We start from the raw sequence: 66,458 nt of genomic DNA, 5'->3' as shown, positions 1-66,458 counted from the left end.
TGAAAAAAAACAATATTTTCTAATTTCAGCTATAAAAAATATATCATAAACTCAAAGTTAGTCATAAATTTAAGCCAAAATGTATTCTGCTACATGTTTTTGGTAAAAAAAATCCCGTGCATTAGCGGGCAAACTGGCGCTATCTAGGAGGGGCGCTAACACTATCAGAAGTCACCAGTGACACTAATACAGTGATCAGTAAAAATCTGTTCACTGTAATCAATGACACTGGTGACAGGGCAGTGAAGGGGTTAACTGGGGGGGAGGGGGCGATCAAGGGGTTAAATGGGATTTCTGGTGCACTAGCGGGCAAACTGGCGCTATCTCGGAGGGGTGCTAACACTATCGGAAGTCTCCAGCGACACTGATACAGTGATCAGTAAAAATCTGTTCACTGATCAATGACACTGGTGACAGGGCAGTGAAGGGGTCAACTCAGGGGGGGGGGGCGATCAAGGGGTTAGATGGGATTATTGGTGTATTAGCGGGCAATCTGGTGCTATCTGGGAGGGGCGCTAACACTATCGGAAGTCGCCAGCGACACTGATACAGTGATCAGTAAAAATTGGTTCACTGATCAGTGACACTGGTGACAGGGCAGTGAAGGGGTTAACTGGGGGGGGGGGCGATCAAGGGGTTACACGGGATTAGTGGTGGGCAATCTGGCGCTATCTGGGAGGGGCGCTAACACTATCGGAAGTCGCCAGCGACACTGATACAGTGATCAGTAAAAATTGCTTCACTGATCAGTGACACTGGTGACAGGGCAGTGAAGGGGTTAACTGGGGGGGGGAGATTAAGGGGTTAAATAGGATTACTGGTGTACTAGCGGGCAATCTGGCGCTATCTGGGAGGGGCGCTAACACTATCGGAAGTCACTGATACAGTGGAAGACACTGATACAGTGATCAGTAAAAATTGGTTCACTGATCAGTGACACTGGTGACAGGGCAGTGAAGGGGTTAACTGGGGGGGGCAATCAAGGGGTTAAATGGGATTACTGGTGTACTAGCGGGCAATCTGGCGCTGTCTGGGAGGGGCGCTAACACTATTGGAAGTCGCCAGCGACACTGATACAGTGATCAGTAAAAATTGGTTCACTGATCAGTGACACTGGTGACAGGGCAGTGAAGGGGTTAACTGGGGGGGGGGCGATCAAGGGGTTAGACGGGACTACTGGTGTATTAGCGGGCAAACTGGCGCTATCTGGGAGGGGCGCTAACTCTATCGGAAGTCACCAGCGACACTGATACAGTGATCAGTAAAAATCGCTTCACTGATCAGTGACACTGGTGACAGGGCAGTGAAGGGGTTAACTGGGGGGGCGATCAAGGGGTTAAATGTGACCTAGAGTGTTCTAACTGTAAATGTGTGCTGTTTTACTCACGTTTACTGTGTCTTCTTCTCTGTCTGGAACGGAATGTGTCCAGGCAGAGAAGAATGACATCATATCCTGCCCTGTGTAGATGTCAACACAGGACAGGATAGGACAGAAATCACTGGCTGAAATCTAATGATTGATCCCTCCTGGATCGAATCGTATCACCCGCGGGTCAGCAGGAGCGCGCGCGCCCCCTACCCGCGAATGTGTCGGGAGCGCGGAGCTTGTTTTAAAACGTGCTTTTGCGCTCCACTGCCGCCCTGCACACGTATATATACAGTGGCAGGGCGGCAAGCGGTTAAAACCCCTGCCATAGCCACCTTTTATTTACCCCATTTTCTTCAGATATCCCTACTGCCCTGACTCCTACTAGATAAAATTGCAGTGTTTTATTTGTCCCTTTGTTCTACCATCAATTCCCATCCCCTGTTTACGCTATTTCTTCTACCACCACCACCAGCTTCTGTATCCTCCCTTGCCCTTAGCCCCCTTGGACTGCTTCAGTACTACTCCACCATGAGCTCCTCTCACCCTCATCTTTTCACCACCAGCTACGATCCTTTGGTTCCACAATCAGCCCCCCCTGCTTGAAGGGATTATATAAACTATAAGAATAAAGCCACTCTGCTCCATCATAACCTTTAGCCCCCCCAACAGCTCCTATTCCAGAGCATTACATCAATTTCCATTCCTCCACAAATCCTCCCCAATCATCTAATTCTCTCAACTATCATCTTTTGTTTTTTTTCCCTGAAGGGACTGTAGAAAATAAAATATTAGGGGGATGATGAAAAGCCATATGAGAATAAAAAAATCTAATTGCATGTGTGAAAAATTAAACCATGTAAAAGTGTAGCACACCCTTGGGTGAAGCTTGGCTAGATATATAGGTTCAGCTCCCACCTGAATCTGGTGACACCTCCGATTATACCCATAACACTTCGACACTCTGAGAATATTTTTTATGGGTTTTATTGAAGAAGACAAACCCTGAAAAAAGAACTAGCTGATTTAACACAGGTAATGTACATAAAACACAGATACCACTTTGCATAATACAGTTAGTAAGAAGTCACAATTCACTTGCCAAAGACTCCAAAAACTGACTAGTATCACACTGACTAGAGAGTGACATTGACACATAAAACAATAACTGTTCATGAGGTTTAGCAGCTTATTGACATTTTCTATAGCAGTACTATCTAGAGCAGAAATGTCCTACCTAATCACTGGCCAGTGGGATAAAACTTAAAGTCTCTCAACGTTGGGGCCCTTTAATCAATGGAAGAGTGCTCACTCTCTGCATGGGAGAGTATTTGTAATCCAGGGGTAGCAGGATAGCACAGTCCCTTTAAGCAGAATCTTCCAGTGAATATTGCAATGGAAGAAAAACAACACTTCAACAAAATCTTTGCCATACAGGTGAAATCCTGATATACTGACACTTGCTCAGTATATTCAGAGCAGCAAGCTTCTGTGGGGACTTGGAACTAAACACACTCTTCAGCCACAGCACAAGTCTTGAGGAGACAAACCAGTAATATACAGTGACAGAGTTCTCTCATCAATCAGCAGCAGGAATAGCTAATTCTGAGCAGCTTGGGCTTTCCACAATCTGTGTCACTCTGAGAATTAGAGAGCAGGCTTTCTCATGACCATTCTCCACAGATGAACAGGAAATGCAGCAATATCAAAATCCCCTTTCATCACAGAGTACTCACTGTTTCTGGATTGTCCTCTAGATAGCATTAGACAGTAGTAGAAATCCTCTCTCTTTCAGCAGCTCCAGACTTTGAGAGACACATGCACTTGAGTGGCTGAAATCCTGAGTGTCAGGCAGGGCAATCCTTAGTTTGCCCACTGTCCTCCTGCAACAATTTCTCTGCTACACACTCCCAGCCCAGTCCATGGGCTCTAACAGCACAGAGAGTGAGACTCTGTGACTTTACACCAGGAGCCCTTGCTCCATGCGGTCCCCTGAAAATGTCTGCCTCCCCACACGTGCTTCTTCCTTTTTCCTATCTCCTTTCCTCCACAGCCAATCATAAGTTCAGCTGCAACAGTGCTGCTATGGGTGGCTGCTTTTCAGCTGTAGCAACCACCAATCAGAGCACGGTCCTGCTTTTCCTGTCTGTCACTCACAACGAGGGAAAAGAAAAAAAAATGCTTTGCAACTGCTGTTTAAGATTTAAAGCAACCAGCACATCTCTACAAAAGCATTCTTAACAAATTACACCACAAAGCTACCAATTCACTCCCATGTTACCTTTCTCATTAGCCCACCTTTACACAGGCTACTCAGCCTAAAAAAAAATTCTGCTGCCAGCCTTATTACCAAATGCTCAGTGTCTACCATCCCCCTTGCCAATCCTTCCACTCTCAACAAATAAAATTAAAATGCTAATGCAACATACAAAGCCACCTGCAACTCTGCCCAAAGCTACATCACCATCTCCTCTCAAAATATCACCCAAACCATACCAACCTCCTGCTCTCTAGTCCTCTCCTTACCTCCTCCCCTGCTTGCGTCTAGGACTTCCCCAGAGCTTCCACCATGTTCTGGAACTCTCTACCCCAATCTCTCTCCTACTCTGTCTGCCTTTGGGTAATCCCTGAAATCGAATCTCTTTAGGGAATTCTACCCCATCTCCTAACAAAAACTGTACTTTTACTTTATCAGTTAATCGCTAACAGTTGTTACCTTTTATATCACTTGCTTGTATGCATGCCTGACATCGTCAGGGCATGCTCCTAATGAGATGATGGATGGTGTTCTGGGGTATTTCCTCCCAGATCTGGACCAGGGCACCACTGAGCTCTGCAACCTGGCGGTGTTGAATGGACCAAAACATGATATCCCAGAGGTGTTTCATTGGATTTAGGTCAGGCGAGCATGGGGCCCATTCAATGGTATCAATTCCTTTATCCTCCAGGAACTGCCTGCATACTCTCGCCACATGAGGCTGGATATTGCAGTGCACCAGGAGAAACCCAGGACCCACTGCACCAGCAAAGGGTCTGACAATGGGCCCAAGGATTTCATCCCAATACCTAATGGCAATAACAGTGCCATTGTCTAGCCTGTAGAGGTCTGTATGTCCCTCCATGGATATGCCTCCCCATACCATCACTGACCCACCACCAATGTGGTCATGCTGAATGATGTTACAGGCAGCATAACATTCTCCACAGCTTCTCCAAACCCTTTCATGTCTGTCACATGTGCTCAGAGTGAACCTGCTCTCTTCTGTGAAAAGCACAGGGCGCCAGTGGTGGACCTGGCAATTCTAGTGTTCAATAGCAAATGCCAACTGAGCTCCATGGTGCTGGGCAGTGAGCACAGGGCCCACTAGAGGACGTAGGGCCCTCAGACCACCCTCATGAAGTTTTTTTCTGATTGTTTGGTTAGAGACATTCACACCAGTGGCCTGCTGGAGGTCATTTTGTAGGGCTCTGGTACTGCTCATCGTGTTCCTCCTTGCACAAAGGAGCAGAGATGGGTCCTGCTGATGGGTTAAGGACTTTCTACGGCCCTGTCCAGCTCTCCTAGAGTAACTGCCTGTCTCCTAGAATCTCCTCCATGCTCTTGAGACTGTGCTGGGAGATACAGAAAACCTTCTGGCAATGACACATATTGATGTGCCATCCTGGAGGAGTTGGACTGCCTGTGCAACCTCTGTAGGGTCCAGGTATCGCCTCATGCTATCAGTAATAACACTGATCCTAGCCAAATGCAACAGTAAGAAAAGATGAGCAGGGGAAAAAATTTCAGTGGCCTCCACCTGTAAAACCATTTCTGTTTTGGGGGTTGTCTCATTGTTAACACCAAAGCAACTGAAACTGATTAACATCCCCCTCTGCTACGTAGCTGACCAGATCAATATCTCAGGAGTTTTCATTTTGCTCTAGGATGATGCAGAACCCCGTCCTCTGTCTGGACAGTGCTGTTTGACCATGTGCTGATCACATGCACTCTTCCAAGAAAAAAAAAAAACTCTCTAGAAATACACACCAAACTGAGCATGTGCAAAGTGACTCCACACGATATGTCTTATCAGGAGATAAGAGGGGGACACTGGAAGAAGGGGAGGATCAGAGAAGTGCTTCCAGTAGTGACACTGACCCTATCCAAATGGAAAACTAGTGAAAAACAGTCAGAAAAGATGAGTAGGGGAAAAAATGTCAGTGGCCTCCACCTGCAAAACCATTCCTGTTTTGGGGGTCATCTCATTGTTGCCCATCTAGTGCACCTGTTGTTAATTTTATTAACACCAAAGCAGCTGAAACTGATTAACAATTCCCTCTGTTACTTAACTGACCAGATCAATATCCCAGGAGTTTAATTGACTTGATGCTATACTCTGATTAAAGAGTGCTCCTTTATTTTTTTGAGCAGTATATATATATATATATATATATATGGCAAGGTGCTACACAATGTGCTGGTGTTATATAAATCCTGGATAATGATAATAATATTACTAATAAATTGATTACTTTTGATCCGTCTTGAAAAGATTTAGGACATGCTGGAAAATTTGTAGGATGATCACGGTAACGACATCCCCAAATGACTTTGCATGTTTAGAAGTTAACACACAGAAATGTAATAATACAATCTTTATTGTGTTAAAAAGATTCTAAGTATAAAAAGTCAATGACTCTTAGATTTATAAAATAAATCAAAGAATGAGCTGCAAAGGTCTGTTTGCCATTATACCTAACCTCACAAAATTCTAATAATATTCTGATGGAATCTGATATATCATTGGTTAGCACTAATTACAGCAAATTGGATTTATCACTGTTCTTTTCTCAACCATGTTAAAAAGGTCTAGCACTGTTCAATGCAATTTCAATCACTTTTAAATCTCAATTCATCAACCCTTTGTCTGAAGTGGGACAGGTTTCCTCCTGAGAAACGGTACAGCTGAAAGGAAATGCAAGAAGAAAGTTAGTAACACGAAACAACTCCTACAAGTAGGCTGCAGTGTAAGAAAATGACAACCACTCACCAACACCAAATAACTTCTAAATGTGGGGAACAAAATTAAATCTGCAGAAAACAACAGAGACCTAAAGCTGAACTTCACTCTCTCAATCAACATTAACTATTTTTAATCCTTATGCTGCTAGTGATCCTTATTAGTAAATAAATAAGAAGGTATATTAAATTTACTTGTTTAAACATTTTTTTTTACATTTCTTCAGTTACTTCCTTGTTTCTGGCCTAGGCCAAAATTATGTCATACATCCCAGGCGTCTTCATGGGCATTTTTTTTTCTCAGGAGAAGATTTCTCAGCTAACCACACCCTTCAGTCTGCATGCCTGAGCTAAGGGTAGATAGGTTCCAGGAAGTAAATGGTCCATGAATCATATGCCTCTACTCAAAATGGCTGAAACTAGAAATGCTGGGGGTGAAGGACCCCCTTCTGACACCTGAAAAAGCGCCACTAGAATCACTTTTAAATTTTATAACAAAGAACAAAAACAAAAGCGCACCAAACTTGCGCATTACCTCAGTAAGCAAAGGATGAATTTATTGAATTGAGATATATACTCACAAAAGTAGCAATAATTAAGGCATATAAAATACAACATCAAAGCACTGGAATAGGAGACACATGCGGATCCCATCGAGAGGGGAGACTCCCAGGATAAAGGGGGATCCCTTATTCCTCAGAGCTAATCAAACTGAGAATACCCTCCTCTATATATAGCATGTGTGAGCTTTCCCATACGGGTGGAACATTCACAACATGGGGGGTGGGGCTACAGTGTCAAAAAAAAAAAAAAAAAACACAGATGCAAATAAAAACATGCTAAGAAGACAATACTAATGTGTACGTATAAGTAAGCAATATATAAAAATATATAGAAAACGTATAGAATGTCTAAAATATACAATATATACTACATGATTGCCATTCTGGTATAACCCCTTCAAACTGATGATGTACAGGTACGTTGCAGGAGCTGAAGTGGTTTAAACCCTGTGCCCTATTATTTGTAACCAATTTTTATTTGGAAACATCTTAAAATGCTTTTTTCCTAAAAAACATGCTCCTTCCCACTCATAATTTAGTGGTTGCAGAGCTAAGTATTAGCCACATCCCTCCTCACACAGACTTATATTGTAGAAGAGGATGTGCCTGATCCGTTCCATTACTAAGTGCTGATTACTGAGAGCACTAGTGCCTTTTAGATTACAGTCTTATCTGGATGTCAGGCACAACAGCTGTAACAGGAAAGTGAGGATAGAAATAGGAAAATTAAGGTTGTTGGCACAAGGGATGCTTGATGGCCAGTCAGTTTCTGGGGTTTTTTTGTGGCTTTAACCCCCATGTCATAAGTAATTTTCTGAACATTAAAAGTTTTTTTTATACATATAAATAAATGGTCATAGTAAATAAATAGATAATAAATTCAGTTTCTGGACCTACTTCAATTCCATTCTTCAAGTAATAGAATGTTGGCACTCCTGGGATTTGGAAATGCTGTGTAAATTCCTGTAGAAAAATCAGAGAAACGTCATTTTCTCAGCTACAGAAAGCTATCAGAGTTTATGTGTTGCTACTTACATCATCTTTATCAACTTCAACTTTAATGAACACTATATCAGGCATTTCTTCACTTATTGCCTGAAAAATCAAGGAAAAAAAAATCAGACTACAGGAACATATCACATCGTATCATATTGTAATGTTTACTAAGTGCTGATTTATGCCAGGTTTCCTTACTGTAATGGCCAGTCAAGACCTGCTAGCCTTATGATGGGCTTATATTTATGTATTATAGCTCATTGTAATATCATTCATTTTCAATGGTGTCTCAATGCATTGTTATAGCATGGAGTGGAGCATCTGCATTGCAGTGCACTAAAGCATACCTCTATAGTGCAATGCACTGACTTTAGAAAATGAATAGGGTACAATATTTGCTGGATGAGCAAATATTGCCCCACCTCTCCACCTTGTCCAATCAGAGAATGATTTGCATTCATTGAGAAAAAGGGGCCAGCCTCCTGTGATCACAATGCAGCAGGCTTGCTGCTCAATGTGGGACACAGAAGCAAGCAGAGATCACTAGAGTAGCTGTGTCTACTTCTGTGATTTCCGCTTCCAGGGACATCGGCCAGGTATGGTATGCTGTTACACAGTTAATTTTTATGTTAATGTACATGAGAATTCATATAGTTTATTTTTTTGTACCATTTCCTATGGACATTTCTATAGTTAGTAATGCTGCCATCCAGTGGCCTTATTTGGTAATGCATTTGTTTTATATTACCTCCCTGAGATCTATGACACAATTCCTTTGTATATGAAGCTCCTCCCTTCTTCTTGAGTTCAGCACTTCCTGTGTCATGGAGGCAGCTAACAGACCACATGTAACAGGGACACATGTATTCTGCATAGTACGCCACAGAAAGTATCATCTTTTGACCGCATAATGCTGGAAACCATTCATTCTGCTGTATCCTGTTGTCACATGTACAGAATAAAGCAACTTCTGGATGAACACAGTATTGGTGAGTTCAAGCTATCTGATAAGGATTGTCCACAGTGATTATATCCGCTTATACAGGCTAGGCAGAGAGGTCTCACAAGGGATACATCGCTATCACAACAATCTGAGTCAGAATAGTCAAAAGATGCATAGAATCCCTACAGCCTGCTGTGTATATGTGTGTGCCTAATCTGTAATCAAGCTCAGTGCCATCCGCCATCTTGCAAAGCACATGGTCGCACAAGCTTACTGCACTTCATGTGAATGTTAAAAACTGTTTCTCTGCATTGAACTGTGTTACCCCACCCGTCTAAGCTGCTGTTTGTCTTCTTAAAGAGACAGTACCAATTTTTGCAGAACAGTAAAAAATGTCTAGACAAGGCTCTGAACACTCCTTTATGGCCGAACCAACGCAGATACATCATTCCCCTGAACCAACAGATGTATAGGGAGCAGATTCTGCAGACATTCCTGAACAGAGCGTAAAACCCAAAACGTACAATAAAACCAACACAGAAACTCAGGGAAAACTATGAAGCCACTACAGATGAGTTCTCCAGTAATCTGTCAGACCTCTGGGACCGAACTTCACAATTCATGTCAGTTTTGTCACACTTTAATGATCAACCAGCTGAATTAAGAGACTCTATAAATCGCCTATCTGCTGCGTATGTACGCTACCAGCGGCTGTCTGTAAAATACTCAGCTTTCTTTCAGGACTCTAATATAGAGGATTCTTCAGCAGAACTCACCAGGACTGATGCACTAAACCAACAAAGGGATCTTGCAGTGCAAAATGCTAAGTTTAAAGCAGAACTCCGCATTACTCAATTGCAGGAGACCAGATCTCACAGATCCACCTCAACCAAGCGCACTGCACTTTCTTCTAGATCCTCTCGCTGCAGAAGTTCGACGTTAAGCGATAAGCTAATAGAGGCCCGCGCTGATGCTGAATTGAAAAAGGCGCAAAGCTCTTTTACCAGAAAGGAAGCAGAGGTAGAAGCACGCAAGACAGCTCAGCAAGCAGAGATAGAAGCACGCAAGGTAGCTCAGCAAGCAGAGATGGAAGCTCAGAGCAAAGCTCTCCAAACACAAATGGCTTCTCAGCAAGCAGAGATAGACGCACGCAAGGTAGCTCAACAAGCAGAGATGGAAGCTCGCAAGGTAGCTCAGCAAGCAGAGGCAGATTCCCAAATAAAGATTCTGCAGATGGAAGGGGAGGAAGCAGCTTCCCTAGCAAGGCTGAAAGTCCTTGAACAAGCAATGGGACAAAGTACTAATTCAGACTGCCTTATCCCAGCAGAACTGGAAGATCCAGTTGAACGCACCAGTGAATACGTATTAAAGCATAACATTTGCGAAGATACAGAGTCATCTCCTGTACCTCCTACTAACAACACTGTTCTGACTCTCAACACAGAGACCTCTCAGCTCCATATGCCTAAGCCTCTTCAAATCTACAACACAAGTACATCTATGCAGCAAACCACATCAACTCCTGCCAACAACAAGGTGACTTCCAGTGACAAGTCGCAGCTCAAGCCACAGCCAGCACAAGCCTTAGAGACTACACCACAGTTAAACGCTCATGCAACATCATTTTACCCTGGTAAACCTCACCCTACATCACCAGAGAACTTTCACACCCAAGGGGTTCCACAAGTTACTTTGGCACCAAAGAGTGAGAGATCAGACTTGAATGACTTTGCCAGATATATGATTCGCCGTGAGCTCATTAACACCAGCCTCTCAAGGTTTGATGACTGTCCAGAGAGCTACAGGGCTTGGAGATCAACCTTCAAGGCTGCTATTGCTGATCTCAACCTTACTACTAAGGAAGAACTTGATTTGCTCATAAAGTGGCTGGGACCAGAATCTGCAGATCGTGTTAAAAGACTGAGAACAGTACATGTTGACCACCCAGAAGCAGGTCTTGTTGCTGCATGGGCAAGACTTGAGCTAGCCTATGGTAGCTCTGAAGCCATAGAGAGCGCTCTATTCAAGAGACTGCAAAACTTCCCAAAAATAGGAAACAGAGACTATCGCAGGCTCCAAGATCTAAGTGACCTCCTCATGGAGCTAGAGTTGGCAAAGATAGACCCACGTCTATCTGGACTAAGCTTCCTGGACACCGCTCATGGTGTCAACCCAGTGGTGTCTAAACTGCCATACGGCCTGCAAGAGAAATGGGCACAACAGGGCTCAAGGTACAAAAGAGACTATAACGTATCCTTTCCTCCATTCTCATACTTTTGCAGGTTCATTAGTGATCAAGCCTGGATGAGAAATGATCCCAGCTTCAGCTTCAGTGAACCAAACTTGCCTGCTTCATCCTCATCATCATCAAGGTATGATAACACAGCAGCTAAACGTAGAGACTGTACTAGAGCAATTTCTGTTAAAAGGACAGACATCTCACCCTCCACAACCTCACCTACTGACCAAGGCATTGTGGATGCCAGAGATAAAGACCCTAATCGTCAGTGTCCTATTCACAAGAAGCCTCACCCTCTTAAGAAATGTCGTGGGCTTAGGGCAAAGACTTTACAAGAGCGCAGGGAGATTCTCCAGAAACTTGGAATATGCTACAAGTGCTGTGCTTCTTATAACCACTTTGCTAAAGACTGTAAAGTTGTTATCAAGTGCACAGAATGCTGTAGCGACAGACATGTTACAGCCATGCATTCTACTCCACTTACAGACAACCCGCAGCAGCTACCTATCTTAACCCCTGTCTCAAATTATGGCGGGGAGCAACAAAGTCATGCTCTAGCCAAAAGTAATGTTTCTTCTTCATGCACAGAAGTCTGTGGAGAGGGACTGGATCACAAATGCTGTGCCAAGATATGCCTAGTCAAGAAATACGCAAAGGATCATCCTGAGGAAGCTGCTAGGATGTATGCCATAATAGATGAACAGAGCAACAGATCCCTGGTTAAGCCTAAATTCTTTGAGATCTTTGGCTTAGAAGGTCACGCCACACCGTATACTCTCAGAACCTGTTCTGGTCGTGTAGAGACCTTTGGCAGAAGGGTCGATGGATTCATGGTCTCTCATATCAAGGATGGAGAAGGCATACCCCTCCCAACATTAGTTGAATGTGATCAGATACCAGACGAAAGAGGAGAGATTCCTACTCCAGAAGCTGCATATCATCATCCTCACTTAAGGCACCTTGCTGATGAGATTCCTGCGATGGACAAGAGTGCTGAAATCTTGGTCCTGCTAGGAAGAGACGTTCTCAGAGTACATAAAGTACGCGACCAATGCGATGGACCTCACGATGCCCCACAAAGACTTGACCTAGGCTGGGTAATAGTGGGCGATGTATGCCTGGACAGAACGTCATCTGAGATCCACTCCTTCAAAACTTACATGTTGGGAAATGGACGTGCATCCCACTTCAAACAGTGCCCTCACCATTATGAAGTAAAGGAGAAGCCTCTTGCCATCATCAAGTACCTGATGTTACTCCTGTTCTTTGTGATGACAACCTAGGTACCACAGTGTTTTGTACTACAAGTGATGACAACAAAATAGCCTTGTCAGTGGAAGATAGAGAGTTCATCAAAATAATGGACGAAGAATTCTTCCAGGATGAGTCTAACAGCTGGATCGCACCATTACCTCTTTGTGCTGCAAGGGCCACACTCCCAACCAATCGTGAACAGGCTCTATCCAGATTCAACTCACTTCAACGAACACTAAAGAACAGGCCTGAAATGAAGGAACATTTCATCGCTTTTATGAAAAGGATCTTTGACAATGATCACGCCGAACCAGCGCCACCACTTCAAAGACACGATGAGTGCTGGTACCTGCCTTTCTTTGGAGTATATCATCCACGTAAGCCAAAACAAATCAGGGTAGTATTCGACTCCAGTGCCAAGCATCAAGGCGTATCCCTGAACGATGTTCTTCTCACTGGCCCGAATCTAACCAACAACCTTGTAGGTATACTTATGAGATTTAGAAGAGAACCAGTTGCCATAACTGCTGATATTGAGCAAATGTTTCATTGCTTCATTGTACGTGAAGACCATAGGAACCTCCTAAGGTTTCTGTGGCACCGTAACAACAACATGAACAATGAGATCATTGAATACCGCATGAAGGTACATGTTTTTGGAAATTGTCCCTCACCCGCTGTTGCAACATATGGTTTACGAAGGACTGCCCTTGATGGAGAAAAGGAGTATGGTGCGGATGCTCGACACTTCGTTGAGAGAGACTTTTATGTTGACAATGGACTTAAGTCTTTACCTACAGACGAAGAAGCCATAGACCTGCTCAAAAGGACACAAGGTATGCTTTCCGAGGCTAACCTCAGACTACACAAGATTGCCTCGAATAGTGTCACTGTTATGAAAGCCTTTCAACCTGGCGATCATGCCACTGGGTTTAAAGATTTAAATCTTGGGATGGACATGCCACCTGTACAGAGATGTCTGGGCCTACGGTGGGACTTATTAAAAGATACCTTCGGCTTTCAAGTCGGCTCTGCAGACAAACCATTTACCAAGCGTGGTGTTCTGTCAGTGGTGAACAGCTTATATGATCCATTGGGATTTGTGGCTCCCATCACCATACAAGGTAAAGCCTTACTTAGACAGTTCTCAGAGTCTATTAAAGATTGGGATGCTCTGCTGCCTACAGACAAGCTTCCAAAGTGGGAGTCCTGGAAACAATCTCTACATGCCTTAGATGGAATCAGTATACCACGCTGTTACACCTCAGATTCCCTTGCTACAAGTCAGAGGAAAGAGCTTCACATCTTCTCAGATGCATCTACTGAGGCCATAGCAGCTGTTGCCTACCTCAAGGTAATAGACTCTAATCAAACCCATATAGGGTTTCTGTTTGGGAAAGCTAAGTTAGCACCAAAGTCTGAGCACACAATTCCTAGGCTTGAATTCTGTGGAACTAATTTAGTTGGAGCCTGTCGAGAGTTACAGCTCAACTCTAGGCCAATCCAAGACCTTTTAGCTGAAAAGGGCTGTACATGGATTTTCAATCCTCCTCATTCTTCCCACATGGGTGGCTCTTGGGAGAGAATGATAGGTATCACACGAAAAATACTGGACTCTATGCTTATGGACTTGAACTCAACAAGACTTACCCATGAGATTCTAACCACCTTCCTGGCAGAAGCATCTGCCATAATCAATTCAAGACCACTTGTTCCAGTTTCTACAGATCCAGAGACCCCAACTATCCTTACCCCAGCTACTCTACATACCCAGAAGCTTGGGTCCGTTCATGTTCCACCTGGAAACTTTAAAACAGGAAATCTGTGCTATGACCAGTGGAAGCGAGTACAACACCTCTCCAACTGCTTCTGGAATCGTTGGAGAATGGAGTATATTTCTACTCTGCAAGGACGCAGAAAATGGCAACACCTGAATCCTAACATTAAAGTTGGAGATCTCGTTCTGCTGAGGGACCAGCAAGCTGAAAGAATCGAGTGGCCTATGGGACTCATTGTAAAGAGCATTCCTAGTGATGACGGCAAGGTACGCAAGGTGGAGGTGAAAGTTGCAAGACAAGGACTGTAAAGACTTTCAGCAGACCTATCACGGAACTTGTTCTGCTCTTGCCCTTTGGAGAATGAACTTGCTTGCGTATGCTGCTGGATCCAACCTGTGACTTCAAGAAGGAAGTGTCTTGAACTTTAATTGATACAACTTGAAGCCTTACATTATAATTGTTGCACTATATGCATGTTCCATTTTTTATGTCTTTCAGGTCTTTAAGACATCAAGCAAATTGCACTGTTGTTTATTTGCAATTGTATAACTACCGTTATGGTTTAAATAGTGACATTTACAATGCCAGACGGGGAGTATGCTGTTACACAGTTAATATTTATGTTAATGTACATGAGAATTCATATAGTTTATTTTTTTGTACCATTTCCTATGGACATTTCTATAGTTAGTAATGCTGCCATCCAGTGGCCTTATTTGGTAATGCATTTGTTTTATATTACCTCCCTGAGATCTATGACACAATTCCTTTGTATATGAAGCTCCTCCCTTCTTCTTGAGTTCAGCACTTCCTGTGTCATGGAGGCAGCTAACAGACCACATGTAACAGGGACACATGTATTCTGCATAGTACGCTACAGAAAGTATCATCTTTTGACCGCATAATACTGGAAACCATTCATTCTGCTGTATCCTGTTGTCACATGTACAGAATAAAGCAACTTCTGGATGAACACAGTATTGGTGAGTTCAGCTATCTGATAAGGATTGTCCACAGTGATTATATTCGCTTATACAGGCTAGGCAGAGAGGTCTCACAAGGGATAAATTGCTATCACAACAATCTGAGTCAGAATATATGGTGTACACATAGTTCCACTGGTCCAAGCTAGATTAATGACATGTATTAAATATTTGTATCTGGAATCCTTCTTTAAAATTGAATTGACTGCAATACTGCAACAAATCTTAATACTTGCCACAACACACTGTTGTAACACACCAAAATGCTAAAGTGTGCAGGAGGCCTTAGTTTAGGTTCACCACCATGTAGGTTGCGTTTGAGGCATTTCTGCATTGCATTTTGCGTTGCATTTTGCACTTGTGTCTGTTACGCATTTGTGATACGTTTTCTTTTTTTTAATTTTTTCTTTTTCTTGTTGCTAAGCAGATTTTAAACGCATCAAAAACGCAGCAAAAATGCAGCAAAAATGCAATACATGCTTTTCTGCAGCATTCCCATTGCAGTCTATAGAACCAAAAACACAACATTTTGCGTTAAAAAAAGTCCCTGACGCTTTCCAAAAAACGCATCGGGTGAAAACGCGGAGATGTGAACCTGTCCCATAGGAAATCATGTTAAATGGACTGTACTGCATTTGCAAAATGAAAAACACTGCAGAAAACACTTAGGTGTGACCCTAGGGTTAGGGTTTCTATGGAATGGGTTTCATACTCCAAAGAAATGTGACTTCATTACACTCCTGTAAGTTTCTCATAGTTGCATTAGCATGCGTACAGAGTGTGACAGATGTGCTTGAGCACACCCTAATCACCCCGTGTGGCAGAGATTCCCCCTGCTGCTGCCCAATCACTCACTGTGTTCATTCATAACTGAAGCATAGTAGACTATGTTTACTATGCTTCATTTTGTGAATGAATAGGAAGCCGCTTAGCAGAGAGCACTTCCCATTCTTTCATGGTCCAGTGTAGCTGAGGCTGCAGAGAAAGGGACTGGGGAATCTCTGCCCTCAGTCTATTTCTCTGTCTCAAATGGGAGACATCAGGGGACTGTTTAGCGCCCAATGGGGCTCCTAAAAAAACTATTAAGAAAAAAATTTAAAATTATATTGTAAAAAATATTATTAGAAAATAAAATAATAAAAAGTATGCCCTATTGACACCATCCATTTATACATTTTAAAATGCTTGTTTATATTTAATTATAATTGTGTGTGTGTGTGTGTGTCTGTGCATGTGTGTTTGATCTTGGGGTGAACATCCTAATGCAATAGGTTCTGCACACATACTGTATGTATGGATTTGTGCTTGAGTTGCTTTGCCTTTCATCTGCTCAAGAATTTCAATCTGGCTTCTGGGGCACAGCATTGCATTGACTACCATTGCGGACTATTCATACTGCTTTTATTATCCTTTGGTTTGTGAGTATATATCTATTTGATTATACAATAAACACGTGGTTTACCACGGTAATGCACGATGAGAGTGCGCCCTTTTTTCGTTTTTTGTTCATCAGTACCCGGATTTCCCGATCTTTGAAGGGCTGCACCTCTTCATTTGCCATTGTGAATTCCTCTTGGTCTGCATGGAGATTTGAGCACTGGTTTTATTTTTTTGTGTTTGGATTCCATGAGAACTATCTAATCAAGTGGTATCCAATCAAGCAGACCCTTGCAATGCAAAGGCAGATCTGAAGTAAATTGTTCAATCATATTGTAATATGTGTCTAATGAGCCTAAAGTGTGCATCCAGCCAAATCTTTTACTACATTTAGTTTATATTTCGATTAGCTTGGCTCATATTTCCATTGTTGGTAAGCAGCTAAAAAGTTATATTGGACAACATTTTGTTTTCTGCTTTTGAAGGCTTCAGAATTCTTTAAGGTTCACTTACCTCCAAGTAAGCAGGCACATGTCTGCAGGGACCACAACCTTTAGATGAGAAAGTAACAACTACAAGTTTGTTTCCAGAATCTGATATTTTTTTTCCCAGATCTTTCTATAGAATGGAAAACAGAAATGTAAAATTACTTAAAAAAAGCCCATTGTGTGAGTGTGCAACTGCTCCGATGTCATTAGTGACTTCACATAAAGAGATTATTTATGTCAAATTCCCATGATATAAGCAGCTATACATCATTACCATAATCATGTATTTTTTTTGTAGTAAGGTGCAGCTTACTGTTAAGTAATTAGCCAGTTCAAGTCAGGAGGAGGCTGAAGAGTACATAAAGTATGCAATGCAGGGAGAAGGCCCACTGACCCTAAAATGAAGATTAACATTAAACATTCATTAATAAATGGAGAATGGGATTTGGCTTGCTTGCCTTGCTGCTGTGGTTCCGCTGGTACCTGTGGTTCTACAACCATGCGATCTGTTGGTGGGTCCTTGCAGCACAGAGCTAGCAGCTATGGGCATTGTCCGCCTCTTCTGCTGAATAACATACCTTTCTCCTTGGTCATTCCCTGTCCAGCTTCCCAAAGTCCATCAGTGAGTTAGATTCTGCTTGGATCAGTTCCCATTTCCTGAGAAACTTTCTTGTTTGTCTCTGAGCTCCCTATTGCTACTCCTTGTCCTGCCTGTTATTTACTGTACATGGATTGTTCTTCTGTGTACTAACCCTAGCATTGCCTTTCGGATTTTGCACATTTACCGCCTGCCCTACCTTTGGCCTGTTTTCTGGATCTTCTCTTTGTCTTTACCTACATGTACTCCTGCTTGCATGTCCTCTTGCATAGCTTGTCTCTGCACCTACAGCAGGGTGAACCTAGAGATCATGACTAGAGATGAGCGAAGAATTCAAAAATTCGATTCGACTGATTCGGCGAATTCGTGGACAATATTCGATTCGAGTCGAATATATTCGCTGTGAATTTAACTTAAAAAAGGGTGTTTCTAGGCTTCAGAGAGACTTAATATTAGTGCAGAACACTGTACCTTTAATTTAAATGCCCTTGGAGTCTGCTGGGGAAGAGAAATAATACTGTCAGTCAGTATGACATGCAGATGAGTGCCGTCGATCTTAGAATCACCGCACATTTCACTCATTTGGCCAGTCACGGGGCCAAAACCAGTGTTTGGAGCCACAGTGTGGCGGTGGAGGCAGCAGCAATGGGAGGCCATACAGCAACCTATGACAAAATGGAAACCAGCAGGAGTGTGAGGAGACCTGAAAGTGGCACATGGCAGAGTGGGAGCAATGGGAGGCCGTACAGGGACCCAGGTCACACTGTGGGCTCAGCAGCAGCGTGACCAGGCGGTACGGGGGCGCATGGCCGATTTGGGGCCTGGCGGCACCTATGGGAGGCCTGTAATCTGCCAGCAACCTATGTCAAAATGGAAAACCGCAGGAGTGTGAGGAGACCTCAAAGTGGCACATGGCAGAGTGGAAGCAATGGGAGGCCGTACAGGGACCCAGGTCACACTGTGGGCTCAGCAGCAGCGTGACCAGGCGGTACGGGGGCCCATGGCCGATTTGGGGCCTGGCGGCACCTATGGGAGGCCTGTAATCTGCCAGCAACCTATGTCAAAATGGAAAAGCACAGGAGTGTGAGGAGACCTCAAAGTGACACATGGCAGAGTGGAAGCAGTGGGAGGCCGTACAGGGACCCAGGTCACACTGTGGGCTCAGCAGCAGCGTGACCAAGCGGTACGGGGGCCCATGGCCGATTTGGGGCCTGGCGGCACCTATGGGAGGCCTGTAATCTGCCAGCAACCTATGTCAAAATGGAAAAGCACAGGAGTGTGAGGAGACCTCAAAGTGGCACATGGCAGAGTGGAAGCAATGGGAGGCCGTACAGGGACCCAGGTCACACTGTGGGACCAGCAGCAGCGTGACCAGGCGGTACGGGGGCCCATGGCCGATTTGGGGCCTGGCGGCACCTATGGGAGGCCTGTAATCTGCCAGCAACCTATGTCAAAATGTAAAACCGCAGGAGTGTGAGGAGACCTCAAAGTGGCACATGGCAGAGTGGAAGCAATGGGAGGCCGTACAGGGACCCAGGTCACACTGTGGGCTCAGCAGCAGCGTGACCAGGCGGTACGGGGGCCCATGGCCGATTTGGGGCCTGGCGGCACCTATGGGAGGCCTGTAATCTGCCAGCAACCTATGTCAAAATGGAAAAGCACAGGAGTGTGAGGAGACCTCAAAGTGACACATGGCAGAGTGGAAGCAATGGGAGGCCGTACAGGGACCCAGGTCACACTGTGGGCTCAGCAGCAGCGTGACCAGGCGGTACGGGGGCCCATGGCCGATTTGGGGCCTGGCGGCACCTATGGGAGGCCTGTAATCTGCCAGCAACCTATGTCAAAATGGAAAACCACAGGAGTGTGAGGAGACCTCAAAGTGGCACATGGCAGAGTGGAAGCAATGGGAGGCCGTACAGGGACCCAGGTCACACTGTGGGCCCAGCAGCAGCGTGACCAGGCGGTACGGGGGCCCATGGCCGATTTGGGGCCTTGCGGCACCTATGGAAGGCCTGTAATCTGCCAGCAACCTATGTCAAAATGGAAAAGCACAGGAGTGTGAGGAGACCTCAAAGTGACACATGGCAGAGTGGAAGCAATGGGAGGCCGTACAGGGACCCAGGTCACACTGTGGGACCAGCAGCAGCGTGACCAGGCGGTACGGGGGCCCATGGCCTATTTGGGGCCTGGCGGCACCTATGGGAGGCCTGTAATCTGCCAGCAACCTATGTCAAAATGGAAAAGCACAGGAGTGTGAGGAGACCTCAAAGTGACACATGGCAGAGTGGAAGCAATGGGAGGCCGTACAGGGACCCAGGTCACACTGTGGGCCCAGCAGCAGCGTGACCAGGCGGTACGGGGGCCCATGGCCGATTTGGGGCCTGGCGGCACCTATGGGAGGCCTGTAATCTGCCAGCAACCTATGTCAAAATGGAAAAGCACAGGAGTGTGAGGAGACCTCAAAGTGACACATGGCAGAGTGGAAGCAATGGGAGGCCGTACAGGGACCCAGGTCACACTGTGGGACCAGCAGCAGCGTGACCAGGTGGTACGGGGGCCCATGGCCGATTTGGGGCCTGGCGGCACCTATGGGAGGCCTGTAATCTGCCAGCAACCTATGTCAAAATGGAAAAGCACAGGAGTGTGAGGAGACCTCAAAGTGGCACATGGCAGAGTGGAAGCAATGGGAGGCCGTACAGGGACCCAGGTCACACTGTGGGACCAGCAGCAGCGTTACCAGGCGGTATGGGGGCCCATGGCCGATTTGGGGCCTGGCGGCACCTATGGAAGGCCTGTAATCTGCCAGCAACCTATGTCAAAATGGAAAACCACAGGAGTGTGAGGAGACCTCAAAGTGGCACATGGCAGAGTGGAAGCAATGGGAGGCCGTACAGGGAGCCAGGTCACACTGTGGGCTCAGCAGCAGCGTGACCAGGCGGTACGGGGGCCCATGGCCGATTTGGGGCCTGGCGGCACCTATGGGAGGCCCGTAATCTGCCAGCACCCTATGACAAAATGGAACCCTGGGCTGGGGCAGGCAGAACCGCCGTATCTTTATCACGGTTTTCCCAGGCCAGCGAATGGCGACGCTGCATATGCTGACGCAATGCTGTAGTCCCAACATGGGCCCCCTGGCCACGCTTGACTTTCTGGCCACATAGTCGACATACGGCTATGTTTACTTCCTCGGGCGGCTTGACGAAAAATTGCCACACCGCCGAGTAGGAAACTTTGCCCCCGCTACTCCTCACTGGCTGACTGCTACTTCCTCCGTGCACAGCGGCACCACTACTGGCCGTGGTGGTAGGCTGCAGTGGAGCTGGTGCTCTACTCCGTGGCCGTTTGCGTCCACAGACACTGCTGCGACCCTGCTGCCTCCTGGCAGCAGCAATGGGAGGCCGTACAGGGACCCATGAGAGACTCTGGACTTGGCAGCAGCATGAGGAGGTGGTATATAGGGGCCCATGGCAGATTAGGGGCCTGGCAGCAGCTATGGGAGGCCCGTAATCTGCCAGCACCCTATGTCAAAAAATTCAACACAACAGCAGTGTGTGAGGAGACCTGAAAGTGGCACATGGCAGAGTGGAAGCAATGGGAGGCCGTACAGGGACCTAGGTCACACTGTGGGACCAGCAGCAGCGTGACCAGGCGGTACGGGGGCCCATGGCCGATTTGGGGCCTGGCGGCACCTATGGGAGGCCTGTAATCTGCCAGCAACCTATGTCAAAATGTAAAACCGCAGGAGTGTGAGGAGACCTCAAAGTGGCACATGGCAGAGTGGAAGCAATGGGAGGCCGTACAGGGACCCAGGTCACACTGTGGGACCAGCAGCAGCGTGACCAGGCGGTACGGGGGCCCATGGCCGATTTGGGGCCTGGCGGCACCTATGGGAGGCCTGTAATCTGCCAGCAACCTATGTCAAAATGGAAAAGCACAGGAGTGTGAGGAGACCTCAAAGTGGCACATGGCAGAGTGGAAGCAATGGGAGGCCGTACAGGGACCCAGGTCACACTGTGGGCTCAGCAGCAGCGTGACCAGGCGGTACGGGGGCCCATGGCCGATTTGGGGCCTGGCAGCACCTATGGGAGGCCTGTAATCTGCCAGCAACCTATGTCAAAATGGAAAAGCACAGGAGTGTGAGGAGACCTCAAAGTGACACATGGCAGAGTGGAAGCAATGGGAGGCCGTACAGGGACCCAGGTCACACTGTGGGACCAGCAGCAGCGTGACCAGGCGGTACGGGGGCCCATGGCAGATTTGACCTCGTTCATCCCATAGTCCTGCCGACTCACGAATAGCGTGGCCTCCTCAAAGGGCCTGAGCAAGCGCAGGTGTCACGCATGAGCTGCCAATGGCTGACATCTAAGTTACACAGGGAGTACCTTTATCCGCTTTTAACATCAGGAAATCTGTGATGGCCTTTCGCTGTTCGTAAAGGCGGTCTAACATATGTAGGGTTGAATTACACCTTGTTGCAACGTCACAGCATGAGGAGTCGGTACGGGGGCCCATGGCAGATTACGTGCCTGGCAGCAGCAATGGGAGGCCCGTAATCTGCCAGCACCCTATGTCAAAAAATTCAACACACCAGCAGTGTGAAGAGACCTGAATGTGGCACATGGCAGAGTGTGGCGATGGAGACAGCAGCAATGGGAGGCCGTACAGGGACCCATGAGAGACTCTGGACTTGGCAGCAGCATGAGGAGGCAGTATATAGGGGCCCATGGCAGATTAGGGGCCTGGCAGCAGCTATGGGAGGCCCGTAATCTGCCAGCACCCTATGTCAAAAAATTCAACACAACAGCAGTGTGAAGAGACCTGAATGTGGCACATGGCAGAGTGTGGCGATGGAGACAGCAGCAATGGGAGGCCCGTAATCTGCCAGCACCCTATGACAAAAAATGGAACACACCAGCAGTGTGTGAGGAGACCTGAAAGTGGCACATGTTTGGGGCATGATTCATGGCGGATTTAGTCAGTTGTGTCAGGAACTGGTGGTTTGAAATCCAGACTAATCCACGCCTGATTCATTTTCACAAACGTGAGTCTCTCCACACTTTGGGTGGACAGTCGTGTCCTCCGCGGAGTTACAATACCTCCTGCCGCACTAAACACGCGCTCCGATGCCACGCTACTGGCCGGGCATGACAGCCTTTCAAGGGCAAATTCAGCTAGTTGGGGCCAAAGGTCAAGTTTCGTTGCCCAGTATTCAAGGGGATTGTCTACCTCGGTTGGCAGGGTGCTGTCCAAGTAGGCCCAAGCCTGTTGTTTGAGCTCCTGCTCCAGGTCCACCTGATGCTGCTGCTGCGGCTGGTTAGTAGTTTCCTCACTGGTGAAGAAAGCTACTCATCATCGACTGCAGACTGAGGCAGCCGCTGCTGGTGGAGCTGCCACTGCTCCTACCACCCCACCCCTCCCCTGCTGCCATGGCAGCAGAACGCGAGCGCACAGGGCCCACAGTGTCTGAGGATGGACGTTGGCGCACAAAGGCAGAGACCAACTGACTACATAGGTGGTTTTTATAGTACGTAATTTTGGCCTCCCTCTCAGCAGGTGTGAAAAAGGCCACCATTTTGGAACGATAGCGAGGGTCCAACAAGGTGGACAGCCAAAAGTCATCCCTCTGTCTGATGGTTATTATGCGGCTGTCGCTACGCAAGCAACCGAGCATGCTATGGGCCATTTGTGCCAAGGAATGCGAGGGACTCCCTGCCTCCATCTCCACAGCATACTGCCACGGTGCGTCTGGGACCTCTGTCTCCTCCTCCTCCTCCTCTACCAGATGCTCCTGCTCCTCCACTCCTGTCCGCTGAGTGGAAAAACCACCCATTTTACTCAATAATTCCTGAGCACAAATGTCCTCCTCTACCTCCTCCTCTTCTTCCTGTCCTGGCCCCACAGGGGTCATGTGGCGTTGAGATCTGTGCGCCACGTCTACCGCACCCTGACCAGCCATTGTTAACAGCATTTGTTCCAGGACGTGCAACAGAGGAATGACGTCGTTCATCCCATAGTCCTGCTGACTCACGAATAGCGTGGCCTCCTCAAAGGGCCTGAGCAAGCGGCAGGTGTCACGCATGACCTGCCAATGGCTGACATCGAAGTTACACAGGGGAGTACCTTTATCCGCTTGTAACATCAGGAAATCGGTGATGGCCTTTCGCTGCTCGTAAAGGCGGTCTAACATGTGTAGGGTTGAATTCCACCTTGTTGCAACGTCGCAGATCAGGCGATGCTGTGGAATTCCGTTCTGCCGCTGCAGCTCAATGAGGGTGTTCTTTGCGGTGTAGGAATGGCTGAAATGCATGCACAGTTTACGTGACATTTTAAGGATGTCTTGCAGTGGGATGGTGGATTTTAGGAACCGCTTGACAACCAGATTGAACACGTGAGCCATGCATGGCGCATGGCACAACCTTCCTTGACGCAGAGCAGACACCATGTTCTTTCCGTTGTCGGTCAACATGGTTCCGATTTTCAGTTTGCGCGGAGACAGCCATCTGTCGATTTCTCTGTTCATTACACTAAGAAGTTCCTCCCCTGTGTGACTACGTTCGCCAAGGCATACCAGGTGCAGCACAGCGTGACACCGTTGCGCCCTGCACATGTGATATGCCGGTCGGGTAATGGGACTTGGCACGGGGGTGGCGGCTGAGGACACGGCGGAAAAAGAGGTGGTAGAGGCGGACATGTTTGCTGGACCAAGGACGTGCAAACGTGGAGGCAAAAGCGTCGTGACCTGTCCAAGTTGCTGGTGCGGCTGTGCCGGCACCACGTTCACCCAGTGGGCCGTAAATGACATGTACTGTCCCTGACCGTAGTTACAGCTCCACACGTCGGCGCTGCCGTGCACTTTGGCAGAGACCGACATGCTCAAAGACTGGCCCACCATCTCTTCTACATGTGAATGCAGGGCTGGCACTGCCTTTATGGCGAAGAAATGACGGCTTGGCACTCTCCACCGCGGCGCAACACAAGCCATCATTTCTCGGAAAGGTGCTGAGTCCACCAGTTGGAAAGGGAGGGACTGCAGCACCAGCAACTTGGACAGGAGGACGTTCAGCTTTTGCACCGTCGGGTGCGTGCTCGCAAACTGTTGTCTCTTGGAAACGGATTCCAAGAAAGACTGTTGACGGAATCCGAGAAGAGGAGTAGCAGGAGAAGGAGCATCTGAACGAGCAGAAGATGCCAACGAGCGACAACTCCCCTCAGCAGAGGTGTTGGAGCCTTGACTGGCTGATAGAGGGCGATTGACGACGTCGGGTGACGGAGCAAGTAACGGAGCGGGTGATGGAGCGGGGGCTGGGGCAGGCAGAACCGCTGTATCTTTATCACGGTTTTCCCAGGCCACCGAATGGTGACGCTGCATATGCTGACGCAATGCTGTAGTCCCAACATGGGCCCCCTGGCCACGCTTGCATTTCTGGCCACATAGTCGACATACGGCTACGTTTACTTCCTCGGGCGGCTTGACGAAAAATTGCCACACCACCGAGTAGGAAACTTTGCCCTTGCTACTCCTCACTGGCTGACTGCTACTTCCTCCTTGCGCACCGGCACCACTACTGGCCGTGGTGGTAGGCTGCAGTGGAGCTGGTGCTCTACTCCGTGGCCGTTTGGCTCCACTGACACTGCTGCGACCCTGCTGCTGTCTCCTGGGCAACCCACCGACTGTTTCGCTCGCTGCCAAGCTGGCACCCTCTTCTCCTGATGATGCGGAAGAAATTGCCTGATGACGACGAGGCAGCCAAGTGCGATCAACCTCCTCATCATCAAGTAGGGTCTCCGCCTCACTACTAGCCCCCTCGGCTGCGTCTGGGTCAGGAGACAGACCTGTCTCTAGACCGGCTACCAAGCCACTCTCCTCGCCAGTACTTGTTCGCCTGGCTGCTGAAAAGGCGGATGTCTCCCCCCGTTCTTGACCGCCCTCTGTTAGCTCTTCCTCACTGTACAGTGGGGCTGAGCCCACAGCATGCGATACTTCGCTTGGTGAGGGAACAGCAAAGGACAGGGGCAGGTAGAGGACATGTGATTTCAGTGGGCTTGCTCCCGGGCCATGCCAACTAACGGTTGTGTCTGACGTACCCACCGACCGTTGGCTGTAGGTGTCAGAGGTGACCTGGGAAGAGGAAGACGACCGAGCCAACCAATCGATGACGGCAGGGTTGTCGGTGGAGACACGACCGCTGGATGACACCGGGAGCACTGGCCTCTGGCTGCGAATAGTGCTGCCTCGACCCCTTCCTCTGCTGCCACGTCTGCTCGCTCCTAAAACATTGCCTCCTCTGCCACTCCTCTGCATGTTGTCTGACATACTCTTTAATTCAACGATTCTGTGTCCCTGAGTAACAATTCTGTGTCCCTGAGTAACAATTCTGTGTCTGTCCGAGTAACAATTCTGTAGCCCTAAGTAACAGTTCTGTGGCCCTCAGTAACAATTCTGTGTCCCTGAGTAACAATTCTGTGGCTCTAAGTAACGGTTCTGTGGCCCTCAGTAACAATTCTGTGTCCCTGATTAACGTTTATGTGGCCCTAAGTAACGGTTCTGTGGCCCTCAGTAACAATTCTGTGTCCCTGAGTAACAATTCTGTGTCTGTGCGAGTAACAATTCTGTGGCCCTAAGTAACAGTTCTGTGGCCCTCAGTAACAATTCTGTGTCCCTGAGTAACAATTCTGTGGCCCTAAGTAACGGTTCTGTGGCCCTCAGTAACAATTCTGTGTCCCTGATTAACGTTTATGTGGCCCTAAGGAACGGTTCTGTGGCCCTCAGTAACAATTCTGTGTCCCTGAGTAACAATTCTGTGTCTGTCCGAGTAACAATTCTGTGGCCCTAAGTAACAGTTCTGTGGCCCTCAGTAACAATTCTGTGGCCCTGAGTAACAATTCTGTGGCCCTAAGTAACGGTTCTGTGGCCCTCAGTAACAATTCTGTGTCCCTGATTAACGTTTATGTGGCCCTAAGTAACAGTTCTGTGGCCCTCAGTAACAATTCTGTGTCCCTGAGTAACAATTCTGTGGCCCTAAGTAACGGTTCTGTGGCCCTCAGTAACAATTCTGTGTCCCTGAGTAACAATTCTGTGTCTGTGCGAGTAACAATTCTGTGGCCCTAAGTAACAGTTCTGTGGCCCTCAGTAACAATTCTGTGTCCCTGATTAACGTTTCTGTGGCCCTAAGTAACGGTTCTGTGGCCCTCAGTAACAATTCTGTGTCCCTGATTAACGTTTCTGTGGCCCTAAGTAACGGTTCTGTGGCCCTCAGTAACAATTCTGTGTCCCTGAGTAACAATTCTGTGTCTGTCCGAGTAACAATTCTGTGGCCCTAAGTAACAGTTCTGTGGCCCTCAGTAACAATTATGTGTCCCTGAGTAACAATTCTGTGGCCCTGAGTAACGGTTCTGTGGCCCTCAGTAACAATTCTGTGTCCCTGATTAACGTTTATGTGGCCCTAAGTAACGTTTCTTTGGCCCTCAGTAACAATTCTGTGTCCCTGAGTAACAATTCTGTGTCTGTGCGAGTAACAATTCTGTGGCCCTAAGTAACAGTTCTGTGGCCCTCAGTAACAATTCTGTGTCCCTGAGTAACAATTCTGTGTCTGTGCGAGTAACAATTCTGTGGCCCTAAGTAACAGTTCTGTGGCCCTCAGTAATAATTCTGTGTCCCTGAGTAACAATTCTGTGGCCCTAAGTAACGGTTCTGTGGCCCTCAGTAACAATTCTGTGTCCCTGATTAACGTTTCTGTGGCCCTAAGTAACGGTTCTGTGGCCCTCAGTAACAATTCTGTGTCCCTCAAGAAACAATTCTGTGTCTGTCCCTGAGTAACAATTCTGTGGCCCTAAGTAACGGTTCTGTGGCCCTCAGTAACAATTCTGTGTCCCTGATTAACGTTTCTGTGGCCCTAAGTAACGGTTCTGTGGCCCTCAGTAACAATTCTGTGTCCCTCAAGAAACAATTCTGTGTCTGTCCCTGAGTAACAATTCTGTGGCCCTAAGTAACGGTTATGTGGCCCTCAGTAACAATTCTGTGTCCCTGAGTAACGTTTATGTGGCCCTAAGTAACGGTTCTGTGGCCCTCAGTAACAATTCTGTGTCCCTGAGTAACAATTCTGTGTCCGTCCAAGTAACAATTCTGTGGCCCTAAGTAACAGTTCTGTGGCCCTCAGTAACAATTCTGTGTCCCTGAGTAACAATTCTGTGGCCCTAAGTAACGGTTCTGTGGCCCTCAGTAACAATTCTGTGTCTGTCCCTGAGTAACAATTCTGTGGCCCTAAGTAACGGTTATGTGGCCCTCAGTAACAATTCTGTGTCCCTGAGTAACGTTTCTGTGGCCCTAAGTAACTGTTATGTGGCCCTCAGTAACAATTCTGTGTCTTTCCCTGAGTAACAATTCTGTGGCCCTAAGTAACGGTTATGTGGCCCTCAGTAACAATTCTGTGTCCCTGAGTAACGTTTCTGTGGCCCTAAGTAACGGTTCTGTGGCCCTCAGTAACAATTCTGTGTCTGTGCGAGTAACAATTCTGTGGCCCTAAGTAACAGTTCTGTGGCCCTCAGTAACAATTCTGTGTCCCTGATTAACGTTTCTGTGGCCCTAAGTAACGGTTCTGTGGCCCTCAGTAACAATTCTGTGTCCCTGATTAACGTTTCTGTGGCCCTAAGTAACGGTTCTGTGGCCCTCAGTAACAATTCTGTGTCCCTGAGTAACAATTCTGTGTCTGTCCGAGTAACAATTCTGTGGCCCTAAGTAACAGTTCTGTGGCCCTCAGTAACAATTATGTGTCCCTGAGTAACAATTCTGTGGCCCTGAGTAACGGTTCTGTGGCCCTCAGTAACAATTCTGTGTCCCTGATTAACGTTTATGTGGCCCTAAGTAACGTTTCTTTGGCCCTCAGTAACAATTCTGTGTCCCTGAGTAACAATTCTGTGTCTGTGCGAGTAACAATTCTGTGGCCCTAAGTAACAGTTCTGTGGCCCTCAGTAACAATTCTGTGTCCCTGAGTAACAATTCTGTGTCTGTGCGAGTAACAATTCTGTGGCCCTAAGTAACAGTTCTGTGGCCCTCAGTAATAATTCTGTGTCCCTGAGTAACAATTCTGTGGCCCTAAGTAACGGTTCTGTGGCCCTCAGTAACAATTCTGTGTCCCTGATTAACGTTTCTGTGGCCCTAAGTAACGGTTCTGTGGCCCTCAGTAACAATTCTGTGTCCCTCAAGAAACAATTCTGTGTCTGTCCCTGAGTAACAATTCTGTGGCCCTAAGTAACGGTTCTGTGGCCCTCAGTAACAATTCTGTGTCCCTGATTAACGTTTCTGTGGCCCTAAGTAACGGTTCTGTGGCCCTCAGTAACAATTCTGTGTCCCTCAAGAAACAATTCTGTGTCTGTCCCTGAGTAACAATTCTGTGGCCCTAAGTAACGGTTATGTGGCCCTCAGTAACAATTCTGTGTCCCTGAGTAACGTTTATGTGGCCCTAAGTAACGGTTCTGTGGCCCTCAGTAACAATTCTGTGTCCCTGAGTAACAATTCTGTGTCCGTCCAAGTAACAATTCTGTGGCCCTAAGTAACAGTTCTGTGGCCCTCAGTAACAATTCTGTGTCCCTGAGTAACAATTCTGTGGCCCTAAGTAACGGTTCTGTGGCCCTCAGTAACAATTCTGTGTCTGTCCCTGAGTAACAATTCTGTGGCCCTAAGTAACGGTTATGTGGCCCTCAGTAACAATTCTGTGTCCCTGAGTAACGTTTCTGTGGCCCTAAGTAACTGTTATGTGGCCCTCAGTAACAATTCTGTGTCTTTCCCTGAGTAACAATTCTGTGGCCCTAAGTAACGGTTATGTGGCCCTCAGTAACAATTCTGTGTCCCTGAGTAACGTTTCTGTGGCCCTAAGTAACGGTTCTGTGGCCCTCAGTAACAATTCTGTGTCTTTCCCTGAGTAACGTTTCTGTGGCCCTAAGTAACGGTTCTGTGGCCCTCAGTAACAATTCTGTGTCCCTGAGTAACAATTCTGTGTCTGTCCCTGAGTAACAATTCTGTGGCCCTAAGTAACGGTTCTGTGGCCCTCAGTAACAATTCTGTGTCCCTGAGTAACGTTTCTGTGGCCCTAAGTAACAATTCTGTGGCCCTCAGTAACAATTCTGTGTCTGTCCCTGAGTAACAATTCTGTGGCCCTAACTAACGTTTCTGTGGCCCTAAGTAACAGTTCTGTGTCCCTCAGTAACAATTCTGTGTCTGTCCCTGAGTAACAATTCTGTGGCCCTAACTAACGTTTCTGTGGCCCTAAGTAACAGTTCTGTGGCCCTCAGTAACAATTCTGTGTCTGTCCCTGAGTAACAATTCTGTGGCCCTAACTAAAGTTTCTGTGGCCCTAAGTAACAATTCTCTGGCACTCAGTAACAATTCTGTCTGTCCCTGAGTAACAATTCTGTGGCCCTAATAACGTTTCTGTGGCCCTAAGTAACAGTTCTGTGGCCCTCAGTAACAATTCTGTGTCTGTCCCTGAGTAACAATTCTGTGGCCCTAACTAATGTTTCTGTGGCCCTAAGTAACAGTTCTGTGGCCCTCAGTAACAATTCTGTGGCTGTCCCTGAGTAACAATTCTGTGGCCCTAACTAAAGTTTCTGTGGCCCTAAGTAACAATTCTCTGGCACTCAGTAACAATTCTGTCTGTCCCTGAGTAACAATTCTGTGGCCCTAATAACGTTTCTGTGGCCCTAAGTAACAATTCTCTGGCACTCAGTAACAATTCTGTCTGTCCCTGAGTAACAATTCTGTGGCCCTAACTAGCGTTTCTTTGGCCCTAAGTAACGATTCTGTGGCCCTCATTAACAATTCTGTGTCCCTGAGTAATGGTTCTCTGTCCCTAAGTAACGTTTCTCTGTCCCCAATTATCGTTTCTGTGGCCCTAACTCTGTCCCTGTCCCTAGTACAGAGCGTTCTGCCTCTGTTCAATGACTGGAGGCAAATGAAGAATTCTAAAATGGCCGCTATTTATAGCTCGACCATTACACAGTGCTGGCTGGCTGGCTGCTGATTGGCTAATGCGATCACATGTCATTAAGGAATGCATTATGGGTCAGCGCGCCTTGTCTGCGCGCCTTCCCAGACATCCCCGCTCCGTCGCCGCACATGTCCGCCGCCATTTTAGGAAAAATTTCGATTCGCGCATCCGAAGTAGGCTATTTTTCGGATTTGGCGCGAATCGAAAATTTTCCGATATTCGACTCGAATTCCACTTCGCCTACTTCGATTCGCTCATCTCTAATCATGACCTAGCAGCTGAGTGACGCCGCACCCTGGGGAATCCCACATCACCCGCTCACACCAGAGCTCACTTATGTGCAGCCCCGGTATGTGCAGGCCCAGACTGGCCAAAGGGCACAGCGGGCATTTGAATCTGATTAGGAGAGGCGCCTGGGCGGCACATAAAAGGCAGTTCTCAGTTCCTCTACCTAGCCGCCTCTCTTATCCATCTCCTGCATGCTGTTGGCTCCTGTATGCTGCAATATGGCCACCCCCCCATCATCTCCTCCAGTGTCCCCCCTCCTCCAGCAGGTCCCCTCCCTCATCTCTTCCAGCAGCCCCCCTCCTCCATCTCCTCCAGCGGTTCCCCTTCATCTCTTCCAGCAGCCCCCCTTCACCATCTCCTCCAGCAGGCCCCCCTCATCTCCTCCAGCAGGCCCCCTCCCTCATCTCCTCCAGCAGGCCCCCTCCCTCATCTCCTCCAGCAGGCCCCCCTCCCTCATCTCCTCCAGCAGGTCCCCCTCCCTCATCTCCTCCAGCAGGTCCCCCTCCCTTATCTCCAGCGCCCCCCTCTCATCTCCTCCAATGGCCCCCCTCCTCATCTCCTCCAGCAGGCCCCCTCCCTCATTTCCTCCAGCAGGCCCCCTCCCTCATTTCCTCCAGCAGGCCCCCTCCCTCAATCTCCTCCAGCGGCCCCCTCCCTCATCTCCTCCAGCGGCCCCCTCCCTCATCTCCTCCAGCGGCCCCCTCCCTCATCTCCTCCAGCGGCCCCCTCCCTCATCTCCTCCAGCGGCCCCCTCCTCATCTCCTCCGGCCTGCCCCCTTTTATCTTTCTCTCTCTTTCTTCCTCTGTCTCTGTCTCCTGTTTCTCTCCTTTCTTTCTCTCTCTTTTTTCCTCTTTCTTTCTATCATTTTCTTTCTTCCTTTCTCTCCATCTCCTGTTTCTCTCCTTTCTTTCTTTCTTTCTTTCTTTCATTGTACGCCCCTTGAGGGTTAGGGATTGATGTGAATGTACAATATATAAGTAAAGCACTGCGTAAATTGACGGCACCATATAAGTACCTGAAATAAATAAATCTACTTAAGATATTCTCATAAACAGCATCCCCTGCAGTACAGCCCATGGTAGCTCTGGTAACAGAGGTGAACAGCTAGAGGGGGCCCAGGTCCTGCTGGAACTGCAGTACTGTGGTAGCAGTCAATGAAGGACTTTCCATAGTAGCTAGATCTTTTGAAGAAACTGTTTGCTATTAGGCTGCAGCCCTTCTGCCTGCACACCAGTTCAGACAGTGGAGTGCCTCCCACTTGACTGCAGATCACTTGCCTAGCTAGCTTTGATTCATCCTCTGCCTAACCTGCTGAAGGAAGGAGAAGGAAGCAGAGAAGCGTATCTTTCCTAGGTGTGTCCATGAGCACAAGGAGCTGTGGCAAAAAAAGAGTTAATGGGACCTGTGCCTGTATCTGAGCATGGTGAATAAACAGGCACTCAGCTACAATGTTCTTTATTGGTATCCAGCATGTGCAGCAAATGGTTCTCAATAAAAAAAGGGAACAATCTGCGAGCAGTCACATAGGGCTCTTCCATGTGATAAATACTTTCAATGCTATTAGGCTACACATTTTTATTACAGGTGATGTGTGGGAAATTATTTGCCGCTGTAAGTATAATTAAATGCAAGTGATTCAACCTCTGTTTATGGAGCAGAATTTACCAAGGCAGGGACATGAACGTGAAATAGGCACAATATGTGCAGTCTAAAGGTATGTACCTATTTGTTTTTGCACATATGTTGTCTAATTTAAATAGTTTTTAAAGAGTTTTTTTCTGCATACAAAGTAGATTTTCAGATTTTACAGCACAGGTACAAAAATGAATGATACTTTTTAAAGTGAAGAACGTTGTATTTCAACAGGCTGTCTAAACTAGAAATCAAGATATCAGCTTTTTAATTAGAATTGCATCCTTGCCCTGGCCAAGACCATTGCCTTACCCAGCCAGTACTATAGTTGTGGAGATGGTCTTTCTGTTAACGTAAAGTGGTTGTAAGACCTTATATATACCCACTATTGAAGTGACTAGCCTTAGATGATACACAGAGATGAAACAAACCACCTACATAAGTTGTACCAGTTTATCTATGGCCCTCTCACCTCCACAGCTGTTTAAAGTACACAGATCAAAGGCTATATCTGAACTTCAGCAGGCAGGGAGTGAGGATCTGATATCACACATGGTATAGCATAGCATATAGAGACAAGTGTAATCTGAGACCTGAGTAGAGGGTACAGACACCCCCCCCCCCCCTACACAGGCTCATAAGGCAACTGAGGCTGTCAGTCACCTGCTGTGTGCTAGGGGGGAGGGTGTTTCTGTGGTGTCAGCATAACCTGTCAGAAGTGACTCATGCAGAGAGCAGACAGAAATCACACTCACTGCTTTGGTTTGAGACACGTACACACTATAGAGTGATATGCCTTGTTCATTTTTTATTTACAAGGTTTACAACCATTCTAATAGATAAAAAATGTTATTCTATTATCTGCTTATTGTAGTATCATAAGATCCCCAACATTACTGCATGACAGAGCAAACTAAATTCTTAAAGGTCAGAGTTGACCAAATTGATATTTAATTTATAAGTGGCCATAGATGGGCTGAATGAGTTACATAGGTGGTAAGTTTGAGAAAAAACAACTGTCCATCCAATTCAGTGTGTGTGTGTGTGTGTTTATGTATCTAACACTTCCCATATCTCTGTATATTGTGTTCAATAAGAAGCCCATCTAAGAGGTTTTTTTTTTTTTTTAAATTTAGCGACATTTCCCGCTGAAACCACTGATTAGAGTTTCCACATCCTTGCTGCTCTAACAGTAAAAAACACCTTACACAGTTTTTGATTAAACCACTTCTCGTCCACCTTCAGTGAGTGGCCACGTGTCTTCTTAAGTGACCTGCTGGAATCACAACCATTAAGATATTTGTATATTGCTATCATATCCCCTTTTAGGTATCTCTTCTCCAGGGAGAATAAGTTTAATATCGTTCCTTGTAACTGAAGTCCTCCAACCCTCTTAGTTTTGTTGCCCTTCTCTGGACTCCAGTTCCAGCACATCCTTCCTGAGGACTGGGGACCAGAACTGGGTGGCATACTCAAGATGCGGTCGAACCAAAGTTTTGTAAAGTCGTAGAATTATAGTTTTATCTGTTGAGTAAAAACTATTTTTACCAGTTCCTAATTCATTATTTGCTAAACTACAAACAATTCTTACAAAATTTATATGGAACTCGAAAAAAATGAGATGTACCACCAATCTTCTCATTAGACCTACAACTAAAGGAGGAGCAGGACTCCCACACCTCAAATCTTATTACACAGCTAGCCTCTTAGACCAATTATACTTCTGGTGGAATACCTCGAAGGAAAAAATTTGGTCCATAATGGAAACCCTCCCTTTTCAACCACTTAAACCCCAAAATATACTCTTGACTCCACCGTCCAAACGTATACAACCCCAACTATATCATCCCTGCATCGTAGCCTCCTTACAAGCCTGGAGGGACCTTCTATCCACTAAATTCAAAGACATTAAACATGTACTTACCCCAACCAATATACTACACCTCCTCATTCCCTCACTAGATCTATCTCAATGGACAAAACAAGGAATAACCAACATAAGAGACCTCTACACCAATCAATCCTTACACCCCTTCCAAACTCTTAAATCCAAATACAATATTCCTACTACGGAAAATTTTACATACCTCAGAATCGCTCATTGTCTACTAACAACTAACTTACCCCACAATACTACAATACCAACTACAGCCTACATCTTCTTCACCAAACCCCAATACCCGGGTAAAGGTATATCCTCCTTCTATACACACCTCATAAACTCTCAATTTACTCTACAAACAACCTCCCTAACTAATTGGGAAAAAATCCTTTCAGCCCAAATAACTTTAAAATGTTGGGAAAATACCTTCAGCATCACTTATAAAGCTACCCGATGTAGCTCCCACTGGGAGTCATATCTAAAAATACTCCACCAATGGTACCTGACCCCAGTTAAACTTTCCATCTACTATCCGAAATAGTCCCCTACATGCTGGAGACTCTGTGGTGAGACATGCTCAACAATCCACATTTTATGGTCATGCAGATCACTTCGCTCCTTCTGGAATACTACATTCCAATTAATCTCTGAAATAAACAAAACTTCGATAGTCCCGAACCCCTCATTAGCACTCCTACACATCGGAACCGAGAAACTCCATCCATGCTCCCAATTATTACCCACATACTCTTTGCCGACAAAATTAATATTACTAGATTATGGAACACAAACAATACCCCCTCAATCTCCTCATTAATTACAGACCTTAACATTCAATGCCAAATGGAAAAACTTTCCGCAATCAATACTTCCTCCTACCACAAATTCAATATCCACTGGACCCGATGGCTAAACCACCCAAAATGTTATATACAACCCTGATGACATATCAAGAAATGAACTCACACCCCACACCAAGACTGGTATCTCCTCAATTCCCCAGTTATATTCCTCCATCCCCAATCCTACCCTCCCCTACCTCTCCGCTAACATCCCACCTCCCCCAATTCCACAAACTTCTCACCAAGGTTCTTCAAATACCCACGAATACCTCTGATGATATTGCTAAACAAGATCAACACCCCATCGTTCCAGAGGGATGATCTACAACAAAATGATTAACCATATTTGTCTACTGTAATGTTATATGACTGAAACTTATCTTTTTTCCCCGTTTCCCTGGGTTTTTTTTTTCCTGTTTATCCCTGAAAAACTCAATAAAAATTATTGAAGCATAAAAACAATTTTTAATGCATGCTAATAGAGTCTAAGTAAAGTAAAGTTATAGTCTAAGTAAACCTATCATGCAATAAATCTGGGCACTGCCATTGCTGCCCTCATGAAATATTAGTTATATGACTGTTATATTGACTGACTGGCTTCACTATTTTTGAGTTAAACTACATCTAATATTTCTTACAGATATGCAATAGAAGTTCTTTGTGAAATGAAGAGACTGGGTGGAGTACCAACTGTGTGACTAATACCAAACCTATTCTGTAAAGGAGGATGTGGGGTTGGGATTGAGACATACAAGCTAATTGATATGACACTAGTTGCACAACAAGAAAATAATCTGAATCTGCCAAGGCTGCAAGATGTGCAATGCAATGCTCACACTTGTTTCACCATGCCCAAAAAACGCTCAAGTAACATTCAGTTACTTTTTTTTTTTTTTTACATGTATCCCAAGTAAAATAGGTTTATTTTTCATTATTAAGTCTTCAATACCAGGCACTTTTACCCCCTTCCTGCCCTGGCCAATTTTCATCTTCCACGCTCTCGTGCTTTGAATGACAATTGCGTGGTCATGCAACACTGTACCCAAACTACATTTTTACTGTTGTGTTCACACAACTACAGCTTTTCTTTTTGGTGGTATTTAATCACCACTGGACTTTTTATTTTTTGCTAAATCATTAAAAAAAGACCAAAAATTAAAAAAAAAAAATTTTTTTTATTTGTTTCTGTTATACAAATAAATAATTGTTCTTCATAAATTTAGGTCAAAATGTGTTCTGCTACATTTCTTTGGTGAAAATAATCCAAATCAGTATTTATTATTTAGTCTGTAGGAACGTTATAGAGTTCACAAACTCTGGGATATATCTGAAAATGGATCAGTCCTGAAGTACTGATGGCCAATCTAATTTCTTAAGGCCCAAAAATGTCAGGACATTACAGATATCCCCAAAATGACCCCTTTTTGCAAAGTAGACATTCTAAGGTATTTATGGCGAGTTTTTTGAAGTTGTCATTTTTTTGAAACTTTTTTTTTCAATTGTTTAATTTTTTTAATTTATTTTTTATTACATTTTTTTTTTGCCATAATACACTGTAGCCAGCGTAGTATAATGTTATCATAGTAATGGGGAAGTGATCAGTATTTTTTTTTTTCTTATTTCTTATAGCAAAGAATTTGAATGAAATCGATTCATTCAGGATTTTGTTGTGATTAGCTGTGATTGGCCATGGCTAATCACATGACACAGATGGGCAGGGATTGTCCCAGTCTGTACATGTGATCACTGTGACCAATCACAGCTAGTGATACAATTGTATACAATGGATGGCATGAAAAGAAGCCATCCATGGTTTACAATTGTCATGTGACCTGCTGTGATTGGTCACAGCAGGTCACATGGTACTGGCAATCGGTCGGTACACAGATCTATCATCGGCTGTGACCGAGGTAAACAGCTGTGGCAGACCTTGCTCCGCGTGAGGCCGATCCGGGAAGGATGTCATATGACTTCCACCAGGATCGAAAAGAGTCCCACTTGGCCGTCATTCTGCTGTTGGCCGGGTGGGAACTGGTTAAAGTGGATGTAAACCATAACTGGATGATATTTAGTTTTCTAAAGCACAGTGCATCACAAGCTATTGTAATTTATATTATAAAAGGAGAAGTGTACAGTTTAAAAAAAAAACATATATACTCAACTTTATGCTGCAGCATGAGTGTGATGCTGTAGCTGTCCCATGTCAGCGCTAAGAGAACTGAGTGATCACATGACTGTTTTTGGTCTGCTCAGAGTGGAGATCAGTGACTGTCAGTCACTGCTCTCTACTACGCTCCTCCAGCACTCACTGGAGCATGGGGCAGGAAAGGGGGTGGGTGCAGCTGACACCAACTCTCAGCCACACACTGGGAGGTGTAGCCAGCTGTCAATCAGGCAGTTGAGTGGACCCCAACAATATTGTTGGGATCCTTCTAGAGTCTGGATCAGCTCTGCCATGTCAAATGATAATGGGCAATAACACGCTATCAGTCGACCCTGGGTCACAGGAGAGCAAAAGTAACTGCCCTAAATGACTGTACATTCTTATGTGTGCATGGATAGACAAACATTGAAGGACGTTTAGTGTCAGAAAAGAAAAAAAGTTAAACGCTCCTAAAAGTGGCGTTTTTAACGCCCAATGTGCATGAGGCCTTTTTAAAATCTATTCAAGTTCTAAAACTACATTACCATGTTAAAGCTTATATGTGATTTCAGAGACCTTGGTTTAGATCTTCTCTAAATATATATTTATATATACAGTATTTAGCATAAATGAGTACACCCCAACAGATTTGTCAGAAAACCTTTACTTTTCTTTCATAATCAAAATTTTCTATGGGGCACTACACTACAAAATACTCCCACAAATGCGGCCCATTGATTGCAAACAAGACTGGTTAATTTGCACACACAAAAAGTATTTTTCTTACAGATTCATTCAAGACCATGTTGCAAAAATGAATACGCCCCAATGAAAGTCTTATGAGGAAAGCTAAATTTTAGCCAACAAAATTCTAATTAACAAGAATTCAACTACAGGTGAGTTTAATTATTAATTAAACACGTATCCAGAAGACAGAGCAAAGCTTTACTTTTCAGTCAGAATAATGTAGTAAAATTCATACACAAATGTCACAAAGATGGAACTGCAACCATCTCACAGTGACGTCCAGGTCGTCCATGGAAGTTAACACATCGACAGGAGCATCTTGAAGAAAATTGCCATGAAAGTTCACTGCAGTTAGCTAAAGAAGTACAAAAAACTTGGATGATTTTTTCCTGTGACACAATATGGTGTACACTGCAGAGGAATGGCATGGGTGTGTCCACGAAGGAAGCCTCTCTTAAAGCCCATGCACATAAAAGTCTAGAATTTTCTAGGGCCCATGCTGTATGGCGCCGCAAAGGTGAGGAGTGCAAAGGAAAATGCACGGTGCCTACAGTGAAACATGGTGGTGGCAGTGTCCTTCTATGGGGCTGCATGAGTGCTGCTGGTGTCAGGGAGATGCATTTCATTGGTGGTATCATGAATTCACAGATGTACTGCTCTGTATTGAAATAGAAGATGCTACCATCACTCCCTGCCCTTGGTCGTCATGCACTTTTCCAACATGACAATGATCCAAAACAAACATTTAAGGCCACTGTTGCATTTCTAAAGAAAAACAGGGTGAAAATGATTCAGTGGCCAAGTATGTCTCCTGATCTGAACCCAATCGAACACCTATGGGGAATTCTGAAGAGACAAGTTGAGCATCACCCTCCATCCAGCATCCAGCCTCTAAAAGAAGTCATTATTGAAGAATGGAAAAAGATAGATGTTGCTATATGTCGCCAACTTGTTCATTCCATGCCTAGATGTCTTGGTGCTTTTCTTAAAAATCATGAAGGTCATACAAAATACTAAATGGAGTAGTTTTTGTTGTGGGATGTATTCATTTTTGCATCAACTAATTAGAATAAAACTAAAGATTTTGTAATCTCAGTTATATTATTAACCTTACTTTCATGTAGTGAACACAAGAATAGTTTTGGAAATTGTTCTCGTATTCATTGAAATATTGATTAAAATCTTACCTTTCAAAAGGAGTGTATTCGTTTGTGCTGAGCACTGTATTTATTTTTCAGAAAACAGTTGTCTCAGCCTACTACTGCTAGTTCCAATTCATTCCAAAAGTCCTGAGGAATATCCTTGCACTACAGCAGAGGTGCCCAAGTCACCAAACAACAGAATTGCAAAACAGAACACTTGCCAGCATTGCTCCCTTGCTGTCCAGACAGAGGGAGCAACAACAGAGCTGAATAGACCAGAGAGGGAGTGATGCCATAGAAGCAGATGAGTGATTTGTTCTTCTAGCAATCCTGTTCCCGGTGTTTTGTGGCTAGCATTAGGATCGCTAGTGTTACATGGCCCAAAAGCAGTGGTTCTCAACCCTAAACCTTTCTAGCTGGGGTCCTACACTGAGGTTAGTCAAGTTTAAGGCACTGTGGGGGTGATTTACTAAAACTGGTGCAAAAGAATCTGGTGCAGCTGTGCATGGCAGCCAATCAGCCTCTAGGTTTCACCCCTGATTCACATATATGCGGACATGAGGGCTGCATTTTGCATGGGCACGAGAGCCCATTCATTTGAATGGACTCCCGTGTCAGTGAAACGCAGGGAAGAAGTCCCTGCACTTCTTTGGAAAACGCAGCCTGCATGGGAACCTCGGTTCCCAGTATGGTTGCGTTTTCCAATGCTGAAGGCATGCCATTAGAACTGAATGTGGATATCCTCCTGCGCTTTAATGGATGATATTAAATCTACTTATAGCTGCTGCCACTCAACTTAGACCAATAAGTGTATGCTCAAAATATATGTGAATAGTAAAGCGCTATAACAATCTAATCTAATGCTGGCGCAATGCTACCATGTTAAATTAATAAAAATCGTGCCAACATAATAGTACTTATAGCTGCTGCCACTCAGCTTAGACCAGGGGTGGGCAAACTTTTTGACTTGAGGGCCGCAATGGGTTCATATATTGGACCTGGGGGCCGGACCAAGAGTAGATGAATGATGTGTATGTGTCATCTATAGTAAGTATAGTAATATTCCCCCATAGTAAGCATAGTAATTCATCCCCCATATAGTAATTCATCCCCCATAGTAATTCATCCCCCATAGTAATTCATCCCCCATATAGTAATTCATCCCCCATATAGTAATTCATCCCCCATAGTAATTCATCCCCCATATAGTAATTCATCCCCCATAGTAATTCATCCCCCATATAGTAATTCATCCCCCATAGTAATTCATCCCCCATAGTAATTCATCCCCCCTATAGTAATTCATCCCCCATAGTAATTCATCCCCCATATAGTAATTCATCCCCCATAGTAATTCATCCCCCATAGTAATTCATCCCCCATAGTAATTCATCCCCCATAGTAATTCATCCCCCATATAGTAATTCATCCCCCATAGTAATTCATCCCCCATAGTAATTAATCCCCCATATAGTAATTCATCCCCCATAGTGATTCATCCCCCCTATAGTAATTCATCCCCCCTATAGTAATTCATCCCCCGTATAGTAATTCAATTCACTTACCTTTGCTCCGCGCGTTCCTCTCGCCGTGTTCCCGCGCCATTCCGGTCTTCAGGGCGGACTGTGAGAGGAGCCTAGCTCCCCTCACGTTCGTCACGCTGCCCCGCCTACACACATCCTGACAGCCATCCTGACAGTATCACTCCGCGGGCCGGATTAAAAGGTCCGCCGGGCCGTATACGGCCCGTGGGCCGTAGTTTGCCCATTGCTGGCTTAGACCAATAAGTGTATGCTCAAAATATATGTGAATAGTGAAGCGCTATAACAATCTAATCTAATGCTGGCGCAATGCTACCATGCTAAATTAATAAAAATTGTGCCAACATAATAGTGCTCAGTGGAAAATCCAAAATGAATTAATTTTAAAACAATGCAAAGTAAACAAACCATTAAAATAAAGTGAACATCTAAATAGTGATTATTCCAAATTGAAAGGATAGCATCACGTGCTATTTTCCAATATATATATAACCACACAATTATAAATGATAAATAACAATATATGATGCAGCAAAAATCATCTGTGAAATTCCAAAGCATAAAGTCCATGCAAGTGTAATTGTGCCCACTCTAGTGAAAAAGAAAAAGGGATCCTCTAATGGCAGCAATGCCTGCTCACCTCCACACCCTGACCCACACAGGACCAAAAGGCTAGAATTCACAATACCAGGTCCTCTCAATTCTGCTCCTCATCAAAGGGACCATGGAATGTGATAAAGACTTCTCTCATGCGCACCTTATCCACTCCACCTCCACTCAAGGTTGTATGCATAGGATACAAAACAAAGATCCAATTCTATTATGTTGGCACGATTTTTATTAATTTAGCATGGTAGCATTGTACCAACATTAGATTAGATTGTTATAGCGCTTCACTATTCACATAGATTTATACCATTAGAACTAATGGCTCCAGCCCGCAGGTCCGCATTTCTCTGTGCGGGTGGTGTGGCTGCACGGATTTTCTTGCGGATCCGCAGTGGCATCACCCGCACAGATGCGAACCTAGGGTTACTCTCAACACATAATTGAACTAGATGCAGTTAGAAGCTGATTGGTTACTGTGCACAGCTGCACCAGATTCTGAGTGCACTAGTTTTAGTAAATCTCCCCCTATGTGTACGGGTTCATTTTAAAAACAAAACATGCTTAAAAAAACAAAAAACACTGGTCCCTTTATGCTTTCACTAACCTGTCCCCCAAGATTGGGCACTCACTTCTGGGAATGCTGGATTTCATCCATCCCTTCACTCAAAGACATATCCAAGATTGTCTCAAAGATATTTGAAAGAGCATAAATAAACCAAGTTTTTACTTCCTGAAGCTTCAGTGGGTCACAGTCTACCTTAATGTTAATGTAAAAATAAAATAGACTTACCATATTATTAATCATCAACACCGGCATGGTGAAAATCTCCTTCCCAAGACTCCTAGTTGAGTTGTCTTAGACAAGATGTTACAGAACACTGTGATCGTGCATGCCTTTTTCCTTATGTTTGTGGGAAATCCAATGACTCCAGGGCATTGGCCCAACCCTTTATGACCTAATAAAGTTTGATCAGTCTGCTGCTTATTTTGGGAGTGGTGCAGATGAGTGTAGGTGTGCAGGCTAATTATTGGACGTACAAAGCAGCATAATTTCATTTTTATGAACACTTTTTTTTACAATTTACCTAAATGTTAATTAATAACACTTATTATATTCATTAGAAATATTTAAACATACATTTAAGATATGTTTAATAGCCATTTCACACTGCTTCATTGAAAAAATACAGTAAAAAGACATGAGGTTTTTATGTGTTTTGGTGCATTTTCTGAATGCCTAACTCAAATAATACACCTGTGAAACATGGACATGCGATCTCAAAAAACACACCAAAAACATAAACGCTGTACATTTTTGATGATGTGTTTTCCATTCATTTAAATGGGGATGTGTATTTTTGGTGCACTTTTTAAACATGCAGCAAAAATGCAGCATGCAGGACTTTTAAAATTCCACTGCACCCACAGCCCATTGGTGGAAAGAATATATAGTGTATATATGTATATATATATATATATATACACACTCACTATATTGCCAAAAGTATTGGGACACCCCTCCAAATCATTGGATTCAGGTGTTCTAATCACCTCCATTACCATAAGATCAAGCACCTAGGCATGCAGACTGCTTCTACAAACATTTGTGAAAGAATGGGTCGCTCTCGGGAGCTCAGTGAATTTAAGTGTGGTACCATAATAGGTTGCCACCTGTGCAATAAGTCCATCTATGAAATTTCCTTGCTGCTAAATATTCCACAGTCAACTGTTAGTGGTATTATAACAGTGGAAGCAACTGGGAACAACAGCAACTCAGCCATGAAGTGATAGGCCACGTAAAATGACAGCTGGGTCAGTGCATGCTGAAGCACACAGTGCACAGAAGTCGCCGTCTGCAGAATCAATAGCTAAAGGCCTCCAAACTTCATGTGGCCTTCAGATTAGCACAACAGTGCATGGAGAGATTCAAGGAATGGGTTTCCATGGCCAAGCAGCTGTATCCAAGCCTTACATCACCAAGTGCAATGCAAAGTGTCGGATGCAGTGGTGTAAAGCATGCTGCCACTGGACTCTAGAGCAGTGGAGACGTGTTCTTTGGAGTGGTGTATCACGCTTCTCCGTCTGGCAATCAGATGGACGTGTCTGGGTTTGGTGGTTGCCAGGAAAACGGTACTTGCTTGACTGCATTGTGCCAAGTGAAATGTTTGGTGGAGGAGGGATTATGGAGTTGGGTTGTTTTTCAGAGGTTGGGCTGACACCAACCCTAGGAATGCCTATGATGACTGTGCACTAGTGCACAAAGCAAGGTCCATAAAGACATGGATGAGTGAATTTGGGGTGGAAAAACTTGACTGGCCTGCACAGAGTGCTGATCTCAACCCAATAGAACACCTTTGGGATGAATTAGAGTGGAGACTGCGAGTCAGGCCTTCTTGTCCCACATCATTGCCTGACCTCACAAATGCATTTCTGGAAGAATGGTCAAACATTCCCATAGACACACTGCTAAACCCTGTGGACAGAATTCCCAGAAGAGTTGAAGCTGTTATAGCTGCAATGGGTATGTCAGCTCAATACTGAACCCTATGGACTAAGTCTGGGATGCCATTAAAGTTCATGTGCGTGTAAAGACAGGCGCCCAATACTTTTGGCAATATAGTGTGTGTGTGTGTATATATATATATATATATATATATATATATATATACTGCTCAAAAAAAAAATTAAAGGAACACTTTGAAAACACATCAGATCTCAATGGGGAAAAATATCATGCTGGATATCTATACTGATATGGACTGGGTAATTTGTTAATAATGTAAGGATGCCCCATCGTTTGTTAGAAATGAAAATTATCAACCTACAGAGGACTGAATTCAAAGACACCCCGAACATCAAAGTGAAAAAATGATGCAGCAGGCTAGTCCATTTTGCTGAAATTTAATTTCAGCAACTCAAAATGGTATTCAGTAGTTTGTATGACCCCCGTGTGCTTGTATGCATGCCTGACAACATCGGGGCATGCTCCTAATGAGACAACGGATGGTGTCCTGGGGCATTTCCTCCCAGATCTTGACCAGGGCATCACTGAGCTCCTGGACAGTCTGAGCTGCAACATGGAGGCATCAGATGGACCAAAACATGATATCCCAGAGGTGTTCTGTTGGATTTAGGTCAGGTGAGCGTGGGGGCCATTCAATGGTATCAATTTCTTCATCCTCCAGCAACTGCCTGCATACCCTCACCAGTCAAGGCCGGGCATTGTCATGCACCAGGAGGAACCCAGGACCCACAGCACCATTGAAATGTCTGACAATGGATCCAAGGATTTCATCCTAATACCTAATGGCAGTCAGGGTGCCATTGTCTAACCTGTAGAGGTCTGTACGTTCCTCCATGGATATGCCTCCCCAGACCATTACTGACCCACCACCAAAACGGTCATGCTGAACGATGTTACAGGCAGCATAATGTTCTCCACATCTTCTCCAGACCCTTTCACGTCTGTCACATGTGCTCAGGGTGAAACTACTCTCATCTGTGAAAAGCACAGGGCACTAGTGGCAGACCTGCCAATTCTGGTGTTCAATGGCAAATGCCAATCAAGCTCTATGGTGCCAAGCAGTGAGCACAGGGCTATCTAGAGGACATCGGGCCCTCAGGCCACCTTCACGAAGTCTATTTCTGATTGTTTGGTCAAAGACATTCAAACCAGTGGCCTGCTAGAGGTCATTTTGTAAGGCTCTGGTGGTGCTCATCCTGTTCCTCCTTGCACAAAAGAGCAGATACCGGTCCTGCTTATGGGTTTAGGACCTTCTACGAACCTGTCCAGCTCTCCTAGAGTAACTGTCTGTCTCCTGGAATCATCTCCATGCTCTTGACACTGTGCTGGGAGACATAGCAAACTTTCTTGCAATGGCACATATTGATGTGCCATCCTGGAGGAGTTGGACTGCTAGTGCATCCTCTGTAGGGTCCACGTATTGCCTCATTCTACCAGTAGTGACACTGTAAATAGCCAAATGCAAAACTAGTGAAAAACAGTCAGGAAAGATAAGTAGGGAACAAAATGTCAGTGGCTTGCACCTGTAAAACCATTCCTGTTTGAAGGGTCATCTCCTTGTTGCCCACCAAGTGCACCTGTTGTTAATTTCATTAACACCAAAGCAGCTGAAACTGATTAACAACGCCCTCTGCTACTTAACTGACCAGATCAATATCCCAGGAGTTTAATTGACTCGATGCTATACTCTGAATATATATATATATATTACAATAAATATATATATATATATATATATATAAATTGTTCATTTCATTTTATTGGGGATATATATATATATTTTTTTATTCCACAGCTTTGACAACCAGCTGGAAATCCTGAGGGTAAGTAAACCATCCTAGCTTTATTGACTATTTAAATTTTCAAACAGTAAATTGTGTGAATTTTCACTTCAGTCAAACAATCATGAGCCCTTGTGTAAACAGGAACTTGCATTTCATATGATTGGATAAGCAAATAGTCACAAAATTAATTGTAAGAATATTCTCTGCCTTGCTGTCACATAGCAATGAATGGACAAGAAGAGAATATGCCCTCCACAGTCACCACTAACATGTGAGCAACAGCAGTCTTCAACATAAAATGATGTATTTCCAAAGTACAAACAAACACAAAGAATTGTGTGACAATTTTATTAATATTTTACCTCTTCACATAAGCCAAACCTTTGGCAGATCCAAAAGCAGTGTATATTTTTGTCACAATAATAGAACAATTAGAAATAAAATGTCTCATTTTTTATAATAGGTGTCATCAATATCGGCTTACCCACCCACTTCTGCCTTCTCCGCCATTCATAAAACTATGATTGACCCACAATGCATCTCCTTCTGTGAACAGAGAAGTAGCAGTTGAATGACAGGATCTCCCCTGCCCATTCACAGAACATGGTGCATTTTGCGGAACTAAAAGTATGAGGTTTGTGAATGGTGGAGAGGGCAGAAGGCAGCAAACAACAGCACAATTTTTATCAGTAGCAGCAGTAGCTGTTAATCTTCACAGCACCAGAAGAGAACCACTCAGTGCAGTATCCAGCAACTCCAAAGGAGGCACAGCATAGAAGATTTTTAGCAGAAGCAGTTGCCTGCAGATTTGATTGATTGATTGATTGATTGATCGATTTATTTATTATAGGTACTTATATAGAGCCATCAATTTACACAGAGCTTGGATACACACCACTGAACATAATATAACTCATTTGGAAGAAAATACTTTGACTACAAGAAGTGTTTCTCATTGGTTTTACTGGCCATGGTAGATGCAGACTACAAATTCTGATATATCATTCTATGGAAGCAACAGCAAGTCACCATCTTCAACCATTCCAAACTTGGGCAGTGGTTAAGGAAAAGCAAACTAAACATTCCGGCTGAAAGACCAAGTTCTAGTACAACAGAACAATATATCCATTCACATTTGTGGGCAATGAGGTATTTGTATTTATTTATTTTATTACAGGTACTGATATAGCACTGTCAATTTATACAGCTCTTTTACATATATATTGTACGTTCACATCAGTCCCTAACCCTCAAGAAGCGTACAGTCTAAGGTCCCTAACTCACATTCATACATGCACATACTAGAGACAATTTAGACAGGAGCCATTTAACCTACCTACTGATTTATTACAGGTACTTATATAGCGTCGTCAATATACGCAGCACTTTTACATATATATTGTACATTTATATCAGTCCCTGCCCTCAAGAAGCGTACATTCTAAGGTCCCTAACTTACATTCATACATGCACATACTAGGGCCAATTTAGACAGGAGCCATTTAACCAACCTACCTATTTATTACAGGTACTTATATAGCGTTGTCAATATATGCAGCGCTTTTACATATATATTGTACATAACATCAGTCCCTGCCCTCAAGGGGCGTACAATCTAAAGTCCTTAACTCACATTCATACATACACATTCTAGGGACAATTTAGACAGCTTTTTTCTGAGGAATCATTAATACAACCATATGCACAAAGAGGAATAAGTCACCCCAAACACATCTTTGATTATAGATTTTGCCATGTACAAAGAATGGTAGAATGCACATTTGGCATTTTGGCTAAAAAATATTGATGGTGTTATGCTCCACCATCCACATGACCCCTGAGAACACTGTCAATGTTGTAAAAACTGCTTGCATTCTTCTTGTTAGGTATAAGAATGTTTTTGAGGATACATTCCACTACAACTTGGAACAAGCTTGGTGGACACTGCTTAGAGGGCCAATGGGAGAACCAGCCATCCAAGAAAAAATTAGCAGTCCAGGATCCTTTGCAGGAACTGTTTAATTTTTTCCTTCTGTAAATTCTTTTCAGCTTCTACTTATTTGTGTCAAAATATAAAAAAGTACTTTCTGTGCCTTATAAAAAAAATAGTTTTTTTTAGAATATATTGTCTTTTTTTGTGTTGGTTACCTAGTTCTGTATAATTTATACAGTCATATGTTATCTAACAGAAAGTAGTGCAGTGAAATATCTTTCTTATGCAACATATACAGTACCCTTTGAAATGGAGAGGAGGGTAATTTTTCAGTTCTGGTGCTAGGAGTGGATGTGGATGTGGATGTTCTCACCCATGCTGTCCCTTCTCCCCTTCTTTCATTCACGGTGCCAGCATCTCAACTGTGGGCACCAGGCTGTGACAGCTTAAGGCTTTACAGCCTGGTGCCCACTTGCCATGCGTGAGTTGCACTGCGCCTCCTATTTGGTCTGGCAGTCTCCTGGGACCTGTGAAAGTCCCCAGGAGTGCCAAATATGGCAGTGGAGGGGGGGAGGAGGCAAAAAAGCGGAGCTTCCACTTTTGAGCTTTAAGCTATTAATCTGTTATGTAAAAAACATTCACTACAGTTGAATCTTCATGGTTCTTTTGGTTTAAATGAGTGATATATTCCAAATAGAAAAATGTGTGAATCTTTGGTGAAAGTTCTGTGAAAACTTTTATAAATAGACCTCTAATAGTGTCAGTGTTGTCAGCAAAGTTTGAAAAAGATTGGGACCTGCAATACACCCACAATAACATAACATCTAATATACAGTACTTGTAACAGTTTGCAGGGACTGTGATTGACTATCCCAACTGAGAGGCAATTTCTCTCCAAACTGCATTTTTTTCTAGTTGCCCTTATACAGAGGGTGGGCCCGACTATAAATCTCAGGGTGGCTTTAGACCAAGCTAGTCAAAATTGAACACGGTTTACTCAAATGCTGTTGTAAATTTTGATACAGTCCAAAAGTATAGATATTAGATATTAAAGAAAACAGACAGGGCTGGTTAGTCCACTCTTAAGAATAATAACTGGAGAAGAGGCGAACAAGGGTGTTTTATTGTACCCTAGAACAGAAGATCTCGTCTGAGAGATGGGGGACTGGGTTCCGATAACTTGAAACCAAGAGAGGGAACAAAAGTCTGTTTGGCCAATGGGAAATTATTGTGATGATTGCCATTGCCTTTAACAATAGACCTAAAAATTGGCATATGGTTTGGACTGGAGGTAAAGCATACAGTTTGGGAAACCTTCCCTGATTTGTCACAGCATCCACTCCTAGGGCTTATCAGCCTAGATGAAAACACTCTCCAGCTTGCAATTGTAAGGGATGCAAACAGATTTAACTCTGGAATCTTGCCCAGGGATTGGAATCTGCTTGAAGGAACCTGGGTGTAGGAATCACACACTTCAGATTTGCTGAAATGTTGGAGAGTTTCCTCATCACCCAGGTCATGATCATCTCAGCAGAAAACCTGCATGTTCTGTCTTTCCTCTTGATATAGTACACCACTATGTTGTTCAGCCTCATCAAGACCAAAGAGCCTACTGTCATGTTACGTTCACACTAACGTTGTGTGTAGGCGGCAGAGAGGCGTTTGGGAAGCATTTTTACCGCTTCCCAAACGCCTCGGACAATTCTGCACATTGCAGCACATGGTGCTGTTCTAACGGGAGCGTTAGTGTCGCGGTAAAACGGACGCCTCTGGTTGAGTCAGAAGGCGTTGAAGCCTCCTACTCTAGTCTATGGTGCGGCTCCGCAAACGCCTGGCCGACGTTTGCGGTGCGGTTGCGACACGGTTGCGGGGAATTTGTGGAGTGGTAACACCATTCAAACTTCAGTATAAGCGTTGTGGGCTGTTTTTAACGCTCGGCAAACGCCTAGCAACTTCCGCTAAACCGCGCATGCGGCGTTTGCAGAGCGTTTGCCGAGTGTTACAAAACGCTCCGCAAGCGCCGGACCAACGCTTGCCAAACACTATAGGGGCGTTTGGCAAGCGTTGGTAAAACAGTCAAGTGTGAACGAGCCCCTTCTGGAGTGGGAGCCTCCTCCACTGAGACCACTTTAATATAGGGTTGAGAGAGACCATGATCCCAACCATCATCCAGCATTGAGATGCTGACAGAAGAAGAGAGGAAAGCCAGGATAACCCTGAGCCTTGTCACCAATATACTTTAGTGGCAAAAAAAAAATGTATTGTGCACGGTGATGAATTAGGTTCTCAAATACACAAGGACTTGTGTAGGAATCTGAAATGTAGGATTCTGAGAACCCCTTCTGTGTTCTTGCAAAGCATCTCTGTCTTGAGAAGGAGTAGATTGAAAATCCAACCAACAGACATGTAAGCTGCATAATGTCTGGACCCATGGAGAAGCAGAGGTACTTCTGTAAGGAAACTCTGGGAAGGTGAAAATAGGCAACCCTGTTAGCAACAATTGTACCGCTCTAAAAATCCCATCTGCTGAGATTGGAATTGCCATTAGACATGTATGGTTCATTTCATTCCAAGAGAGCACAACCAGTGAAGGTGCATAATATTTTTTATGATTGGTGAACTGCACAGTTATTATTTCATATCACAGGACTAGAAGAAGTGTCAAGGTCACGGACTTAATAAGGACATGTTTGCAGCAGTAATATAATTGCAGAGATATTGATATGCACTCTTTCAAAGCTGGACTGTTATTTATTTAATATTTATTTATTGACATTTTTGCAATTGGTAGTGGAGTGCAACATCATTTTGATTTGATTTTATTCTCTATGACACAATGGTATGAGTATGTGTAGAGTGTAAGCGAACCACTAATTTTCACAGATTTTTTATACAATTTTTATTATAATTTTATTTTCACTATTGTATTGATTTTACCACATAGTATTGATAATATTTAAATATTTATTAACACTTCGCATACACCATATTAGCTCACAAGGCCCCACACATTAGTGTCTAATATGACATCCTGTGGTGCAGGTAGAAGTATCTTAGTTGGGATTTGAACTGATGAATCTTGTGCTGCAAGCAGAAGTGCTTATCATAAATAATGTAGTTCAGCCTCAAAATTTATGGGAGTGGGGTGCTATGGGATAGGAGTGAGGGCAGAGTCTACCTAAACACGTGCTGCCATGGAGTCAGTCAGGAAATATAAAATATTGCAGCTTATCAGTCTTTAGATGAGGTGACTTAGTTAAACATTTTCAGGCTAAGAACATTTTCAGCAACTACAGAAAATACAACTAAAGATCCAGTATTAGTGCTAAAAATTTCTTAAGATAAAAGTATGAAAAAATGTCATCCACAGTGGAAACAGGCTGAAAAATATGGATCCACCCTTATCTGCCACAAAACGTGGGGGCCAGTCCAACTCATATCTTATGAATATATATAAAATACGAATACTTTATTGATATGTGTACATAAAAATAAAGCAATACAGCGGGAGGAAGAATACTGTCAATGCGTTTTACAAACTGTGCTTAATCATAGCATACCCATCATGCTGTTTTTCATCCTTATACTGTAAATATACTTAATCAGGCACAATACTAATCCTGTCTCAACACCTATTAAAAATTAACAATATACAAAACATCAATAAGGACTTCACATCTAAAGTATACTGGAAGTGCATATGCATATGGGATGGAAAATAAACATTGTTATGATAAACTAAAATTAATTTGCTGTGTTATGCCTTTAAATGATTCATGGTAAATACTGTACATAAAACACTTGCAACCATTACATCAAAATCACAGTGATTCAATAGTAAATATCAGTGAAATATATCAATTGTGCACTAGATACATTCAAATGTGTAATAAAAAGCAAATCTCCACATTTTTTGTGAATAATTGCGATGGCATTCCACTTAAAATGCTGTGTTCATTTTATTGTTCCATCACCATAATGCACACCAACTCCTTACCAAATGCTTATGACCTCTTATACAGTATATGAGTTCCTCAGCATGTTCTGTGTTAAGACACCACCTGCCCCTTTAAAGATGACCAGAGCCCACAGTAATCTCAACAGTAAATGGCCCAAAATGTGAGGGAGAGAACTACATAGTGCATTATCTTGGCATTTGCCTTTTGCACTATTCCAGAATTAAAAAGGATAAATTCACATTTAAAAAAATAAATAAATAAATGCAATTTTTTTTTTGCTGGTAATAAAATGGCATTTATTATTTTTGTTCTTAGGAGTGAACTTATCCTTTAGCTCCAGAATGAATTTAGATTGTCTGAATGAATAAATACCACATGGTTTCTAAGGGCCGGTTAACACAATTAGAGATGAGCGAATCGAACCAGGCGAAGTGGAATTCGATACGAATTTCAGGAAAAATTCGATTCGCGTCGAATCCGAATATTTGCCTACTTCGGGTGCGCGAATCGGATTTTTCCCGATCAGCCGGCAAAAGTGTCCCTGCAGAGAGCTCCGCTATTTCTGACAGTTCTCTGACAGTTCCTTCACATGTACAGCGGTTGAAACATTGTATCTATTTGTTTCCATTTAGGATACAGATGTTTTTATTCGGAAACAGATGTTTCAACCGCTGTACATGTGAAGGAGCTGTCAGAGAACTGTCAGAAATAGAGGAACTCTGCAGATACACTTTTTGCCGGTTTGGAATTATTCTTATTTTCATCCTACTTCTTCTTCTTCTTCCTCTTCATCCTCATCCTCTTCTTCTTCTTCTGAGGATGAGGATGAAGAAGAAGAAGAAGAAGAAGTAGGATGAAAATAAGAATAATTCCAAGCCGGCAAAAAGTGTATCTGCAGAGCTCCTCTATTCTGCAGATACACTTAGAGGAGCTCTGCAGATACACTTTTTGCCGGCTTGGAATTAATCTTATTTTCATCCTACTTCTTCTTCTTCTTCTTCATCCTCATCCTCAGAAGAAGAAGAAGAGGATGAGGATGAGGATGAAGAAGAAGAAGAAGAAGTAGGATGAAAATAAGAATAATTCCAAGCCGGCAAAAAGTGTATCTGCAGAGCTCCTCTAAGTGTATCTGCAGAATAGAGGAGCTCTGCAGATACACTTTTTGCCGGCTTGGAATTATTCTTATTTTCATCCTACTTCTTCTTCTTCTTCTTCTTCCTCTTCATCCTCATCCTCTTCTTCTTCTTCTGAGGATGAGGATGAAGAAGAAGAAGAAGAAGTAGGATGAAAATAAGAATAATTCCAAGCCGGCAAAAAGTGTATCTGCAGAGCTCCTCTATTCTGCAGATACACTTAGAGGAGCTCTGCAGATACACTTTTTGCCGGCTTGGAATTATTCTTATTTTCATCCTACTTCTTCTTCTTCTTCTTCTTTTTCTTCTTCTTCTTCTTCATCCTCATCCTCAGAAGAAGAAGAAGAGGATGAGGATGAAGAAGAAGAAGAAGAAGAAGTAGGATGAAAATAAGAATAATTCCAAGCTGGCAAAAAGTGTATCTGCAGAGCTCCGCTAAGTGTATCTGCAGAGCTCCGCTATTTCTGACAGTTCTGTGACATTCCCTCCATACAGCGGTTGAAACCGCTGTATGGAGTGAATGTCACAGAACTGTCAGAAATAGGCTATTTCTGACAGTTCTGTGACATTCACTCCATAAAGCGGTTGAAACATTGTATCTATTTGTTTTCATAAATGGAACCATTTATGGAAACAAATAGATACAATGTTTCAACCGCTGTATGGAGGGAATGTCACAGAACTGTCAGAAATAGCGGAGCTCTGCAGATACACTTAGCGGAGCTCTGCAGATACACTTTTTGCCGGCTTGGAATTCTTCTTATTTTCATCCTACTTCTTCTTCTTCTTCTTCATCCTCATCCTCAGAAGAAGAGGATGAGGATGAGGATGAAGAAGAAGTAGGATGAAAATAAGAAGAATTCCAAGCCGGCAAAAAGTGTATCTGCAGAGCTCCGCTAAGTGTATCTGCAGAGCTCCGCTAAGAAATAGCGGAGCTCTGCAGATACCCTTTTTGCCGGCTTGGAATTCTCCTTCTTCTCATCTTTCTTCTTCTTCTCATCCTTCTTCTTCTTCTCATCCTTCTTCTTCTTCTCATCCTTCTCCTTCTTCTCATCCTTCTCCTTCTTCTCATCCTTCTTCTTCTTCTCATCCTTCTTCTTCTTCTCATCCTTCTCCTTCTTCTCATCCTTCTTCTTCTCATCCTTCTCCTTCTTCTCATCCTTCTTCTCATCCTTCTCCTTCTTCTCATCCTTCTTCTCATCCTTCTTCTCATCCTTCTTCTCATCCTTCTCCTTCTTCTCATCCTTCTCCTTCTTCTCATCCTTCTCCTTCTTCTCATCCTTCTCCTTCTTCTCATCCTTCTCCTTCTCCTTCTTCTCATCCTTCTCCTTCTCCTTCTTCTCATCCTTCTCCTTCTTCTCATCCTTCTCCTTCTTCTCATCCTTCTCCTTCTTCTCATCCTTCTTCTCATCCTTCTCCTTCTTCTCATCCTTCTTCTCATCCTTCTCCTTCTTCTCATCCTTCTCCTTCTCCTTCTTCTCATCCTTCTCCTTCTTCTCATCCTTCTCCTTCTTCTCATCCTTCTCCTTCTCCTTCTTCTCATCCTTCTCCTTCTTCTCATCCTTCTCCTTCTTCTCATCCTTCTTCTCATCCTTCTCCTTCTTCTCATCCTTCTTCTCATCCTTCTCCTTCTTCTCATCCTTCTTCTCATCCTTCTCCTTCTTCTCATCCTTCTTCTCATCCTTCTTCTCATCCTTCTCCTTCTTCTCATCCTTCTCCTTCTCCTTCTTCTCATCCTTCTCCTTCTTCTCATCCTTCTCCTTCTCCTTCTTCTCATCCTTCTCCTTCTCCTTCTTCTCATCCTTCTCCTTCTCCTTCTTCTCATCCTTCTCTTTCTCCATCTTCTCATCCTTCTCCTTCTCCTTCTTCTCATCCTTCTCCTTCTCCTTCTTCTCATCCTTCTCCTTCTTCTCATCCTTCTCCTTCTTCTCATCCTTCTCCTTCTCCTTCTTCTCATCCTTCTCCTTCTCCTTCTTCTCATCCTTCTCCTTCTCCTTCTTCTCATCCTTCTCCTTCTCCTTCTTCTCATCCTTCTCCTTCTCCTTCTTCTCATCCTTCTCCTTCTCCTTCTCCTTCCTCATCTCCAAGGGCATTTAAATTAAAGGTACAGTGTTCTGCACTAATTTAAAGGCTCTCTGAAGCCTAGAAACCCTTTTTATAAGTTAACTTCGTAGCGATAAATTTGCATCGAATCGAATTTCTTCCTGAAATTCGGCGAATCGGGCCGAATCGAATTTTTGAATAATTCGCTCATCTCTAAACACAATGTTGGCAGAATGTGGTACAGGAAAGGTGTGTATTGTGCGTGTTTTCTGCACCACATTCAAAATACACTGTCTTTGTGATGTGCTGCAGTTGCCAATACTTTGTCAAAGGCATGCCAATCGCAGTTTGCAAATGCAGTACTAGGCGATTTGGTGCAGTGCGTTTTGCAAAAGTAGTGCATGCACTACTTTCTGTGCGCTCTGGTGAGAGTTGCAGCCCATCCAAATGAACGGGCTGCAAAATCACACTGGTGTGAACCAGCCCTCAGCCCTGGTTCACACTGATGAAGTGCGGAATTCGCAGCATTTTCTGTGCGAATTCCGCACCGCATCAGAATTGCACCCCATTCAGGCGAACTGCAGCGGGTGTGTATCTTAACAATGCCCCGACATCGGTCCGCAAAACGTGGTGCGATGTGCAGAATCGGATCGCATAGGTGTGAATACCCATGCAATCCGATTCTAGTGCGGACCTAAAAAAGGGTCCTGCACGTTTTTGGTGCTGGTGCGGTGCTATTAGAGCCATACAAAATGTATGGCTCCAATTGCAATGCACACAAATTGCATATGATTTGCATATTAATGTGGTGCGGTTCCTGTGCGAATCACATGCGATATACCGCACCATTCATATGTGAACCCAGGCTCCAGGTAGGCAGCATCTTGTGATAGTGTTTTCCAGCTGATCAATTGTGGCAACATAATAAATGGGCTGATGTTGAAATTGATGATAGTCTTCCTACCGTTAGAAACCATCTAGTATTTCTTCATTCAGTTGATCTAATCAATTCTGGGGTGCGTTAATGGAAAAGGCTAATGCACTATGTAATTCTTCTGCTCTTCCCGTTCATGCCTCCTGGATGTTCTACCTACATATTGTATTGAATAGATGTTTCAAGTTATGACATATACAATGTAGCAAGCATTACAATTAATAAACATGTCATCTTAAATTGCTTACCACTGACCATGGATTTAACTCTTTCACCTCTCAATTTGTGGAAACAACAGAGACACTTGCTACTACCACATCTATACCTGTTTGTGAAGTATAACCAATTCTTCTTTTTATCCTGTCGTGTGTCAATATAGCTAGGGCTGGCAATACATTATGCAATTTTCTTTTCTTCAGTCACAGGTTGCAAGTGCATTGGCAACATCCATTTTTCCTGATCTCCCTGCTCTCCATCCTAAAAAAAAAGTTGGAAGAAATGGAGGAGCCCTAAATCTCCTTTACCCCAGGCACACAACACTGCACTGAATGAGCATTTCCAAGCACAGTGGCACACTTCTGCTCTGACGGGGGGAAAATACAGTAAATATAGGTAAATAAAGAATTAGGTAATCTCTAAGAGACATGCCTGCACTACATTAACAATTAAGAAGTGGAAATTAAAGTGGAAATAAACCTATAGATTTAACAGTTTCCCCATAACAGTTAAATGTTAAAAGTGCTGATGCTCACAACCAAACTGTCAAGCCATCAAATTGCTAATGTCATAACTGGTCATGTGTGCAGCACCATGCCAACAAACAAAGGCTAAGATGACAACTTCCTTGGCTGTAAAGAATAGGATGGCTTTGTTTCAGTTTAAGTTTATTACAATTGCCCATTAGTAGTTCTTTGTCTTTAAAGGGGTTGTAAGCCTCAGACATGGAAAATGAACAAAGCATATCCCTCTACAGGATGTACTTGTCTTAATCAAGAGCACAAAGTGTCATTTCTGTCTGCTGCCTTATTCCTCTGCTATCTGCCAGAGTCACTCCTGACAAGTTTTCCTGACACCAAGAGAAAAATGGTGACGGGGGGGACCTTCAGGAGATTGACAGCCTCATCTCTGTTCCTGTGAGTTGTGTGTGTGTGTGTGTGTGTGGGGGGGGGGGGGGGGGGGTTGTCTCTTCAATCGCTCCAATCAGCTCTCCTCACTGCCATTTTTTTTCCTGAACTCAAACAAGCTATGTAAGTTCAGCACTTTGAATGGATGTAGATAAGGGAAGGCTGCAGACAGACAGGTACAACTTATATAGGGGGATTTTTTCATCTCTTTTATCACCTGAGGCCAGTAACTTCACTGGGTTTATGTAACGGTTTACAGCCCCTTTAATTTCCAACTCCGCAGTGCAAGGCCTAACTGTTCATGGTGTTTTGGGGGCAAAGGAAAAATGTATAATACTTACCTTATGCCTTGTTCCCCTAGGCTTTCTCCACTTCGTAAGACCAGTCCCTCGAAGCTGTTCCTCTTTGCTGTCTTCTGCTTTAGGTTTCCTATAAGCTGAAGCTTCCACGAGGAATTCATGTAAACGCCCTAAACTAGAAAATCAAGTTTCGTTATGAGAACAGCCTGATAGATACAAATGTATTGACAGAAAATATGTACTCATTTTCAAATGAATACAAATTATTATAATAAAGCTTACCTGTAGGTAAAAAGAACATCTAATCGTGCACCATTTAGGAAATATTCTGGTGTTTCTTACAGCAGCACATGTGCTCTGAAGGAATGGCATACCTGTGCTGTTCCTTCAGAGCACTGTGCCATGTTCATAGACTCCTGTGCGCATGTGCGGGAATGACGTCATCATGGCTCAGCCAGCCAGATGGAAGGAAGACAGGTGAAGATGGAAGCCTCTACAGCGGTGACAGTGCGCCACTGGGGGGGCTTCGTTTTAAGGTAAGTTTTGCATAATGTGCTAGTATGCGATGCAGTATTGCTTGGACCATGAAGAAGAGGACATACCCTGAAAGCTTGTCCTAAAAATTGTATGTTAGTGCAAATAAAAAAATTATCACGGACAGTACTCAATTGTTTCTGTCACAAGTGCACTAATACGGCTACAATGATCTCAAACAATAAAACCTGGAACTGATTGGTTTCTATGCAGTGTTGCACCAGATTTTGCACTCTCCAGTTTTAGTAAATGACCCCTAGTGTTACATGTGGTTGCAGTCCTCCAGGCAATTTCCTATCCAAGAACACAGCAAGGTTGCCTCCCCTTGTACTTACAGCCTGCCAAAAGGGGACAAAGCCACTAACACCAGTGAGCCGGCAACAAAACCCCTTCCTAACCTTTAGTCAGCCTGGCAGCAAAATACACAATAAACACGTTCAACCAGTACAAGGCCACACAGAAAAAACATAATAAGACAGAACATAGCCAAGTATTTACCCCAAGCTAGCACCTGCCTACAAATGTGATGAAAGGAGAGACTGTTTTCACAACATAAGTTTAGTTATAGCTAGGTTTACCTCTTCTTTACGTCTCACATTGCTTTCTCAACTGATAAGTTATATTGTCTATGACTGTTGTATGTATTGACCAGTTATTCTTTCAGTATTTTGGCATTGGGTTGTCTAGTTCTCTAGTTAGTAACCAGTTCCCTCTTAGACCTTCAGCCCCCATAAAATAAATATATTTCCTCTAAACTGGTGCATTGATGTGTGTTCCGGGTACTATTAAGGGTGACATCACTGGCAGACGATAGGAAGACCTGCAGCCAGGAAGAAAGAGTTTTTAGAGGGTGGTTAGCGATCGCACACACCTGTCCACCATGTGTATCAGTTAGACTTCTTGGTTTCTGAAGAATAGATGTTTTTGGGGTTTTTTTTTTTTTTTTTTTAACAGACAGCAGGCTGATGGAAAAAAAAAAGAATAGAATTCCATGTCCACACAAGTGAGGTGGATAGAGGTATCCTCCCCATTGTGCTGTTGTATTCTGACAGCGGGACTTCCCTGCTGTTAGAATACACTGATCAGCTGTAGCCGGCTGATCTAGAAACATTTTTCAATGTTTGCCGTTAGGATTATCATTAGATCAACTTCTGTCGAGCGGGAACGGCTAAACATGGATTGAAATTCGGCCAGTCCCTGCTGAACCATCCATCTATGGCCAGTTAAAATCTGCATCACTATGGCACTGCAGCCAAAGTTGTGACAAAAACATATACTGTAGCGAGGGCCTCATCTTGTTTGACTGCTCTAATTTCAGGGTGTTACTGCTGAGATCTGTAAGAAATTCTGGTCTTGCTGTGCCATCTGCTGGACATTACTGTGTAGTTGTTAAATGTATTTAAATGTAAGAACATTTTTGTAATATCGTAGCTTACCAGTCCTTAGATTTGGTTGCTGCATTAGATTCTTTTTCGGGCATTTTTTCTTGTATTTTCACCGTGATCCTGTCAGTAACTTGGGTCCTATAGAACACCTTCTCCTCCTCTGTTTAATATAGGGTGAGGTGATCAGTAGTTCTCAGAAGTGATCTAGACAGTGCAAATTTTATTTGACATAAGGTCGCAGAGTGCACAGGATACAGGATAGCCCTGGATGTCTGCAGGATCTCAGTAGGTATTATTGTCTACATTTATCAAACATGTGTAACAAATTATGTATTTAACAGCCCTTCAATAATATTTTATTACATATTGACATAAGAAAAAGTAAAAAGCTTTCTTATACAAGAATGTATAGTACAAGTACAGTCACATCAGCAAATGATTAACAGATGCAAAGTAGAAAAAAAGCATGTGCCATAAATTGAATGTAATAACAACTAAAGTAACTATGTAAAATAAAAATAAACTTATAAGTGTTCTGAAGTAATTCACATTGTAATAATCACTACAGAGTAATATGAATACTAAAAAATAAATTGTAGTTATGATACATTTTAATAGCATCAAAATGTTGGTAAAGTTGATAGACTCTAAAACCGGAAAATGTAAAGATAAATAAGAGAAAGAAAAAAGGAATAGAGGAGGAAAAGATGCCAGGGAGGAAGTTTATCACAAGGATCAATCATGTGGAAGGTAAAGTGATCAATTTATTATTTCATAAATGGAACAAATGTATTTAACATCTCAAAGGAAGCAAATAAAAGAGGTTTTGTTTTGTTGGGGTTTGCATACAATTTAACTTAAATGAAACAACCTGTACAGATGCTATTTTTGATAGGAAATTAAAATTGTACAGCATACTTCCGAAATTATATATGCTGGTAGCAGGGGCGGACTGACAACTCATGGGGTCCCTGGGCAATAGGGGATCATGGGGCCCCTGTGTCCTTGCCCAAACTCAAAAAAGCCTATGAAAAAGGTACCAGGGGCATCTCATGGGGCCCCTACTGACCCCGGGCCCTCGGGCAGTGCCCGAGTTTCCAAATGGTCAGTCCGCCCCTAGCTGGTAGCCAGCTAGATTCTAAGGTAGGATTCCATGTACATGCAGTAATGTTATGGCATGATATATGTGTTCTTATTCTGATTGGCACTCCAGTGTCTGCACTTACTACCCCAGGTCCTAACCTCTGCACTGCACTATACAGAACAAAAAAGTACTATTTATGCATATTATTATAAGAGTCATGAAAAAGTATTTATTGAAAAACAGACCTATATGAAAAAGAAAGCAGAAATACAAAATGAAGTACATAACTTACTAAAAAAAAAAATACGAAAAACAGTACTGACTTACTTGTTGCAACAAGGAAGGCTAGTATTTTCTATGTTGCCAGTTTGCCTTTGGCATTGTATAGAATAAGTGAAATATTAAGAGTTTCATCTGATGACATTCCATTTTTGGAATTCTGTACAATGCCTTATTTCCTTTCAATACATTTTTATTGAATAAACACGGTACTGACGTACTTGCTCCAACAAAGGAGGCTTGTATTTTCTATGTTGCCGGTTTGGCTTTTGGGATTGTATAGAATAAGTGAAATATTAAGAGTTTCATCTGTTGACATCCCATTTTTGGAATTCTATAGATTTCTTAGGCATTCTATACAATGCTCCATTTCCTTTCAGTAAATTTTTATTGAATAATTTTGATTTTAGAAAATGCAAATGCAACTGCTGTCAGGTGTACAAACAAAGATTTACCAATAAACAGTAACAGTCAGTGGCAGTCATGCACAGAAAAAAAAAAAACATACCTGTAAATGGTGACAAATGTAACGGACATGTCAAAAAAGGAGAAAACAAAAACATCAACCGTATCTAGTTGATAAATCAGCGTAAGGAACAGATGAAGGACTATACACCCATTGCCTCACATCGAAAGAGATAATGACGTTTGAAATACACAAAGTATATAGTCAAACCAAGAAATACATGGAACTTATCGTAAATCATCCCTGCGGAAGAGCCAGTGGAGTAAGAAAAAAAAGGAGTGGGAGATCGAAAGAACTTCAAAAGGTGACTGATCCTGGATTATGGGACCTCCAAAATTATAGCGAAGTGAAATTATCTATTGGTATAGCAGGATGGGCAAAATGCCCTATTTCACACATTGACAGTAAAATAAATAAATAAATACATACATAAATATATATTATATATATTCAGGGACAGAAAGGGGGTTGTTTTGTGTCTTCTTCCATTTTTTTTCTATATTCAAACAAAAATAAATTCAAAAATATCTTTGCGTTGGCCATTGTTAGCTGAAATACCAGTGACATCAAAAAACCCTAATGGTACTGTGGACAAAAACTGCTAATTTATTCTGGAGTTTTGAGCCACTAAAATTATGATTTTTGGAACAAAGCATGGCAAGGCTATTTTTTTTTTAAATAAAATCAAAACTTTTATATTTAGTTTTGTGTATATTTTAAAGCAAGGCAACAAAAATGAATACACTTTTTCACATATGAATGGTCTTGTGATGGCAGATACTGCACTCATGCAAAATGATGTTTTTATTATTAGTGTCAAAATTCAGATCTCTTCAAAATATTCTCATTTAGAGCTGGTAATATTTTCACTAAGGGAACAATTAAAGTGTTACTAACCCACAACAGTAAAATCAGTCTGTATATGCACTAAAGCATGCTTGCTATCCTCACTGTGGAACCTAAGTGGTTAAGCCTTTCCTTTGCATTGTGTAAAAAGGCTGCTTGATCCTGTGTTCTCTGATCCTGCCCTTCTACTGTTCCCTATCCATCTGCTGATGATACAAAGCTCTAGGAGTCACTGTGCACATGCTCAGTTTAGTGCGTATTTCTAGAGAGTTTCTTTTTCTTTGGGAGGGTGCATGTGATCAGCACAGTCCAGACAAAGGATCAGGGGTCATGCAGACTCATAGGACAGTCATAGGAGAAAGAAAACACCTCCTACAAGATTAACCAGTGCTCTGCTGGACAATGATAGAAGTCACAAGACTGCTCTATACTGCTGATAAGGAAAGGTATTTATCAGTTTATATTTACTAAAGTAATTGCATTTCCATGTTCTGTGTACCGTGAGAGTCCAGGTATAGTGAATGCGGGATCATGGGTTTAGGAACACTTTAAAGATTAATGATAAATTAATCAGTTTGACAGTCCCAGGATTAACAGCTAGTTATACCAATCTAAAGATATTTGCTGCATATTGCTGATTCATCTGTGCACTGGAGGCTGGTTTACTTTCTTCTTGAAGATTGCCCTTTCCCACCGTGACTCCCTTCCACAGTGTTGCTTCACAGCTTCGATGGAACAGCAGATGATCCTTTACAATAACCAAGATACAGAGCTTCTTGGTGCACCTATTCAGTAAACATATGTAAGCACAGATGTGTTTACAAAGTGGATTAAAAGGAGGACCTGTGGTACACCAGTTAATATTTATTGCCCAAATAAAAACCTGGTAACATTTGTGGAGAGAGTCTTAAGAAAACTTACTGAATTTAAAAGGGGGTAGACTGGTTGTGGCAGGAGATTTTACCTATGTTTGGATCCACAGATGGATACATCATCAGGTATGCAGAGAGTGGGTGGCAGGAAATTAAAATTGCTGAGGAGGATGCTATATCAATACCAATTAATTGACACTTGGAGAGTGAAACATCCAAGAGAAAGAGACTACACCTTCTTCTCTTCAGTGCATAGATCGTATTCACGGCTGGATTACATAATGATCGAACATAGACAACTGGAGTCGTTAGCTCCAGTATAGAGGTTATGTCTATTTCCGATCATGCTCCTGTCACAATGAGACTACGGGTAGGAGGGGAGCAGAATAAAATATCTAGAAAAAAATTACCATATTTTTTGCTCCATAAGACGCACCTAGATTTTAGAGGAGGAAAGCAAGAGAAACAAAAAATGACCAGTGACTGCGGACATAGTAAAGGAGATGATCAGAGACTGCAGACACAGTACAGGAGATGACCAGAGACCGCGGACACAGTACAGGAGATGACCAGAGACCGCGGACACAGTACAGGAGATGACCAGAGACCGCGGACACAGTACAGGAGATGACCAGAGACCGCGGACATAGTACCAGAGTTTGACAGGTACCCACTTCCGCGGAGTTGTCCTCCCCCACCCCCCTCCCCCTGTAGTCTTGTGGGACACTTGACAGGTCCCACAAGACTATGGGGCCATTCACAAAGTGCAGTGCTTCTCGTGCATGCTCAGTGGGCACCCGGCTGTGAAGCCGCAAGCTGTCACAGCCGGGTGCCCACACTGAAGATGCCGGCACGAGGGAGAGAAGCCGGCAGATGGAAGCAGGACACCGCTGGACCAAGGAACAGATAGGACGGATGAGTGGGTTCTTCTTTACAGTAGAGCCGAGCGGCCAGGCTGGTATTCTAACACGGCGGTGGGAATACCGGTGTGGCCGCTCCATAAGATGCACAGACATATTCCCACAGTTTTGAGGGGGGGGGAGGGGGGGTGCATCTTATGGAGTGAAAAATATGGCAGATGCTTATACAAGATCCTGAAACAGAGAAAAGGTTAAGGCACGAGTTTAATGAGACTGAGAAGGTTTCAGTGGCCACAATATGGGAAGCTCACAAAGCATATATTAGGGGAAAACTGATCTCAATAGGGGCAGAAAAAAAAAATTAGGGTGAGGGAGGAGCTTTAAAAAATTAGAAGTCGCATAAAAAGAAGATGGGTGTGGATATACATCAGAGGATAATTCTTAAAAGAGAGGAACTAAAAGACCTAATGGACCTAATGGAACAGGAATCAAGGAAGATATTTAACCACTAGCCTACAGGGCACTTATACCCCCTTCCTGCCCAGGCCAATTTCCAGCTTTCAGTGCTGTTGCACTTTGAAGGACAATTGCACGGTCATGCGACACTGTACCCATATAAAATAATTTTTTGTGACAGATAGAACTTTATTTTGGTTGTATTTAATCACCTCTGGGTTTTTTTATTTTTTCTTACACAAATGAAAAACCACTGAAAGTTTTTTTCTTAGTTTTTGTTATAAAATTTTGTAAATAAGTGATTTTTCTCCTTCACTGGATGTGCGCTAATGAGGCTGCATTGATGGACACTGATGAGGAGGCACTGGTAGGTGGCACGGATGGGCACATGACCGAGCCGACATCGTCGGCTCTTTCCGTTGATCGGTGTCCAAGGGGCACAGCGCACCGCCGCATGCTCCCGAAGCCGCGCATGCGCGGTTAGAATGGGAGGACGTCATAGGACTCCCTCCCAGAACGAGAGAACCGCCTTGCGCTCATCATTGTACTATATGGCGGGCAGGAGGTGGTTAATAGGGTATCAAAAGGAAAGATATCAGTGGAAGAACAGGCCAGGAAAACATCTGAGATTAAAGGAAAAGAATTCTAAAAATTATATAGAAAAATATAAAAATGGAAAAGGAGAAATGGTATATTCCACCACAGATATCACTACTACGTTTCAAAAATATTACAGCAGGTTGTATGATGTGAAAAAAAAAAAGAAAGGATGAAAGGACAAGAAAGGCAAATATTAAATGAGACGGGAATGCCAAGAAGAACAGAAGAAAGTTGAGAGGCCCTAAAGAGAATTACCCCGGAGGAAAAAACCCTGGCCCTGAAAAATATGGCAGCAGGAAAGAGCCCAGGCCCCAACAGGTATACTCTAGGTTACTATAATAAATTTAAAGATCTTCTAGCCCCTAAAATGTGTACATATATGAATGCGGTAGGAGAGGGGTTGAGAATGAGGGAAGAATCATTGCAAGCATTTATAATAATTATACTAAAAGAAGGGAAGGATAGCTCACAGTGTGCCAGTTATAGGTCCATATCTTTATTAAATATAGACAAAATGATATGCTAAAAAGGTATTGGAAACTAGACGGAAGGAGCTGATGGTGGAGTGGATACACATGGATCAGGTGGGAATCATTCCTGGCAGAGAAGGGAGGGACAATGGCATTGTTCCTTTTACAAAGAGCAAAGAGAAGCTGCAGACAATCTTGTCGATCGACGCTAAAAAAGCTTTTGACAGGGTTGATTGTGGATTTATTTTTGACACGCTATCTCTCCTTTGTTATTTGTAATATTCCTGGAACCTGTGTTAGTGATGGTAAGAAAATGTGTGGATATAACGGGAATAATGTTAGGTGACGTAGAACATAAGGTGGCAGAGTATGAAGATGATGTTATTTTATATCATAAATCCTAGAATAACGTTGCCTAACTTAATGAGACTACTAAAACAGTAAGGAGAGCTATCAAACCTGAAAATAAACTCCTCAAAGTCAGAGATATTGAACATCAATGTTTCAAAGACAGAGAAGCAAACTCTACAAAAAGATTTTCCATTTACATGGAGGGAACAGGAATTAGGTTATCTGGGAATTAAGTTAACTCCTGCAATAAAAAAGGTATACACCAGGCTAATTATATTCCACTCAAACGAAATAAAGGATGAGTTGGGGAGACTTTTAACAGGAGGAGTTTCATATGTAACGGGAGTGTATAAGTTTCATATGCTTCCATTGAATTTACCAGGATTTTTCTTTGAGATAATAAAGGACACGATACTTAAGTTTATATGGGTAAATAAGAAACAGAATTAAATATGAGGTACTGTGTAGGGCAAAAAGGAACAGGGGATTGAATCTGCCTAATTTTAGGAAATATTTAATCTGTGATATTATCACAAATTGTGGATTGAACATATAATTCACAAGGGAAATGTTGGGTAAATAAGAAAGACTATGAGTAAGGTACATTGGAGAAGATTATCTGAATACCACATCATTTTCATATATTAGATGTGAGTACTAGTTCTTTGACAAGGAAACTTTTAAAGTGTGGGACATTATACACAAGCAATAAAAAGGTATGGAAATATAAATTCAAAATTAATTCCGTTGGAGGGAACGGAGTACTTTCCTCCAGGGAAGGATAATATTTCCGGAAAATAGACTAAAGATAAAAATGCACGTTTGAAGGATATAATGGGGGGGGGGGGGGGGGGGGGGGAGAAAAAAAAAAAAAAAAAAAAAAAAAAAAAAAAGGGGGGGGGGGGGGTTAGTGTGCACTTTCCTACAATTAAAGAGGAAAAAAAGGATTTATTGTTTTTACATTAGACGAGTGGCAGTACTATCAGTTAGGTAATTTTGTTTCAATGCTCCCACAACCACTGAGGATGCTGGAGGATCTGCATTCTTTTGAAAAACTGTTGAGTGTAAATACAACACAAAAACATGCTACCTCTAGGATTTACAAAATCCTTATTGATTTAGAAGGAG

At 43.6% G+C, this 66,458-nt stretch overlaps 1 protein-coding gene across 1 annotated transcript; it reads right to left on the bottom strand.

Annotated features, from left to right (window-relative positions):
• Positions 1-5,986: 5,986 nt before the first annotated feature.
• Positions 5,987-42,311, bottom strand: LOC149473679 (thioredoxin-like). Its single transcript, XM_089674746.1, has 5 exons — positions 42,185-42,311; positions 17,012-17,116; positions 7,964-8,023; positions 7,826-7,891; positions 5,987-6,311 (listed from the first exon to the last, which is right to left on the bottom strand). The coding sequence occupies exons 1-5, from the start codon at positions 42,209-42,211 to the stop codon at positions 6,237-6,239; spliced, it is 333 nt and encodes a 110-aa protein (XP_089530872.1). The 5' UTR covers positions 42,212-42,311; the 3' UTR covers positions 5,987-6,236.
• Between the last annotated feature and the right edge of the window lie 24,147 nt (positions 42,312-66,458).

The sequence above is a fragment of the Staurois parvus genome, unplaced genomic scaffold (genome assembly GCF_062004578.1).
Source record: "Staurois parvus isolate SC_StPar_1 unplaced genomic scaffold, SC_StPar_1.0 ptg000012l, whole genome shotgun sequence".
Classification (NCBI taxonomy): domain Eukaryota; kingdom Metazoa; phylum Chordata; class Amphibia; order Anura; family Ranidae; genus Staurois; species Staurois parvus.
This window is presented reverse-complemented; position numbering and strand designations above follow the sequence as displayed.

What these genes read in the sequence shown, in the direction of transcription:
- LOC149473679 (XM_089674746.1), bottom strand. Translation starts at nt 42,211, where the DNA reads ATGCCGGTGTTGATGATTAATAATATG. An exon ending in ATGTGCCTGCTTACTTGGAG is followed by an intron (nt 8,024 to 17,011) that starts GTAAGTGAACCT and finishes TTGATTTTTCAG; the next exon opens with GCAATAAGTGAAGAAATGCC. An exon ending in TTGAAGTTGATAAAGATGAT is followed by an intron (nt 7,892 to 7,963) that starts GTAAGTAGCAAC and finishes ATTTTTCTACAG; the next exon opens with GAATTTACACAGCATTTCCA.